The following is a 72,038-nucleotide window of genomic DNA, read 5'->3' on the forward strand; positions in this document are numbered from 1 at the left end:
TCAGTTAGCAGCAGTAGCGAAGGAATCGCTCGATCGGGTTCAGTTAACAGCCATCGATCGATCGCTCGGGTTTAGTAACGCGTAGCCTGCAGTGCAATCGCTCAGGTTCAGTTAGAGCCCAACGCCTCGCTCGGGTTCAGTTAGAGCCAACGCCTCGCACACACGCGCGTACGTGTACGAGAGAAACGCGCATCACTCGGCCCCCGACCTCCCACCGTAACCGGGAATTCCCCGAAATTTTCCTCCCCCTCGCTTCTACCACGGTTTTTTCCGTCATGGACGGCCCAAAGAATGTCATGCAACTGCGTCTCCAGCCCGCCCAAGACGAAAAGCCCATTTTTTGTCATGATTTTTTGTCATAGAAGTAGGAGCCCACCACATCTATGATGATACCGGGTTTTGTCACAATTATCATCATAGAAGTGTCATATGTATGACAGAAAAAAAATTTGTTCGGCCCAAAATGTCACGGATGTGTCTTTTTTTGTAGTGAAGAGACTTGCAGGTAACGAGATTGAGCTAGGTATTGAGATACCGACGATCGAATCTCGGGCGAGTAACATACCGATGACAAAGGGAACAACGTATGTTGTTATGCGGTTTGACCGATAAAGATCTTCGTAGAATATGTAGGAACCAATAAGAGCATCCAGGTTCCGCTATTGGTCATTGATCCGAGATGTGTCTCGGTCATGTCTACATAGTTCTCGAACCCGTAGGGTCCGCACGCTTAAAGTTCTGTGACGATCGGTATTATGAGTTTATATGTTTTGATGTACCGAAGGTAGTTTGGAGTCTCAGATATGATCACAGACATGACGAGGAGTCTCGAAATGGTCGAGACGTAAAGATCGATATATTGGACGGCTATGTTCGGACACCGGAAGTGTTTCGGGAGGTTTCAGACATATACCGGAGTACCGGGGGGTTACCGGAACCCCCCGGGGAGTGTAATGGGCCTATTGGGCCTTAGTGGAGAAGAGGAGGGGAGGCCAGGGCAGGCCGCGCGCCCCCTCCCCCTCTAGTCCGAATTGGACAAGGAGGGGGGCGGCGCCCGCCTTTCCTTCCTCCTCTCTCCTTCCCTCCCCCTTCTCCTACTCCTACTAGGAAAGAAGGAGTCCTACTCCCGGTGGGAGTAGGACCCCCCCTTGGCCGGCCACCTCCCCCTAGCCCCTTTATATACAGGGGCAAGGGGGCACCCCAAGACACAACAATTGATCATTGATCTCTTAGCCGTGTGCGGTGCCCCCCTCCACCATAATCCACCTCAGTCATATCGTAGCGGTGCTTAGGCGAAGCCCTGTGTCGGTAACTTCATCAACATCGTCATCACGCCGTCGTGCTGACGAAACTCTCCCTCGAGCTCTACTGGATCGTGAGTTCGTGGGACGTCATCGAGCTGAACGTGTGCTGAACATGGAGGTGCCGTACATTCGGTACTGAGGATCGGTTGATCGTGAAGACGTACGACTACATCAACTGCGTTGTCATAACTCTTCCGCTTTCGGTCTACGAGAGTACGTGGACACACTCTCCCCTCTCGTTGCTATGCATCGCCATGATCTTGCGTGTGCGTAGGAAAATTTTGAAATTACTACATTCCCCAACACTTTGCTACCTTACTGAAGCATAAGAGACATGAGTTTTCCATCCCAGATCTCATTGGCACTCTTGATGTGGAAGAAAAGGCGAGAGCAAAGGACACATGTGCTCGAGGTATTGAGGGAGGATCTAGTGCCAATCTTACAGAAGAACTTCCAGCCCCACAAGTTCAAGAACAAGGGCAAGTTTGATGGTAAAGCAAAGTTTGACGGGAAGAACAAGGCTGTGCAACACACGAACTTCAAGAAGAAGAATGACAAGAAGAAAGGTGTTTGTTATGTGTGTGGGGATCCTGATCATTGGGCTCCTAGTTCCCTTAATCTCTATGACAAGCGTCATCCTGGGAAAGGCGGCAAGACCGCTAATATTGTCATGGGAGACACTGACATGAAGGATGCTGGGTATGGTATATTTCCCACTATTCTTTCAGTATGTCATTCTCCTGATTGGTTGATTGACACGGGTGCTAATGTGCATGTATGCGGTGATATTTCTATGTTTTCGTCTTATCAAACCGCAGGGACTTCAACTGTGCTGATGGGCAACGTTTCAAGTGCTTCTGTTTGTGGTGTTGGCACGGTCGATCTGAAGTTTACTTCTGGGAAGATCGTGCGGCTGAAGAACATGCAGTATGTCCCCTCCGTCAATAAAATCTTGTTAGCCGATCTCTTCTGTGTAGAGATGGCTACAAGCTTGTCTTTGAGTCGAATAAATTTGTAATATCCAAGTATGGAACCTTTGTTGGTAAAGGCTATGAGTCAGGAGGCCTGTTTCGTTTATCCTTATCAGACGTTTGTAATAAAGTTGTTAATCGTATTTGCAACAATAGTGAATCAAATGTGTGGCATTCACGTCTTTGTCATGTTAACTTTGGTTGCATGTCGCGACTAGCGAAGTTGAACTTAATCCCTAGTTTCACCACTGTCAAGGGATCCAAGTGTCAAGTGTGTGTGCAAGCTAAGCAACCTCGTAAGTCTCATGTGACTGCGGAAACGACAAATCTTGCACCACTAGAACTCATACATTCATATCTATGTGAAATGAATGGTGTTTTGACAAAAGGTGGAAAGAAATATTTCATGACGTTAATTGACGACTCCACTAGATACTGCCGTGTGTATCTTCTGAATTCTAAGGATGAGGCTTTGAACTTTTTCAAGATCTATAAAGCTGAAGTGGAAAACCAACTTGATCGGAAAATCAAGAGGCTTAGGTCCGACCGTGGTGGAGAGTATTTTTCCAATGAATTTGATGCTTTTTGTGCGGAACATGGTATAATCCATGAGAGGACGCCTCCCTATTCACCTCAGTCAAATGGGGTGGCCGAAAGAAAGAACCGTACTCTAACAGATTTGATTAACGCCATGTTAGACACATCGGGTCTCTCCAAGGCATGGTGGGGGGAGGCGATATTGACTGCATGTCATGTCCTAAACCAAGTTCCCACAAAGAATAAAGAGATACTCCATTAGAGGAATGGGAGAAGAAAAGATTAAAACTCTCTTATCTACGAACCTAGGGTTGTTTGGCGAAAGTCAATGTGCCAATTCCAAAGAAGCGCAAGCTTGGACCAAAGACCATGGATTGTGTTTTCGTGGGATATGCTTTTCATAGCATTGGTTATAGATTCTTGGTTGTAAAATCTGAGGTACCTGACATGCATGTCGGTACGATCATGGAGTCGAATGATGCGACTTTCTTTGTAGATATCTTTCCAATGAAGGATATGGCTACCTCATCTAATCAAGAGATGCCTAGTTCATCGAATCAGGAACCAGTTACAATTACCGAACCTGCCATTTCGATGGAACACTTTGAAAATCCTGTGGAGGAGAACAATAAAGTTCCTACTAGGAGCAAGAGACAGAGGACTACAAAGTCCTTTGGTGATGATTTTCTTGTGTATCTCATAGATGATACTCCCAGTTCTATTTCAGAGGCCTATGCATCTGAAGATGCTGACTACTGGAAGGAAGCGGTTCGTAGCGAGATGGATTCCATCTTGGCGAATGAAACTTGGAAGATAACAGATCGTCCTTATGGGTGCAAACCTATAGGATGCAAATGGGTATTCAAGAAGAAGCTTAGGCCTAATGGTACTATTGAAAAGTACAAGGCTCGGCTCGTGGCTAAGGGTTATACCCAAAAGGAAGGTGAAGACTTCTTTGATACTTACTCACCTGTGGCTCGACTGACCACTATTCGAGTTCTACTTTCACTAGTTGCCTCACATGGTCTTCTCGTTCATCAAATGGATGTTAAGACTGCTTTCCTAAATGGAGAGTTGGACGAGGAAATTTATATGGAACAACCAGATGGGTTTGTACTAGATGGTCAGGAAGGAAAAGTGTGCAAGTTGCTGAAGTCTTTGTATGGACTCAAGCAAGCACCCAAACAGTGGCATGAGAAGTTTGAAAGAACTTTAACAGCTGCAGGCTTTGTTGTAAATGAAGCTGACAAATGTGTGTACTATCGCCATGGTGGGGGCGAGGGAGTTATCCTTTGCTTGTATGTTGATGATATACTGATTTTCGGAACAAATCTGAATGTTATTAAGGAGGTCAAGGATTTCCTATCTCGCTGTTTTGAGATGAAGGATTTAGGAGTGGCTGATGTCATTCTGAACATCAAGTTGTTGAGAGACGATGATGGTGGGATTACAATGCTTCAATCTCACTATGTGGAAAAGATCTTGAGTCGCTTTAGCTATAGTGACTGCAAGCCCTCTCCAACACCATATGATGCGAGTGTGTTACTTAGAAAGAATTGAAGAATTGCTAGAGATCAGTTGAAATATTCTCAGATTATTGGCTCACTTATGTACTTAGCCAGTGCTACAAGACCTGACATCTCTTTTGCTGTTAGCAAACTGAGTCGGTTTGTCTCAAAACCAGGAGATGTGCATTTGAAAGCTCTAGAGAGAGTTTTGCGTTATTTGAAAGGCACTGCGAATTATGGAATTCACTACACTGGGCACCCAAAGGTGCTTGAAGGGTATAGTGACTCAAACTGGATATTAGATGCTGATGAGATAAAGGCCACGAGCGGATATGTATTCACTCATGGAGGTGGCGCTGTTTCTTGGAAGTCTTGCAAGCAGACCATCTTAACGAGGTCAACAATGGAAGCAGAACTCACAACACTAGATACAGCTACGGTCGAAGCAGATTGGCTTCTCCGGCTCTTGAATGACTTGCCGGTTGTTGAGAAACCTGTACTGGGTATCCTTATGAACTGCGACAATCAAACTGTGATCACGAAAGTGAGCAGTTCAAAGGATAACATGAAGTCATCAAGACACGTTCAGAGAAGGTTAAAATCTATCAGGAAAATGAAAAACTCCAGAGTTATTGCATTGGATTATATCCAAACGTCTAAAAATCTGGCAGATCCTTTCACTAAGGGTCTATCACGTAATGTGATAGATAATGCATTGAGGGAGATGGGTATGAGACCCACAATATGAGTTGTTCACAGTGGTAACCTATTCTTTCTGATCGGAGATCCCGTGAATTAGATGTGGAAGACAAGCTGTTGATCATTGTGTTCCTTACTATTAACAATACCACTCCATGAAGATGCAATACTCTCCTAAAATTGCATGGCAGGTTGATGTATATCTTAATGTGTTCTAAGTGGCTCATTTAAGCAGAGATGTCCTGCAGAACATCTTTTTAAGAACACACCTATATGAGTCTGATTGTCAAACGTCGCAATCTATGAGAGTAGGGTTCTCTCTAGAAAACTCATGAAAGGTCTCGGAGTATGACGCATAAGCTCCACCCGCGGGGAAGACCCACGGTAGCCACGTATCGGTCAAGGCTTTATGTGAAGCTAGATTCGCAGAAAACTTGCAGTTCAAGGCCCAGTCCACTGTCCAAGTTGCTTACTAGTGTAGCATAGAGTTCTAGGTGGAAGTTCAACTTAACAGTCTCCACTGTAGTACCGGTATATAAAACAGTGTTTTGGAACCAAAGGCAAATTTTGTGTGCCTCTGGAATATGGTGGGGGATTGCTGGAATTTTGTCTATTTTGGGCCTAGCCCAATAGCAGTTTCAGAAATTCCTAATAAATCCTAGAGGCCCACGCAGCCCATTCGTGCAAGCCAAGAGGTGGAACTAAAGTTTAGTCCCACATTGCTAGTTTAGAGGGAGTTGGACCTTTTTATAAGGGAGGCTCTTTCTCCACATGTACGAGGATGAGAATAAGAGGAACATCAACGCGCGCTCCTCCTCCGCCGCTCGCCTCGTCACGACGCGCCGCGCCGCGCCGCGCCGCGGGTTGCGGGAACGAGCCGATGTCTAAATTTTTGCCACGCACGACGGCGCACCTCTTCGCCTGCTGCCTGTTCGTTTCGTTTCCCTCGTTCTCTTCAGCTCCCGGCGCAGCCTCTCGCCTCCTTCTCTTGCGTCTATAAAAGGGAGGTCGCTCCTCTCAGAGAGACGCACCAGAAACCACAAGTTCCTGAGCACTGCGCTGCTGCTACGTTCTTCCCCATCCCGGCTTGCAGCGTGCATCGCAGGTCGGGACAGTAGGCCTCCGAAACCGCACCTTTTGAGTCCTGTACGGGAGAAGGATGATAAGGTTTTTGGGGAGCGCTCAGCGCGACTACTGACTTCTTCGTCACGGACGCCCCAGACTCCAACGACTTCTTCCCCGACGTCGACAACCTCCTCGACGACATGGCTGGCGAGGACACCGACCCCAAGACCTGTGCATCTGCTCCCGTTCCGTACGTTCTCATACTCTTCCTGTTAGAAGTTCTGTCACAACTTCTTGCTCCAGTGTCTGTTCTAGATGTGTTTGGTTCTAGTTCATATATGCAGATGCTATTTACCTTCTCTTTGTCAAATTACATGACTTGTTTTATCTCTGCTATATTAGTCATGCTTTATCTAATATTTCTATTAATAAAATCATTCGCATATTTCCAACATTTAGTGCCACAGCTCACAAAACTTGGCTATCTTTGGATTAAATGGATTTATATTGGATTTTTGCGTCTATCGAACAGCCCCAGAGGCGGTCGATGTTTCTTCTATCCGCCAGCTGACACGTAGCGTCGCCCATGGTACAATGACTAATCTATGGAACTCGGGTGTTAGTTTTCACATCACCTCACTAGTCACTACTCATAGAGATTCTGAATATTTTGTTACAACTTACCACAAACTATCCTGTTAAAACCCCTGGACTTGTGGTTTTTTAATTACTCAACCATGGCCAACGCATTTTACCTTGCTCTGTTCATTTGATTCATACAGATTCTATAGAGTAGTTTGATTTTTTGAGACAAGTGTTTATGGTTTGTTGCCAGATTTTTTCTTAGCCGTATAACTTATTTGTTGCATACTCGGCGAAAACTTGCCCCCAAGATAGAACATTTGCCAGGACTAAATTGTTGAATGAAGCTCAACCAGATATGATGTGTTTTCACTTTTCAAGCAATGAAAGAGTTCAACCAAATACAGAGGATTAATTTGTGTGACCAATAATTTGGAAGGACTGATTTGTTGAATGGAGTTCAACCTTGTATGGTTTTCCTGAAGATACTGGGAGAATGAACCGGGCATGACTCAGCACGAATAGAATGGTGAACTGATAAATTGTGCTGCAAATACATCATCTACAACTCAAGTTCGTTTACACTAATGACAAGCTCCCATATTATTGGTTGCACTGTCCGGGAAGCAAAACATGCAGTGGAATCAAGCGTAGAGGTTGATGCCCCAGAACTTGGCCGGCTGGTTGGTGCGGTAGTTGCGATCGAGGGCCTTGATCTTCTCCATGTCCTCGGCGGAGATGTCGAAGTCGAAGACCGCAAAGTTCTCCTCCAGCCTCTCTACCTTGGAGGTCTTGGGGATGACCACCGTGTTCCTCTGGAGGCCCCACCGGAGGACCAGCTGGGCCGGCGTCTTGCCGTATTTCTCAGCCAGGGACTGCAAACACCGATACAGCAAACAGAGGTTGAGAAACCATCACAAAACCAGGCTTGCAGGGGTGTTCTTTTTCTAAATGCTGGAGTGGAATGTGATGCCACATTGTCACGATTTGTGATACTGACCTTGATGACAGGATCGTCGAGGCATGAGACCGAGCCGAACCATTCGGTGTTGGCAGTGGAGCCGCCCAGGGGTGTATGTGCGGTGACAGAGATTCCATGCTTCTGGCAGAACTTCACAAGAGAGTCGCGCTGGAAGTAAGGGTGTGTCTCGATTTGGTTCACCGCGGGCTTTATCTTAGCGTAGGCCAAGCAGTCTCTGGTGAGGAAGATGTCGTAGTTGCTGCATGAATAATTCAAGGGTTAGATTTGAGAAATAGAAATTCTCCTCCAGCATGAGAGGTAGCCATGAAAACTCGAATTGTGGCGGAAGTGGACGCAGCATAATGGAACTAAGGAGATGCGGTTCGATTCTGGTTAGTCTGAATATGCACAGCTCAAGGAGTCAAACTCAAAATTGGCACTTGGGAGTGCTACAACCAGAGTAGTCTAGAACTCTAAATCCTGACATTAGACCTGTAGTTGCAGCTAGTTAGAGATCACACAATGTCATAGAGAGCATGTAGAATTATCATTCTAACGGTAATGCACAAATTTACAGCTCCAATGGTCAGGAGATGCAGTTAGTATTTGTTACTAAGGGCGCTGAGTGCAAACACAACAAGATTTGCTTTGCAAAGAACAAACATTGAAGTGCATCCATCCTTGTTCTGTGCACCCTGTGGGTGCCATTCTGCTACTCATTTGGATAGTACAGTACAAACAAAAGGGTTTTTGCTTGGACAATATGCAAGGTAAAACTCACATGGAAGCTATTCAAATCTTTAAATATGTTAGACTGCATAAATTTGAAAGTGACCTAGAGGCAATAGCATACTGTACAATTGTACAATGGAAACAAGAAGACAAGAACAACTAAACACAAATTGACATAGTATACAATCAACAATGTCAATTTATGACAATTCAGGTTCACCAGGACATCAAAGGATTACAGAATAAGATCTCACACTCTTTATTTAGAAAAGATGGAGATAAACTCTGGGCAACAAGACCAGCAACTATTTGCACAGCAACCAGTAAGCCAATAAATAAAAATATCCAGAAGGACTAAATCATTCTAAATACACAGCAGCCAAGAGATATAGATCAAACAAATTATGTACTAATAAATTAATGGAACAAGCTGAACAGTTGTAATTCTAAGTAAACTGAACTGTGGCCATGACTAGGATAAATGGGGACAACATCAACTAACTGACCCAAGTGACGCATCATAATATCTACACAGTTTAAATGAGTCGAGACCAAATGCCTCAATAATTTAAATAGAGTTATAGACCAAGGAAAGACCACAGAACCAATGGTAATATGATGTGCTTTACCTAATTCCGATGCTACGAACAAGTCCCATGGAAACAAGATCTTCCATTGCATGCCACGTTGTCTCCAATGTGATAGTGGTATCGATATCAAGCACGCCATCATCACCAAGAGCACTGCCAGTTGTGCCGACTCCTGTACACAATTAAAATTCAGATACTCAATTATATTAGATTGAATGGCATAAAGTGTTCTTTATCCATGTTAGGTAGGATAAAGACAAGGATCATACCATCTCGCAAAAAAAAAAGACAAGGATCATACCAGTATGCTTAGTAGCTACAGGGAAGTGAATAAGGTAGAGATCTAGATAATCCAATCGCAGCTTCTTCAGGCTATCCTTGCAGGCTTCGACCACATGGCCGTGATCTGAGTTCCACAACTACAATCACAACAGACATGGAGCTTTGAATAACACAATATATGTTGGAGAAAGAAGATTGCAACATCATTTGAATGTTTTTAATGTTGACAGTGAAATGGGGTGTAAACAAAAAGACTTGGTACTGCAACTCCATAACAACTCTAAATTAAGAAATGCTGATATTTGAAATTGAGGATGAATTTGAAATTCAAGTGCTCATAATTGATGTCAGTGCCGACAAACAAATGCTAATTCATTGGGGTGTGAAACCGTAAAAGCTAACCATGGTGGAAAAAAGATTGCTACAAGCCAGCCTTGCTGCTTTTTAAGTATAGGAGATTAGTTTCACAATATCTTCTGCCGAGTTAGTCAAAACAAAGACGGTACTTAAGATTCCAGAACATTCAAAAAATAATAATTCAGTGCATAACTACAGAGTCTTGCTCCATCTGAGTCACAGGAGCACCTTCAAGCGTTTTCAGCATTTTTTAACCAGTTCTAAACAGGTTTGTCATCAGTAGGACCTGATGTACCAACAAGGCAGCGCCTGCCGCTGACTGATGCAGCACCTTTATCCAATTGCTAGTTCAACCATATGATTTCACTCTGTCTTTGTTTTGAATGCCACATCCAGCCATACCATCATAGGTGGGTTTAACCATAGATGTCTAGAAATTCTATGTTATCGCATACTTCTCTATACAAAACCTCATCTAATCAGCTCATAGGACACAATTTTTAATAGGCTCAGGTCCTAGCACAAAGGGATAGTAGGCGTGTCGTATCCAACACAAAGAAAACATGGTATATTCTTATTCCAATACCCTTTTCTGCAATCTTTTTTTGAAAAGAGGAATATATTAATATCGCGAAGATACCAATTACACCCAGCCTCTGCAATAAAAAATCAAACTTCGAAAAACAATTAATTAGTGTAATAACCTTGGTAGTGATGAAAAGATCCTCCCTCTTGACAAGCCCAGTTTTGAATGCCTCCGCGAGCGCATCGCCAACCTCAGCCTCGTTTTTGTAGTCAGCTGCAGCAGCAGACAGCAATCCCAGACGGTGAGCACATCATCGCAGGCGAAATCTCCCGAAAAACAACACTGTAAATTAAGATCTAGCACTGCTACTGAATAAAAGTAATGCAGAACTTCCTCGGTACTCGCAAATCTACTGCTTGAAGACATCAGGAACTCTGACATTTGGTTTTACGAATGTGGGATCCCCCAACGACACACGAAAGCATCTTAGATAAGACGGTCCGGGTTTCATGGGGATCCAGGTGGGTGCAGACGGACGTGAAGAGGGGGGGAGGGAGGGCGTACCGGCGCAGTCGAAGTGGCGGTAGCCGGCGCGGAGGGCGGAGTGGATGAGGCCGCGGACGGCGGCGGAGTCCATCCGCCAGACGCCGAGCCCCACGGCCGGCATCTCGTGGCCGCTGCTCAGCTTCGTCGCCGTCGCCGCCATCCCTCGCCGGTCGGTCGCCGGGGCTCGTCGGAGTCGGGGATGAGATAAGAAGAAGACCGACGACGAGAAGGAAACGCAGTACACTGCACTCGAGTCAGCACCCTCTCGGCATCTACTGTAGTAGTGTAGAGGGGGAAGAAAGATTCCGTTGGACTCTGGTGGGTGAACTGGTGGTGGAAAGGTGAACACGCGGGTTTTACGGAAATCGCGTGCTCGATTATGAACAGTGTAGCGAATTCCTAATAAGAGGATCTCTCCCGCAGATCCGCCTTTCCACTAAAATAACAGCCGTTGTACGGGCAAGATAATGGCCCATGTTGTGGTTTTGACATTGCCTTCTCTAGATTGTCGGGTTCTCTCAATGATATTAATATATTACAATGATCATATCTTTTTGCTGGGCTTGCTAGTGGAGAAACTTCGGATTACAACTACATTATCAATGAACATGACTATACCATGGGTTACTATCTTGTCTTCGGTATTTATCCTTCATAGTCAACATTTGTGAAGATCATCAGTCAGCCAAAAAGCAAGAAGCATATTTTTTTTGCCCAAGCAAAGAAGCATGCCACGAGGATATTGAGAGGACATTTGGTATGTTGCAAGCTCAGTTTGCCATTCGAGGTCCTGATAAAAATCTCTCTCAAATATCATGGCTGCATGTGTAATTCTGCACAACATGATTATCAAGGATGAGAGAGATTTAAACTTAGAGTTTTTCTATGACAATGTTGGTAGCCATGTCAAGCCTAACAGGAACCAATATCAGATCAATTATTTCTTTAGACCTACCGCAAGATTGAGGACAATGCCACACACGCCCTAGCTTCTGATGATCTCATTGAGCACCAGTGTCAATTGCATGGGAGATAAACTCTCATTTTATTCATTTGATCTTTTTTGTATTCATGTGTGATTTGAACCATTCTATCTATTCCAAACCATTTGTATTGTTTTAATTATTCGAATTTGGGCATTTGTTGATTGAGATTATTATTGTATTATACGATGTTAAAACATTAGTAAGTTTGATTTATATTGTTGTTCTGTTAAGATTATATTGTTCAAAAACAGGAATTTGCCTAAAACCTCAAAACAGTTTTTGCGGTATCGTAAGGGCTCTAGCGGAACATATCCCGTAAACCCGATGCAGCAGCATCTGCCATACTACTTCGCCGCCTTGTAGCTTGGTCCGTAGCAGCAGCCCGCCCTACCATTACCGCTAGCCATCAAGTGGCGTACAATGTCAACCTCAACACTGAGTTTGTCGCAGTCGTCGGCGCTTGTCCGTTCACGGATGCTGGCCACCACACCTAGCAGTGCCTGCTCTCTGTTTGCCGGAATGTGTCAACCGGGCGCTAGTGAGGAGGACGTAATGATGAACATGATGCACGGCGGCGTTAGCCACCACAAAGACGGGCAAGTGGACTGTCCTTGAAGCATTATTCCTTTTATAGGCAGGGCTGTTAGCAAGGAGTTTGAAGCTTTAGTACTTTCAGCTTTCCTGTTTTAGCTAGGAATGTAGTTGGTTCAGAGGTGTCAAGTAGAGAGGTTAGATCTTCTCTTCCTTCTTATACTGCGAGTAATATCACTACTACACTTTTCACTTTATGTTGATCATTTGAGCATGAGCAGCTCGTTCAGGAGCAGCCGCCCGTGGAACTCTTGTTTTGAGGCAGTAGACTTTTCAACCATTTTTGCTTGTGCTAGTGCTCCCAGAAATGAATGGATTTTTTGCAATATGAAATTGAATGCCATAACTCTGATTTGTATTACTTTTTATTGCCGCTATTGGGAAATCTGCACAGATAGGGTTGCATACTTGGTTACCAATGGAGGGTCCCACTCCAGTATCTTCTTTGATTCATGCAGTTACTATGGCAACTACTGGCGTTTTCATGATAGCAAGGTGCTTCCCTTTATTTGAATACTCACCTATGGCTTTGATTGTTATTACTTTTGCAGGAGCTATGACGTCATTCCTTGCGGCAACCACTGGAATATTACAGAACAATCTAAAGAGGGACATAGCTTATTCAACTTGTAGTTAATTAGGCTATATGATCTTTGATTGCGGCATCTATAACTATTCGGTTAACGTCTTTCACTTAATGAATCATGCGTTTTTTAAAGCATTACTCTTCCTGAGTGCGGGTTCGGTGATTCATGCCATGTCGGATGAGCAAGATATGTGGAAGATGGGGGGGGGGCTTGCCTCCTCCTTTCCTTTGACCTATGCCCTGATGCTCATGGAGTTGGAGCCGAAGGACACCCACCAGACACACACCCAGATGTCGGACACCCAACAGACACAATCCTAGACGACACAGACCCAGCAGCCAAACAACAACCAGCTGGAAAGTGATCTTGAGGACATGTGGGCGTCGGGTGTGGACTAAAAGAAGAAAAGGAGAGAACATTTCAACTTGAAAGATGATGAATTGTTGGCTGATGCTTGGTTGGCCACAAGCACTGATCCGATCCATGGCACTGAGCAATGGGGCACTACCTTTTGAACAAATGTGCATGTTTGGTTTCATGGACACAAGCACTATCACTACTGCAGGATGCTGCTAACGCGACACTACGATCAGAGACCTTTGACGAAACTGTGTGCGATGCATTGATCGCAAACGGTGATGTAAAAAAACCGTCAAAAAAGATGCAAAACGTTTGTGATGAATGATACATCAAACACGGTTCAGACTTTAGTTGCGTGTGCGATGAGGGGCATACGGTTGATCTATATGAACTGTTTGCGATGAGACAGAACAACAGAAACGGGCAGCTAGATCAAGGTGTATGCGATATACGGCATACAGTTCACTCCGATGAACCGTTTGCAATGATTGAGGTGAACACAAATGATTCGGCGTAACAAGATGTGTGTAATACCCGGCAAATAGGTCGGTAATCAGAATTGTGTGCGATCATTATAGACAGCCCATACGGTCTTTTTTGTGAATTGTGTGCTCGTCAGGGCACACAGTTCAACAAACCAACCTGTGGGTGATAATGTAGAAGGTCTCCGTCGAATACATATTACTAACCGCCTGCGATGAGATTGACAGGATAAACAGAAATATATACAATCTGCTTAATTTAGTCCTTCTTCTTCTTGTTGTTGCTATTGGATGGCCCCGCGACATCGTCTTGGCGAGGACGCTCTTGCCGCTGACCGTTGGCTTTTCATCGTCGCCGCCGTCGTCATCGTCGTTGCTGTCATCGTCCTCCTCCTCGTTCGACCATTCCTCATCATCATCATCGTCGTCCTCTTATTCGTCCTCCGACGGCTCCTCGTCCATCTGGTTGTTGTCTGACGACTCTGGAGGTCTGGGCTCGACGCCGGACTCATGGAAGATGAGCAGGATGATTCCGATGTTGACCTATCATCGGGCGCCAGACTGCTGGCCGAACTGTCGCTCGACATGGCTGCAGAGTGTGTGCCAGTGTGTAGCGCGGCTGGCCGGGGACGATGAAGATGGTGGACACTTAAGCGGGGTATGCAGAAAAGAGGAACTGCCAATTGAAGCGGGAATTGATGTATTATCTAACCGCTGATATAATCAACCGCAATTATTTGTACCCAGTCGCTCCAAATTCCCGGGGTTGCGCAGGACTCCTATTGGCTATTTGGTTGGTTTCCTTTTTCAGGACAAAAACAAGGAATGAGTTTTGGGATTATGCACCGGTACCGGTACGAACGGAGTAGGACAGTTGGCAAGCAATACATTGAGCTCTTCTTATTGATAAAACCAATAATAATCAAACTAGAAAGGAAAACAGAAGACAAAGAAAAATATCTGCACGAATCTTCGTGTAACATCAATGGCATAGGACCTAGATGTGCATTACTTAGAGCACATCTAGATGTGCTTTAGCAATACTGTCAAACAAAACCCCTAATCATCATTGCAAACAGCGCATAGAACATGGCTAATGCGACAACCACAGCTACACATGCTAGTTCCTTCTTGTCTCTTTCTTTCATCTGTACATTCCAGTTTCTTTCAATGTCACCTCAAGTATCCGTGGGTATGATTATACAATATGCATCACACAATCTCAGATTCATCTATCCAAACCAACACAAAGTGCTTCAAAGAGTGCCCCAAAGTTTCTGAGAGTCAAGACGAAAACGTGTGCCAACCCCTATGCATAAATTCACGAGGTCACGGAACCCGCAAGTTGATCACCAAAACATACATCAAGTGAATCACGTGATATCCCATTGTCACCACAGATAAGCAAATGCAAGACATACATCAAGTGTTCTCAAATCCTTAAAGACTCAATCAGATAAGATAACTTCAAAGGGAAAACTCAATCCATTACAAGAGAGTAGAGGGGGAGAAACATCATAAGATCCAACTATAATAGCAAAGCTCGCGATACATCAAGATCTTACCACCTCAAGAACACGAGAGAGAGAGAGAGAGATCAAACACATAGCTACTGGTACATACCCTCAGCCCCGAGGGTGAACTACTCCCTCCTCGTCATGGAGAGCGCCGGGATGATGAAGATGGCCGCCGGTGAGGGATCCCCCCTCCGGCAGGGTGCCGGAACAGGGTCCCGATTGGTTTTTGGTGGCTACAGAGGCTTGCGGCGGCGGAACTCCCAATCTATTGTGCTCTCCGATGTTTTTAGGGTATATGGATATATATAGGCGAAAAAGTCGGTAAGGGGAGGCACGAGGGCCCACAAGGGTGGGGGGCGCGCCCACGGGGGCAGGCACGCCTCCCTGCCTCGTGGCCACCTCGAAGCTTCCCTGAATTCTACTCCAAGTCTCCTGGATCACGTTCGTTCCAAAAATCACGCTCCCGAAGGTTTCATTCCATTTGGACTCCGTTTGATATTCCTTTTCTGCGAAACACTGAAACAAGGGAAAAAACGGAAATTGGCACTGGGCTCTGGGTTAATAGGTTAGTCCCAAAAATAATATAAAAGTGCATAGTAAAGCCCATTAAACATCCAAGATGGATAATATAATAGCATGAATACTTCATAAATTATAGATACGTTGGAGACGTATCATAAGGTTGGCCATAGTGGTGATATCATATATAGCCGACGATGTCATGCACTCGGAAATAGCAAGTATGCTGATGTGGCAAAGAATTAAATATATATAAAGAGGGTTAGAGTAACATATAGGTAGATACCGTATCATGCTAAAAGCGATGCTAATTTGTGTCATGCATCACTACTGCAGGATGCTGCTAACGCGACACTACGATCAGAGACCCTTCGAGAAACTGTGTGCGATGCAATAATCGCAAACTGTGCTGTATGAAAACCGTCAGAAATGTATAAAACGTTTGCGATGACGGATGCATCAAACACGGTTCAGGGTTTAGTTGCGTGTGCGATGAAGGACATATGGTTGATCTGTACGAAGTGGTTGCGATGAGACAGAACAATAGAAACGGGCAGCCAGATCAAGGTGTGTGCGATATGCGGCATACAGTTCACTCCGATGAACTGTTTGCGATGAGTGAGGTAAACACAAACGATTCGGCGTAACAAGATGTGTGTGATACCCGGCAAACAGGTCGGTAATCAGAATTGTGTGCAATCATTATAGACAGCCCATACGGTCTTTTTTTGTGAATTGTGTGCTTGTCAGGGCACACAGTTCAACAAACCTACCTGTTGGCGATAATGTAGAAGATCTCTGTTGAATACATATTACTAACCGTCTGTGATGTGATTGACAGGATAAACAGAGATATATATAGTCTACTTAATTTAGTCCTTCTTCTTGTTGTTGTTATTGTTGGATGGCCCCGCGACATCGTCGTGGTGAGGACACTTCTTGCCGCTGACCATTGGTTTTTCATCGGCGCCGCCGTCATCATCGTCGTTGCTGTCGTCGTCGTCGTCCTCCTCGTTCGACCATTCCTCCTCCTCATCATCGTCATCCTCTTCTTCATCCTCCGACGGCTCCTAGTCCGTCTGGTTGTCGTTTGACGACTCCGGAGGCGGCGTCCCTTCCATGAACCGGATATAATCGAGGTCTGGGCTTGACGCCAGACTCATGGAAGACGAGCGGGATGATTCCGATGTTGACCTATCATCGGGCGCCAAACTGCTGGCCGAACTGTCGCTCGACATGGCTGCAGAGTGTGTGCCAGTCTATAGCGTGGCCTGCCGGGGACGATGAAGACGGTGGACACTTAAGCGGGGTATGCAGAGAAGAGGAACTGCCAATTGAAGAGGGGGTTGACGTATTATCTAACCGCTGATATAATCAACCACAATTATTTGTACCCAGTCGCTCCAAATTCCCGGGGTTGCGCATGACTCCTATTGGCTATTTGGCTGGTTTCCTTTTCCAGGACAAAAACAAGGAACGAGTTTTGGGATTATGCACCGGTACCGGTACGAACGGAGTAGGACAGTTGGCAAGCAATACATTGAGTTCTTCCTATTGATAAAACCAGTAATAATCAAACTAGAAAGGAAAAGAAAAAAGACAGAAAAATATCTGCACGAATCTTCGCGTAACATCAATGGCATAGGACCTAGACGTGCATTACTCAGAGCATATCTAGATGTGCTTTAGCAATACTTTCAAACAAAACCCCTAATCATCATTGCAAACAGCGCATAGAACATGGCTAATGCGACAACCACAACTACACATGCTTGTTCCTTCTTGTCTCTTTCTTTCATCTGTTGCCTGTGATTGATTCTTTCTTGCTTCATCGTACTGATTGTACATTCCAGGTCAGCCAGTTTCTTCTTCAGCTTTACGTTATCTTTTGCGAGCTTGGTGATAACACTCCGAGCCCTGCCATACCATTCTTCATCCAGCCAGTTAACAAAGGCACAAGCCTCATATCCCTGCCAATGTTAAATAGTATTCTGGATGAGCGGTGGCATTAACTGAAGTAAAATGATGAACTTAGTTAGCACTAACCTCTAAGGGGCAACTGAGAAACTGCCTGCCAATGTCGAATCCCTCCGTGCATACACATCGAGCGAGAGTGTGCCCGTGCACACAACTCAGCTTTTGGTACTTCTCGGTGGCGCAAAACTCATAGTCGAACTCGTGTTGCGGGAGTCTGGAGTCATGCTCCGGATCCGGCGGTAGATTGCTTTGCTGGGGGGGGGGGCATTCAGGACGGATTCAACAAGGAGCTATACCTTGGACATGCTAAAATAGATCAGGATAGGTTGGAACCTGACAGGACGATTTGGATCCGTAGTACACCTGCCTTCTGATGACCTTAGGCAAGTGCTCGGCGGTGACCACCGTCGTGGCGGCGATACGAGCAGGAGCAGCCGCACCGAAACCATCAACACCACTCGTCCGCATTCCCCCAATGTTAGCGCCACGCGAGGGAATTTCGAGGCTATGTAGGGATTTGGGGGAAATGGGGAAACTGTGGAGATAAGCTAGCGGTCGGGAACTACTTATGGCACTATATGTTGTATACGGCACACTGTTTATACATGTCATTTGTGTTAGGTATTACAACGTCACACACGATTTCCGCACCAAACCACGTGAGAAGACAATGTGGGTTAGACACGGTTGCCATTACATAATCGTATGTGATGTATTACCTTGTCCATATAATTGAGTTACGGTGAGATACCATGTAAACAGCCGCCCTACGGATATCCGTAAAAAAAGCCGCTCTGCGTATAGAGATGGCAGTGGCGGCCTAGGCAGTGGCTACCAGAGAAGAGGTCAATCCTCGGTCAGTGGGCGGTGGCGGCGTCATAGGAGGTCAACCCTCGGTCTGCGGCGGGAGATAGGAGGAACTCAACCATCGAGGCCGGCGGCGGCGTGATTCGAGCACATCCATCGCAGTCGATGGCGAGATAGTGGAGGTCAAACTTCAGGCAGCAACCGCACTAAGCGTTGCTCCTCGACCGTGCTGTCTCGGCGTGCCGCCGCATCGCGCTTGTCCGTCTGCTGGGTGGAGGTCGCTGCGCGACTAATTAATTATTGTATTCTTTTTGTGAGTGGCTTAATTAAGGTATTCAATTCCTATGGGTAGTATTGTACTAGTACTCTGCGTGTAAATTGACTGGCCATTAATTTTTGTCATTGCATGTCTGGATAACAACATGGAGTGCCCTCGGTAACTATTAAAATAAAACCTTGTGATTTATGCACGCATCTTTGGGCAACAGTTAATCCGTGTATTAATATTGTTGTTTTGTTTTTAATTACCATTCCTGTGCTATAGACGGAACGATCTCGATTGATGAAGAATCGGAAAACCGTAGATTTTATCAGTGGCGTGACAGAGTTCATGAATTTGGCTGAAAGTACAAAGAGGAGAATTGGTGATGCGGATTACATCCTGTGTCCATGTACTGATTGTGCCAATACAGAGTCACATGAAGTTGCAGATGTGTAGGATCGAAAGTATGTCTAGAGGGGGGGTGATTAGACTACTTGACCAAATAAAAATTGAGCCTTTTCCCAATTTTAGTTCTTGGCAGATTTTAGCAACTTAGCACAAGTCAAGCAATCAACCTACACATGCAATTCTAAGAGTATAGCAGCGGAATGTAAAACAATTGCATATGAAGGTAAAGGGATGAGTTTGAGGGAGCAAACGCAATGTTGACACGGAGATTTTTTATCCGTGGTTCCGATAGGTGGTGCTATCATACATCCACGTTGATGGAGACTTCAACCCACGAAGGGTAACAGTTGCGCGAGTCCACGGAGGGCTCCACCCACGAAGGGTCCATGAAGAAGCAACCTTGTCTATCCCACCATGGCCGTCGCCCACGAAGGACTTGCCTCACTAGGGTAGATCTTCACGAAGTAGGCGATCTCCTTGCCCTTACAAACTCCTTGGTTCAACTCCACAATCTTGACGGAGCCTCCCAAGTGACACCTAGCCAATCTAGGAGACACCACTCTCCAAGAAGTAACAAATGATGTGTTGATGATGAACTCCTTGCTCTTGTGCTTCAAATGATAGTCTCCCCAACACTCAACTCTCTCTCACAGGATTTGGATTTGGTGGAAAGAAGATTTGAGTGGAAAGCAACTTGGGGAAGGCTAGAGATCAAGATTTATGTGGTTGGAATGGAATATCTTGACCTCAACACAAGTGTAGGTGGTTCTCTCTCAGAAAATATGTGTTGGAAGTGTAGGCATGTTCTGATGGCTCTCTCCACGAATGAAGAGTGGGTGGAGGGGTATATATAGCCTCCACACAAAATCTAACCGTTACACACAAATCACCAAACTCGGTGGGACCGATTCAAAGAACTCGGTCAGACCGACTTGGTTCATAATGTGACCGTTAGGTGTTTCGGTGGGACCGACTGGATCAACTCGGTGGGACCGATATCATTAGGGTTAGGGCATAACGTAATCTCGGTGAGTCCGATTACACAAACTCGGTGAGACCGATTTTTGTTATAGACTAATAGAGAGTTGGTCAGGCAAACTCGGTGGCACCGATTCGCTCATCTCGGTTGGACCGAAATGTTACGAAAAGGAAACAGAGTGTTTGCAATGCAATCTCGGTGGGACCGATCGCTCATCTCGGTTTGACCGAAACATTACGAAGGGAAACAGAGAGATTACAATCCCATCTCGGTGAGACCGAGATCCCTATCGGTGAGACCGAAAAGACTAGGGTTTCTGGCAGTGGCTATGTCAACTGAACTTGGTGGCTCCGGATATGAAATTTCGGTGGGGCCGAGTTGGAATTTTTGGTTTGGGACATATGTGGATATGAGAAAGTAGTGGAGGATTTTGGAGCATATCACTAAGCATTTTGAGCAAGAACCTCATTAAGCAACACCTCATCCCTTCTTAATAGTATTGGCTTTTCCTATAGACTCAATGTGATCTTGGATCACTAAAATAGAAAATGTAGAGTCTTGTGCTTTGAGCTTGAGCCAATCTTTTGCCCTTAGCATTTTGATGGGTCCACTTTCTAATCCATGCCATGCCAATCATTGAGCTCTCCTGAAATATTCATCTTGGAATAGCATTAGCTCAATGAGCTATATGTTGTTAGGAATTACCAAAACCACCCAGGGATAGTTGCACTTTCAATCTCCCCCTTTTTGGTAATTGATGACAACATATAGATCAAAGCTTCGACAAATGATAAGTAAGATTGAAAAACATCGTCGCTTTGAGAAGTATGTGATAAGCAAGAGCTCCTACTAAATTTGTGCATTATTTGAAATTTGCTTTTGAATGCAAATGCACAATCGATTAGGATCATGGGTTACTCTTCCATGTCACATACATCTTGGTGGAGCGCTCAAAATGATAGAAATTAAAACACATGCACTCATCACCAAGCAAAGTAAATGATCATAAGAGGATATAAAGATAATATCATCCAACAAGCATTAAGGGTAGCATATGATCAAACACATGATCAAACAAGTATCTCACAAGGACACAAAGTAGTATCTCACACAAGCACACAATAAAGTTTCAACCAAAATAGCAAGAGAGAATAAAAAATCAACACTCTCTCTCGAAGCCTATGATCTATACATTTTTCTCCCCCTTTGGCAACAAGTTACCAAAAAGTTCAAAAATGCATAGTGCTGAACGACTCTCAGGCTTGATCTTCGGGAGGTGGTGTTGAGAGGACTCCAAGGACGAAGGCTTCAGATGAAGTAGCTGGAGCTGGTGGAGTAGCTGCTGGAGGTGGAACTGGAGCTGTTGCTGCTGGTGCTGATGCTGTAGCTCTAGTGTCTGTCACTAGCACTGCAGCAGATATCTATCCTTTGGGCACTCTGGCAAAAGCATCTGTGGTAGACTTGCCCTTCTTCTCCTCAGCTTCCTCCTGGAGTTGCTCAACTGTAGTTTGGATCTCTATCACCTTGACATCAAGGTCATAGAATTTTGTCTCAATAATCCTCTCCAGACTCTCCTGGTTCTTGGTCAGGGTGGCCATGCCCTTCTCAATCCTCAGGGTGGATTGGATCAGATATCCAAGCTGGTCTTGCTTGCTCTTCAAGAATACATGAGATGCCTCCTCTACTGTTGGCATCTTTGCAGCCTTCTCTGCCTTAGCCTTCTCTCTCTTCTCATGTGCTTGAGCTGAAGATGGTTCATTCTCATTCATCACCACTGTGTTATCTTCAAATTCATGGTAGATGGGCGGGTGCTCCTTATCCAAAATGTATTTGCCTTTGACCATCTTTGAGTTGATGAGCTCCTGAATTTGTGGGGCATACCCACAGCTTCTCTTTTGGTCAGCAGCAGTCCTCTTGATTGTCTCAACAATCAAACTCATGACCTTGAACTTCTGTGGGGCATCAAATATATGCAGCAAGTTGATGGCATGTCCTCTGATCATCTTGTGATCACCTGACTTGGGTAGCAGTGTGTGCCTTAAGATCCAGTTGATTGTTGGCAGACTAGACAACAAGTAGTGAACAGATCCAAACTTATGTGTATCCAAGGCAGCATTTGGGATCTCTTTGTACATGTTGGCCATAGTGTTGTGGTCTTTCTTCTTCTCTGCATAGACATCCAAGTCATCCTCATGTTCCTCAGGAGCATTGATAAGCTTGGCCCATTCCTCAACTGTAGACTGGTAACTAGTACCCTCAGACATCTATACTATCCTTCCATCTGGATAGAAGTGGGCAGTGGAGTAAAACTGCATGATGAGGTCATCATTCCACTTGGTGAGCTTCTGGGCAACAAAAGTGTCAACTCCACATGCCTTGAAGCTATCAAGCACTCCAGGGAAGTGATCCTCATTCTCCTTGATGAACTCCCAGTCAACCCATCTCATGTCACACACAATGGGCTTCTTATCAAGCAGAATTGTCTCATAGAAGTCATGCTGTTCCTTAGTGTGAAATCTATAGTCCACAGCAGTCCTTCTCCTGATAGCATATGGATCACACTGTCTCCATAGTCTCAATCCTGCATCCTTCCTGAATTTCATGTTCTCTGCAACTGGGTGTGCATCAGTGTGGTCAGGGATCTTGGGCTTCAGCTTCCTCAAAACAACAGAATCATCTTCTTCTTCTTTAGTAGCTTTAGGCACTGGGGCCTTGTTCTTCTCTTCAGCAGGGATGTTCCTAGTGCTCCTCTTGGGTTTAGGCTTTGGAGCTGGAGCAGCAGCTTTGGGAGCAGATTTGGGCTTAGATGGAGCAGCCCTTGATTTGATTGCATCCCCCATAAGCTTTTGTGCTTTGGGTGCTGGTGCAGCATTGATACGTCTCCAACGTATCTATAATTTATGAAGTATTAATGCTATTATATTATCCATCTTGGATGTTTAATGGGCTTTACTATGCACTTTTATATTATTTTTGGGACTAACCTATTAACCCAGAGCCCAGTGCTAGTTTCTGTTTTTTCCCTTGTTTCAGTGTTTCGCAGAAAAGGAATATCAAACGGAGTCCAAACGGAATGAAACCTTCGGGAGAGTTATTTTTGGAACGGAAGCAATCCAGAAGACTTGGAGTGTACGTAAGGGAAGCAACGAGGAAGGCACGAGGCAGGGGGCGCGCCCACCCCCTGGGCGTGCCCTCCACCCTCGTGGGCCCCTCGTGGCTCCCCTGACCGACTTCTTTCACCTATATATATCCATATACCCTAAAAACATCGAGGAACAGAATAGATCGGGAGTTCCGCCGCCGCAAGCCTCTGTAGCCACCAAAAACCAATCGGGACCCTGTTTCGGCACCCTGCCGGAGGGGGGATCCCAGTAGCTATGTGTTTGATCTCTCTCTCTCTCTCTCTCTCTCTCGTGTTCTTGAGGTGATACGATCTTGATGTATCGCGAGCTTTGCTATTATAGTTGGATCTTATGATGTTTCTCCCCCTCTACTCTCTTGTAATGGATTGAGTTTTCCCTTTGAAGTTATCTTATCAGATTGAGTCTTTAAGGATTTGAGAACACTTGATGTATGTCTTGCCGTGCTTATCTGTGGTGACAATGGGATATCACGTGATCCACTTGATGTATGTTTTGGTGATCAACTTGCGGGTTCCGCCCATGAACCTATGCATAGGGGTTGGCACACGTTTTCGTCTTGACTCTTCGGTAGAACTTTGGGGCACTCTTTGAAGTACTTTGTGTTGGTTGAATAGATGAATATGAGATTGTGTGATGCATATCATATAATCATGCCCACAGATACTTGAGGTGACATTGGAGTATCTAGGTGACATTAGGGTTTTAGTTGATTTGTGTCTTAAGGTGTTATTCTAGTACGAACTCTTGAATAGATCGATCTGAAAGAATAACTTTGTGGTGGTTTCGTACCCTACCATAATCTCTTCGTTTGTTCTCCGCTATTAGTGGCTTTGGAGTGACTCTTTGTTGCATGTTGAGGGATAGTTATATGATCCAATTATGTTATTATTGTTGAAAGAACTTGCACTAGTGAAAGTATGAACCCTAAGCCTTGTTTCCTAGCATTGCAATACCGTTTACGCTGACTTTTATCATTAGTTACCTTGCTTTTTTTATATTTTTCAGATTACAAATACCTATATCTACCATCCATATTGCACTTGTATCACCATCTCTTCGCCGAACTAGTGCACCTATACAATTTACCATTGTATTGGGTGTGTTGGGGACACAAGAGAGTCTTTGTTATTTGGTTGTAGAGTTGTTTGAGAGAGACCATCTTCAACCTACGCCTCCCACGGATTGATAAACCTTAGGTCATCCACTTGAGGGAAATTTGCTACTGTCCTACAAACCTCTGCACTTGGAGGCCCAACAACGTCTACAAGAAGAAGGTTGCGTAGTAGACATCAAGCATCCTCTTCCTCTTCTTTTTCAGACTCTCTCATCATTGATGGCTTCCCAATAACTCTGGCAATGGTCTTCTTGACCCTTTCTTTTCTCTTCTTGCCATCTCCAGTTTCCTTGGGTTCAAGAGTGAACTCCATTGTTTCTTGAGTGGAGGCTCTGGCTTTTGACATTGGAACTCTTCTTGCTGGAGCCTTTGTTTTTCAGACCAGGCTTTGTTGCAGCAGCTGTGCCATACTCTTTCTTCAGCACCTTTTTCTTTGAAGTGGCTTCATCTTCAACTGCCACATAATCTTCATCCTCTGAATCAGAATTCCTCTTCTTCCTTGTCCTGGTGGCAGCCTTTGGCAAATTGCTGGGAGTGCTCCTGCTGCCATCATCATAACTGCTGGAGGGATCTGAGCCCTCACTCATCTCCACCCGCTGTTTGATACGTCTCCATCGTATCTATAATTTTTGATTCTTCCATGCCAATATTCTACAACTTTCATATACTTTTGGCAACTTTTTATACTATTTTTGGGGACTAACATATTGATCCAGTGCCCAGTGCCAGTTCCTGTTCGTTGCATGTTTTTGTTTCGCAGAATATCCATATCAAACGGAGTCCAAATGGGATAAAAACGGACGGAGCTTATTTTTGGAATATTTGGAAAATTCTGGAAGAAGAATCAACGCGAGACGGTGCCCGAGGTGGCCACGAGGCAGGGGGCGCGCCTGCCCCCCTGGGCGCGCCCCCGACCCTCGTGGGCCACCCGTAAGGCGGTTGATGCCCTCCTTCGGCCGCAAGAAAGCTAATTTTTGGTAAAAAATCACGACGAAGGTTTCAGCCCAATCGGAGTTACGGATCTCCATATATACACGAAACGGTGAAAGGGCAGAAGAAGAGAACGCAGAAACAGAGAGACAGATCCAATCTAGGAGGGGCTCTCGCCCCTCCCATGCCATGGAGGCCAAGGACCAGAGGGGAAACCCTTCTCCCATCTAGGGAGGAGGTCAAGGAAGAAGATGAAGAAGGGGCCCCCTCTCCCCCTCTCCTCCGGTGGCGCCGGAATGCTGCCGTGGCCACCATCATTTAGCACCGCGATCTTCACCAACACCTCCGCCATCTTCACCAACATCTCCATCACCTTCCCCCTTCTACCTACAGCGGTCCACTCTCCCGCAACCCGCTGTACCCTCTACTTGAACATGGTGCTTTATGCTTCATATTATTATCCAATGATGTGTTGCTATCCTATGATGTCTGAGTAGATTTTCGTTGTCCTATCGGTGGTTGATGAATTGCTATGATTGATTTAATTTGCTTGTGGTTATGTTGCTGTCCTTTGGTGCCCATCATATGAGCGCGCGTGTGGATCACACCATAGGGTTAGTTGTATGTTGATAGGACTATGTATTGGAGGGCAAGGGTGACAGAAGCTTCAGCCTAGCATAGAAATTGATGCATACGGGATTGAAGGGGGACCAATATATCTTAATGCTATGCTTGGGTTTTACCTTAATGAACGTTAGTAGTTGCGGATGCTTGCTAATAGTTCCAATCATAAGTGCATAGAATTCCAAGTAAGGGATGACATGCTAGCAGTGGCCTCTCCCACATAAAACTTGCTATCGGTCTAGTAAAGTAGTCAATTGCTTAGGGACAATTTCCCAACTCCTACCACCACTTTTCCACACTCGCTATATTTACTTTATTGTGTCTTTACCTAAACAGCCCCTACTTTTTATTTTCACGCTCTTTATTATCTTGCAAACCTATCCAAAAACACCTACAAAGTACTTCTAGTTTCATACTTGTTCTGAGTAAAGCGAACGTCAAGCGTGCGTAGAGTTGTATCGGTGGTCGATAGAACTTGAGGGAATATTTGTTCTACCTTTAGCTCCTCATTGGGTTCGATACTCTTACTTATCAAAAACTGTTGTGATCCCCTATACTTGTGGGTTATCAAGACCTTTTTCTAGCGCCGTTGCCGGGGAGCAATAGCGTGGGGTGAATATTCTCGTGTGTGCTTGTTTGCTTTATCACTAAGTAATTTTTATTTGCTGTTCTTAGTTGTTCTCTATCTTTATTTATGGATATGGAACACGAAATACCAAAAAATTAGGTGTACTTGCTACTCATGGAGATGGGGAACCTCCTAAAACCCTCGATGCTCGTTATGTGAAAGATATTATGTACCACTTTAATAATCCTGAGAAAACCCCATTCAATTATGTAATGGGAGTCACATTGGATCAACGTGAATACTTTAGGGATTATCGCTTGACTCAAAAAGGGAAACTATTGTGGGATCAAATTAATATATTGAAGTGGTATGCTAGACAACTATGCTTGAGATATGATTATACTTGTTGCTCAAGGATGAAGGCTCCACACCTTCCCTTTTCAAGCAAATTTAATGATAATAAAACCTTAGCTTCTTATGCTAATGGTATATATGATTACTTTGACGTGGAACAAATAGAAGAATTTGTTGCTTTTATTGGTGCTTATGAAATTGAATCTATGTTTAAAGAGTTTGAAGACTTTGATGATTCGGTTTATAGATCTGAAAATTTAGCTATTCTCAAATATTGCTATGAGAATTATGAATACAATTCTGATATTAATGCACTTATTGAGAAAGTCTCCGCTGTCCAAGAAGAGACTAATATTTTGCAGGAATCTATGGAAGAAGAAGTTGATGAAACTGTGAGCTCATTGGATGAAAAAGATGAGGAGGAGAGCGAAGAACAAAAGGAGGAAGAGCAGATTGATCACCCGTGCCCACCTTCTAATGAGAGTAACTCTTCAACTCATTCATTGTTTAATTCCCCTTCGTGATTACCGAAGGATGATTGTTATGATGACTGTTATGATCCCTTTGATTCTTTTGAAATATCCCTTTTTGATGATGCCTGCCATGCTTGTGGCCAAGATGCCAATATGAATTATGCTTATGGAGATGAACTTGCTATAGTTCCTTATGTTAAACATGAAATTGTTGCTATTGCACCCACGCATGTTAGTCCTATTATCTTTTTGAATTCTCCAAACTGCACTATATCGGAGAAGTTTGCACTTATTAAGGATTATATTGATGGGTTGCGTTCTACTATTACACATGATGATTTTGATAGATATAATATGCATGTGCTTGCTGCTCCTACTTGCAATTATTATGAGAGAGGAACTATATCTCCACCTCTCTATGTTTCCAACATGGTAAAATTGCAAGAAACTGTTTATACTATGCATAGGCCTTTACTTTGGGTGCATGAATTGTTATTTTATGACATGCCGATGCATAGGAAGAGAGTTAGACTTCGTCATTTCTTGATATATGTTTCTTTGTGCTCACTATTAAATGCCAAATCATTGCTAATTAAAATTGGCTTTGATATACCTTGGGATCCGGGTGGATTCATTACTTGAGCACTATTTGCCTAGCTTAATGGCTTTAAAGAAAGCGCTGCCAGGGAGACAATCCGGAAGTTTTAGAGAGTCATTTATTTCTGTTGTGTGCTTTTATAAAGTTTAGAAATAAAAATAATGTGCCAAGGTTTGCCTTTAGGATGTTTACAATGCTTGTTGGTTTGTACGGTGCAGGACAGAAACTTTGTCTGTAGTGAACGATTTTTCATTTTTTACTGGAACGTTATATGGTTCTGATTCTTTTTGCATTGTCTTTATTTACAAATTGTTTATTTTTCCTAATTTTGGCAGAATGTTTCAAGTATCAGAAGTATGGTGAATGTTCAGATTATTACAGACTGTTCTGTTTTAGATAGATTCTGTTTTTGATGCATAGTTTGCTTGTTTTGATGAAACTATCAATCTATATCAGTGGATTAAGCCATGAAAAAGCTATATTACAGTAGACACAATGCAAAAACAAAAAATGAATTGGTTTGTAACAGTACTTAGAGTAGTGATTTGCTTTATTATACTAACGGATCTTACCGAGTTTTCTGTTGAAGTTTTGTGTGGATGAAGTGTTCGATGATCGAGAAGATCTCGATGTGAGAATAAGGAAGAGAGGCAAGAGCTCAAGCTTGGGGATGCCCAAGGCACCCCAAGTAAATATTCAAGGATACTCAAGCGTCTAAGCTTGGGGATGCCCCGGAAGGCATCCCCTCTTTCTTCAACAAGTATCGGTATGTTTTCGGATTCGTTTCGTTCTTGCGATATGTGCAATCTTGGAGTGTCTTTTGCATTTAGTTTTCATTTTTCTTTTATGCACCATGCTGGTATGAGATGGTCCTTGGTTGATTTATAGAATGCTCATTGCACTTCACTTAAATCTTTTGAGCATGGCTTTATAGAATGCTTCATGTGCTTCACTTATATCATTTGAAGTTTGGATTGCCTGTTTCTCTTCACTTAGACAACCGCCATTTGTAGAATGCTCTTTTGCTTCACTTATATTTGTTAGAGCGTGGGCTTATCTTTTGTAGAAAGAAGTAAACTCTCTTGCTTCACTTATATCTATTTAGAGACATGACAGGAACTGGTCATTCACATGGTTAGTCATAAAATCCTACATAAAACTTGTAGATCACTGAATATGATATGTTTGATTCCTTGCAATAGTTTTGCGATATAAAGATGGTGATATTAGAGTCATGCTAGTGGGTAGTTGTGGATTGTAGAAATACTTGTGTTGAGGTTTGTGATTCCCGTAGCATGCACGTATGGTGAACCGTTATGTAACGAAGTTGGAGCATGAGGTATTTATTGATTGTCTTCCTTATGAGTGGCGGTTGGGGACGAGCGATGGTCTTTTCCTACCAATATATCCCCCTAGGGGCATGCATAGTAGTACTTTGCTTCGAGGGCTAATAAACTTTTGCAATAAGTATATGAGTTCATTATGACTAATGTGAGTCCATGGATTATACGCACTCTCACCCTTCAATCGATGCTAGCCTCTTCGGTACCGTGCATTGCCCTTTCTCACCTCGAGAGTTGGTGCAAACTTCGCCGGTGCATCCAAACCCCGTGATACGATACGCTCTATCACACATAAGCGTCATTATATCTTCCTCAAAACAGCCACCATACCTACCTATCATGGCATTTCCATAGCCATTCCGAGATATATTGCCATGCAACTTCCATCATCATCATCATATACATGACTTGAGCATTTATTGTCATATTGCTTTGCATGATCGTAATATAGCTATCATGATGTTTTCATGGCTTGTCCTTTTTTGTTGTCATTGCTACGCTAGATCATTGCACATCCCGGTACACCGCCGGAGGCATTCATATAGTCATATCTTTGTTCTAGTATCGAGTTGTAGTATTGAGTTGTAAGTAAATAAAAGTGTGATGATCATCATTATTAGAGCATTGCCCCAGTGAGGAAAGGATGAAAGAGACTATGATTCCCCCACAAGTCAGGATGAGACTCCGGCCAAAAAAAAAAATAAAAAAAAAGAGAAAGGCCAAAAAAAGAGAAGGCCCAAAAAGAAGAAGAAAAAAAACAAAAGAAAGAGAGAAAAAGAGAGAAGAGGCAATGTTACTATCATTTTACCATACTTGTGCTTCAAAGTAGCACCATGTTCTTCATATAGAGAGTCTCCCGAGTTATCACTTTCATATACTAGTGGGAATTTTCATTATAGAACTTGGCTTGTATATTCCAACGATGGGCTTCCTCAAATGCCCTAGGTCTTCATGAGTAAGCAAGTTAGATGCACACCCACTTAGTTTCAGTTTGAGCTTTCATATACTTATAGCTCTTAGTGCATCCGTTGCATGGCAATCCCTACTCCTCACATTGACATCAATTGATGGGCATCTCCATAGCCCGTTGATTAGCCGCGTCGATGTGAGACTTTCTCCTTTTTGTCTTCTCCACATAACCCCCATTGTCATAATCTATTCCACCTATAGTGCTATATCCATGGCTTGCGCTCATGTATTGCGTGAGGGTTGAAAAAGCTGAAGCACTTTAAAAGGTATGAACCAATTGCTCGGCTTGTCATCGGGGTTGTGCATGATTTGAATATTTCGTGTGGTGAAGATGGAGCATAGCCAGACTATATGATTTTGTAGGGATAACTTTCTTTGGCCTTGTTATTTTGAAAGACATGATTGCTTTATTAGTAGGCTTGAAGTATTATTGTTTTTATGTCAAATGATAGACTATTGCTTTGAATCACTCGTGTCTTAATATTCATGCCATGATTAGATACATGATCAAGATTATGCTAGGTAGCATTCCACATCAAAAATTATCTTTTTTTATCATTTACCTACTCGAGGACGAGCAGGAATTAAGCTTGGGGATGCTGATACGTCTCCGTCGTATCTAGAATTTTTGATTGTTCCATGCCAATATTCTACAACTTTCATATACTTTTGGCAACTTTTTATACTATTTTTGGGGACTAACATATTGATTCAGTGCCCAGTGCCAGTTCCTGTTTGTTGCATGTTTTTGTTTCGCAGAATATCCATATCAAACGGAGTCCAAACGGGATAAAAACGGACGGAGCTTATTTTGGAATATTTGGAAAATTCCGGAAGAAGAATCAACGCGAGACGGTGACCGAGGTGGCCACGAGGCAGGGGGGCGCGCCTGCCCCCTGGGCGCGCCCCTGACCCTTGTGGGCCACCCGTAAGGCGGTTGATGCCCTCCTTCAGCCGCAAGAAAGCTAATTTTTGGTAAAAAATCACGGCGAAGGTTTCAGCCCAATCAGAGTTACGGATCTCCATATATACACGAAACGGTGAAAGGGCAGAAGAAGAGAACGCAGAAACAGAGAGATACAGAGAGACAGATCCAATCTCGGAGGGGCTCTCGCCCCTCCCATGCCATGGGGGCCAAGGACCAGAGGGGAAACCCTTCTCCCATCTAGGGAGGAGGTCAAGGAAGAATAGAAAGAAGGGGGCCCCTCTCCCCCTCTCCTCCGGTGGCGCCGGAACGCTGCCGTGGCCACCATCATCATCACCGCGATCTTCACCAACACTTCCGCCATCTTCACCAACATCTCCATCACCTTCCCCCTCTATCTACAGCGGTCCACTCTCCCGCAACCCGCTGTACCCTCTACTTGAACATGGTGATTTATGCTTCATATTATTATCCAATGATGTGTTGCTATCCTATGATGTCTGAGTAGATTTTCGTTGTCCTATCGGTGGTTGATGAATTGCTATGATTGATTTAATTTGCTTGTGGTTATGTTGCTGTCCTTTGGTGCCTATCATATGAGCGTGCGTGTGGATCACACCATAGGGTTAGTTGTATGTTGATAGGACTATGTATTGGAGGGCAAGGGTGACAGAAGCTTCAGCCTAGCATAGAAATTGATGCATACGGGATTGAAGGGGGACCAATATATCTTAATGCTATGCTTGGGTTTTACCTTAATGAACGTTAGTAGTTGCGGATGCTTGCTAATAGTTCCAATCATAAGTGCATAGAATTCCAAGTAAGGGATGACATGCTAGCAGTGGCCTCTCCCACATAAAACTTGCTATCGGTCTAGTAAAGTAGTCAATTGCTTAGGGACAATTTCCCAACTCCTACCACCACTTTTCCACACTCGCTATATTTACTTTATTGTGTCTTTACCTAAACAGCCCCTACTTTTTATTTTCACGCTCTTTATTATCTTGCAAACCTATCCAAAAACACCTACAAAGTACTTCTAGTTTCATACTTGTTCTGAGTAAAGCGAACGTCAAGCGTGCGTAGAGTTGTATCGGTGGTCGATAGAACTTGAGGGAATATTTGTTCTACCTTTAGCTCCTCGTTGGGTTCGATACTCTTACTTATCAAAAACTGTTGTGATCCCCTATACTTGTGGGTTATCACTGTTCAGATGTTCTGGCTGTCACTCTGGTCAGACATCTTTGCAAACTCTCTGACAACAGACCCTGTGAATAGATTATAGATGAGGTAGAGAAGATGAGCTTCACAAAGTACAGAGTTTTTGCGAAACAGATGACTTCAAAACTTAGTTTTAGTTCTTCACAGAAAGCATTTCGGATCTACCTATTTGTAAACTCAGTGATACCGAAGCAGCTTTTGGAACCTAAACTAGTGAACTCGGTCAGACCGAGTCACAGTTGGGTGGTACCGAGACTGCTAGGGTTTCATAGAGAATCGAACTCGGTCACACCGATTTGCAATTTTCTGTCGGACCGAAAATGCATGTGCTCTGGCCTAAGCCAAATCGGTGAGACCGGTTTCTACAACTCGGTCGGTCCGAGATGAATTCGGCAGAGACCTAACCCTAAATTTTCAAATCAAAACTAATCTACGGGATGTTTTCGCTGGACAGGATGATTTCAATCATGGCAAGAATCATGGCAAAGCAATGTGCTAAGAATCAGAGTTAAGGATTAGCACAAAGTTCAAGTTCATACCCTAGTTTCGGCGGCGAACTTTCTACGGCGGCAACGGCAGGGCAGATTGCCGTTGACGGTGGCGGAGACCAGCGGCGGGAGGTCGCTGGCGACGAGAGGACGATCCGGAGACCCGAAAAGGCAGAGCAGGTTATGCGCGGGCGAGGAGGTTCGGAAAATTTTCCAAAATTTGGCCCGTCGGTATATATAACCTGACCCTGTCGGTGTGACCAAGTGGAACGACTCGGTGGCACCGAGATGCAAAACTGCAAGCAGTTACTGCAACTCGGTGTGACCGAAAGGTTCTAATCGGTTGCACCGAGATTGAAAACCCTAGATCAACTTAGTGATCACGGTAAGACCGAAAAGGATGAATCGGTCAGACCGAGATGCACAAAGAGGTTCTGGAGGTTTAAGCCTATGATGAATCGGGAACTCCGAGTGCTCCTCACACAGAGTGGTCCGAATCTGACTTGATCAAACTTTGTGATGTAGCATGAATAGAGTTTGAGACGAGGAAAGCATAGATAGCTAGAGGGAGTTCTTAGGCATTCTTGTCCATCCATTTGGCAAAAGAGAAAAAGCCAAACAATCGAAGCAACAAATGGATGTCCTCGAATGAGTAAAATATGCAACCAACATGCTCACACAATAAAATGGCAAATGAAATATGTGACAAAGCATGCACAAACACTCTAGCATCTATCAAGCAATTTGGCGATGACTAGGTCATCTATATATATGAGTATATTGACTTAGGAGTCAAATGAGAACATTTGATCATAGGTCATACTCATCATTTAAGAACAAGTGGGGTTACCACTTTTACATAAAGCATTGTTGTGTTCACACCATTAGAGTTGCTCTAGCTCAATTGATTAGAGTAAAGCTCCCCCTAGATGTGATATCCCCCTAAGAGGGATGAACTATCCTTGGGTTTTGTCGATGATGACTTCATGTAGGTGTTGAAGATGTAGATGCTCAATGTTGATGTAGATCATTCGGAGCAATCCTTTGGAGTGAGTTGCACTTTCAATACCTACACGGGTTAGTCCCACAAGGAACAAACAAGGATATCCATAGACATAGAGTGATGCATACACAAGATGATGTCCATGAAAGCATTAGGTTACCTTGTCCCTTGTCTTACCAACAAGAGGGTTTGTGACTCCTTGAACTAGTGCAAGATATGGAAGTTGTTTGCACTTGTCCTCGCCAAAATGATAAGAGTGAAGTATGTTGGCGGAGTCACCCTCAAGAACTTTCTAGTTCTTCTTCCTCAGGATCCACACCATCTTGATGGGAATCCTTGGAGTTGTAGTCGTACTTGATGTAGTCTTGGGAACCCACTTGACCAAGGCCTTAGGTGCTTCTTCAAATGCATCAATTTCCTCTTGAAGCTTGTCCTTGCCTTTTTGCTTGTGGTCTTGTGGTGGAAGATCATCTTGAGCTTGTGTCCCTTTGAAAGAAGTAGGATCATACTTCTCTTGTTGAGGAACAAAATTTGTCTTGGGGTATTGATCTTCTTCCCACTCAACTCCATTGGCATTGAACTTTCGTTCAAAACCAACACCTTGATTCTTCCGGTGTCTTCCTTGCTTGCGTACAATTTCCTCAAATTGCTTACTTTCGTCAAGGCTCTTGTAAACACCTTTCTCTATAATTCCCTTCAATAAATATTTTCTTGCTCAAGTGTAACTTGGTGCTACCTCTTGAGCACTGCATTGGTTTTCCCTTGAAGAGGAAAGGGTGATGCAGCAAAGTAGCTTAAGTATTTCCCTCAGTTTTTTAGAACCAAGGTATCAATCCAGTAGGAGGCTACGCGCGAGTCCCTCGCACCTACACAAAACAAATAAATCCTCGCAACCAACGCGATAAGGGGTTGTCAATCCCTACACGGTCACTTACGAGAGTGAGATCTGATAGATATGATAGGATAATATTTTTGGTATATTTATGATAAAGATGCAAAGCAAAATAAAAAGCAAAGGAAATAACTAAGTGCTGGAAGATTAATATGATGAAGATAGACCCGGGGGCCATAGGTTTCACTAGTGGCTTGTAACACCGCCAGTGTCATGCTACAGTAATCACCTGTTAATGGTGCCATGTCATCAGGTTACTGTTGCTAATCTTCACTTGATCCAAATCACCATTCAAATTCAAATCCAATCTCAAGTCAAAAATTCTTTTTGTCAGACATGAAATCTAAAATGTTCATCTTGTGGCAAATAATGATTTGTTAATATTGGTGGTGGACCAACATTTTTGCAAGGTGTTTAAATGGCCTAAACCAATTAAAGAAGTGGCTAAAACAATAGATTAAATGGCTTTTTAATTTATAAAAATTGCTACCTTTTTCACAAAGCCTCACAATCTTGTTGTGGCAATGCGAAATAATTCTTTGGAATTGTTTTAGCCAGTGGCATAATTTTGCAAAGTCATTAGTGGCTAAAAGAAAAATGCAAAAGCTGCTGGAAAAAGAAAAACAAAAGCAAAAGTTAAAACAAAAACAAAAGGAGAGAAAAAGGGCTAGAGCCCCTGGCCTCCCCTTGGGCTTCGGCCCACCCGAGCCAATTGGCCCAGCTAGGCCGGCCCACTCCCCCCTGTCGTCTTCCCCCTCCCCACTTTGCGAGCGACCGCAAGCGCGTCTCCACCAGACCCCCCTCGCCGGCTCCGTCGAGGGGATAAGGCAGCCCGCGCCCCCTCGATCCCCTCTCCCACTCCCCCACTCACCTGCCCTCCTCGTTCTCTCTCTCTCGCCTGCGCTCTCTCCCCTCCAGATCCGCCTCGGCCGCGCCTCTCCGTCACCGCTCACCGCACTCCACCGCGGCCACCGGCCGGCCTTCGCCTCGCCGACGTGCCCCCAGGCTCTGCCTCGACCTCCTCATCCTCCCCGCCGAGCCACGCGGACTGGGACGGCCCCCCAGCACCGCCGCGACCTCTTCTTCCTCCTCTGCTCCGACGAACGCTGGCGTCAAATTCGGCCACCTCGCGCCTCCCCGAGCACACTGCCACCTCCTGACGGCTCCCAGTGAGCCACCGCGTCTTTCCCCTCCCTCTCCCGTACGTTTCCGCCACCGTAGCCGTCGTTGCCATCGCCGCTCGAAGCAGGCGCTGCCGTGCAGCTCGTCGCCGTTGTTACGGTCGTTGCCATGCTCGCCCGAGCACGGGAACGTGCTCAGTGCAGCTCGTCGAGGCCGCCCGTGCCGCTTGTCCACCTCGTCGTCCCCCGTAGCACCGTTCCCGATCATGGCCGAACTCCGGCGAAGTTCCCGAGCTCGCCGCCGTCGCCGTAGGGCCTCCCTGGCTGCGAGACCACCGCAGTTCGACACGCGACGTCGCTAGGTTTCGAACGGGAGTAGCCACACCCGTTTTGGGCCACCGTGGTGGAATCCCGAAGCTCACCCGCGCCTCGCCGCCGCGTTGGAGCTCGCCGGAGCAACTCCGACGAGGCCAGCCGAGGTGGCACACCTGGGGCCCGCCCCTGGGTCACTGCCAGTGGGGCGCCCGGACCCAGTTGACTGGGCTGACCTAGTCAACATGCTGACTGGGCACCGTTGCCCACTGACATGCGGGCCCCCTCTATTAATTAGGCTAATTAAATGTTTTTATATATAAAATTAATTAGTTAACCTAAACTGTCACTCACATGTGGGGTCCTAGTGCTAATTAACCCTGTTCAATTAAAATAACCCACTGTTAGCCCTCTGTCTATGACATGTGGGACCCACTGGTCAGGTTTGACCTGGTCAGCCGCTCTGTTGACTGCTGAGGTCATCAACACGTCATGCTGACGTCATATTCCTTTCTGTTAATATTAATAATTCTAGAATATTGTTTAAACTTTGAAAATTCATAGAAAATAAACCGTAGCTCGGATGAAAATGTTTTCTACATGAAAGTTGCTCAGAAAAATCCATCGAATCTGAATACGCTGTCCGTTCATCTGTCACATGCCCCTAGCATGCTGAACATGGAACATTCCCCCTCCGGTCATCTGTCTGACACAGGTCCGGAACCAGGAAAACAATCCCGGTTGAATTCCCCCTTCACCTATATCATGTAGCCATACGTTAGGTCACACCCGGCACAGCATATTGCCATGTTATGATTTGTGATGCTATGTTTGCTTTAAATTTACTGTTTCTTCCCCCTCTTCTCTCCGGTAGACCCGAGATCGATGATGCCCCTGTGATCGACTACATCGACGATGACCCCTCCTTGCTAGAGCAACCAGGCAAGCCCCCCCTTTGATCATCCCGATATCGCCCATTCCATTCTCTCATGCTTGCATTAGATTTTTCTACTGTTATTGTTTGCTCATATTCTGATGCATAGCCTGCTTTTGTAACCTGCTCATTGTACCTACCTGCTTATCCTAAACTGCTTAGTATAGGTTGGTTAGTTATCCATCAGTGACCCCCGCCTTGTCCTTGTTGCCCCTGCTTCATCATTGAAGACCCGATCAACGGGATCGAAGACCAGGCCCCGACACCGCACATCACTTTCTCCTTAGTTGCTCGACACTACTAGGTTACTATCGAGTGCCGAGGGTGAGACCTTTACAACACTTCTGATGTTAACCCTGTAGTGTAGCTATTCGGTCGTGGTCATCGGGGGTGATTCCGCCTTAACCACTTCCGATACAACTCTGTCGTGCAACCCCTCAAGTGTGAACCTCGGGGGTGGTTCCTCTTACGTTCACCTTGATGATTACATCGAGTGGAATTCACCGGGGGTGATTCCCCGGGTTTTCCCCTTGATGTTTGGACACACGGTTACTATGGTTACTATGACTTTACACTGAACCCTGTTACTAAAGACGGGTCGGCCCTGAGGGGTACTCGCGCGAGCTTAATTGCGAGTGATGTGGAGACGGGTTGACCTAGAGGGTGCCCGCGAGATAATTACGAGGCGTGGCCGGGCATTCCTAGCCCTTGCCGCAAGTCCTCGAGAGGGGCGACGGGGTCACATATTTCATGAGTCTCTGCTTGTTACCGCGCGTTCCTAATCCACTACGATTTGGATATTTGATCCGAGGGGCCTCTGGCCTGATAGCACTAACCATCACGTGGGCATAGTATGGGTGTTCTGCGCCGTATGCATCAACCGAATCTTAATAGACGTTAGCGACTGAGCGGCGCGCGCCGGGTTGGACTGGTAAGCTCCTACCTTTTTAAGGACGTAGCTAGGTCTGCTCACCGGCCGCCCTCGCAACGTGCAGGAGTTCCCGGGGAGATGGCCCATGACCCCTGGGGGCATAGGTTTAGTCCGGCGTGCTGACCTCTCTATTAAGCCTAGGTCGGGTTGCGGCGTATTGTTTGGCCGAGGCCGGGCATGACCCAGGAAAGTGTGTCTGGCCGGAGTTAATAGAGCGTGGTGGGTAAGTTGGTGCACCCCAGCATGGAAGAAAACATCTATCGATAGCTTGTCCTACGGTAACGGACACTTGGAGTTGTATCCCGATCGATACAACTAGAATTGGATACTTGAGATGAGACATGGATATGAGGTGATAACTGGATAGTATGGCTTTGGGATTGCTTTCTTGCAGGGAGTCGAGAAAGGATCTCTGGCCGAGGTTGATAACGCTACTACTACTGTAGTTATGCTACTCTACTCCCTCCTGTTGCTGCAAGATGGTGGTTTCCAGAAGATGCTAGTCGTCGATAGGACTAGGCCTTCTCTCTATTCTGGCATTTCTGCAGCCCAGTCCACATGTACAACCTTCCATTGATACCGATGCATATGTAGTGTAGATCCTTGCTTGCGAGTACTTTGGATGAGTACTCACAGTTGCTTTGCTCCCCTTTCCAACCTTTCTTCTTCTTTCCGGTTGATGCAACCAGATGGTGGAGCCCAGGATCCAGACGCCACCTTCGACGACGACTGCTACTACACTGAGGGTGCCTACTACTACATTGGAGGCCGCCGACGACCAGGAGTAGTTAGGAGGCTCCCAGGCAGGAGGCCTTGCCTTTTCGATCGTTGTTGCTTTTGTGCTAGCCTTCTTAAGGCAAACTTGTCTAACTCATGTCTGTACTCAGATATTGTTGCTTCCGCTGACTCTTGTGTTTTTGAGCTATGTATTCGAGCCCTCGAGGCCCCTGGCTTGTAATATAAAGGTTGTATTATTTTAATTTGTGTCTAGAGTTGTTTTGTGATATCTTCCCGTGAGTCCTTGATCTTGATCGTACACATTTGCGTGTATGATTAGTGTACGATTGAATCGAGGGCGTCACAGGCTTCTCTCAAGAGCATAAGTATTTTACAGTGGGGGAACAAATTACTGTTGAGCAATTGACAAAATTGAGCATAGTTATGAGAATATCTAGGTATGATCATGTATATAGGCATCACGTCTGAGACAAGTAGACCGACTCCTGCCTGCATCTACTACTATTACTCCACACATCGACCGCTATCCAGCATGCATCTAGAGTATTAAGTTCATAAGAACAGAGTAACGCCTTAAGCAAGATGACATGATGTAGAGGGATAAATTCATGCAATATGATAAAAACCCCATCTTTTTATCCTCGATGGCAACAATACTATACGTGCCTTGCTGCCCCTACTGTCACTGGGAAAGAACACCGCAAGTTTGAACCCAAAGCTAAGCACTTCTCCCATTGCAAGAAAGATCAATCTAGTAGGCCAAACCAAACTGATAATTCGAAGAGACTTGCAAAGATAACCAATCATACATAAAAGAATTCAAAAGATTCAAATATTGTTCATAGATAAACTTGATCATAAACCCACAATTCATCGGTCTCAACAAACACACCGCAAAAGAAGATTACATCGAATAGATCTCCACGAGAGAGGGGGAGAACATTGTATTGAGATCCAAAAATAGAGAGGAAGCCATCTAGCTAATAACTATGGACCCGAAGGTCTGAGGTAAACTACTCACACTTCATCGGAGAGGCTATGGTGTTGATGTAGAAGCCCTCCGTGATCGATGCCCCTTCCGGCGAAGCTCCGGAAGAGGCCCCAAGATGGGATCTCATGGGTACAGAAGGTTGCGGCGGTGGAATTAGGTTTTTGGCTTCGTATCTGATTGTTTGGGGGTACGTAGGTATATATAGGAGGAAGAAGTACGTCGGTGGAGCAACAGGGGGCCCATGAGGGTCGAGGGCGCGCCCTAGGGGGTAGGCACGCCCCTACCTCTTGGCTTCCTTGTTGGTTGCTTGACATAGGGTCCAAGTCTCCTGGATCATGTTCGTTCCGAAAATCACGTTCCCGAAGGTTTCATTCCGTTTGGACTCCATTTGATATTCTTTTTCTGCGAAACTCTGAAATAGGCAAAAAACAGCAATTCTGGGCTGGGCCTCCGGTTAATAGGTTAGTCCCAAAAGTAATATAAAAGTGAATAATAAAGCCCAATAATGTCCAAAACAGAAAATAATATAGCATGGAGCAATAAAAAATTATAGATACGTTGGAGACGTATCAAGCATCCCCAAGCTTAATTCCTGCTCGTCCTCGAGTAGGTAAATGATAAAAACAGAATTTTTGATGCGGAGTGCTACTTGGCATAATTTCAATGTAATTCTTCTTAATTGTGGTATGAATATTCAGATCCAAAAGATTCAAGATAAAAGTTCATATTGACATAAAAATAATAATACTTCAAGCATACTAACTAAGCAATTATGTCCTCTCAAAATAACATGGCCAAAGAAAGTTCATCCCTACAAAATCATATAGTTTAGTCATGCTCCATCTTCGTCACACAAAAATGCTCTCATCATGCACAACCCCGATGACAAGCCAAACAATTGTTTCATACTTTAGTAATCTCAAACCTATAAATTTTCACGCAATACATGAGCGCGAGCCATGGACACAGCACTTTGGGTGGAATAGAATATGATGATGGGGGTTATGTGGAGAAGACAAAAAAGGAGAAAGTCTCACATCAACGAGGCTAATCAATGAGCTATGGAGATGCCCATCGATTGATGTTAATGGAAGGAGTAGGGATTGCCATGCAACAGATGCACTAGAGCTATAAATATATGAAAGCTCAACAAAAGAAACTAAGTGGGTGTGCATCCAACTTGCTTGCTCGCGAAGACCTAGGGCACTTGAGGAGGCCCATTGTTGGAATATACAAGACAAGTTCTATAATGAAAAATTCCCACTAGTATATGAAAGTGACAAAACAAGAGACTCTCTATCATGAAGATTATGGTGCTACTTTGAAGCACAAGTGTGGTAAAAGGATAGTAACATTGTCCCTTCTCTCTTCTTCTCTCATTTTTTGGGCCTTTCTCTGTTTTATGGCCTTTCTCTCTCTTTTTTTATTCCTCACTTGGGACAATGCTCTAGAAAATGATGATCATCACACTTCTATTTATTTACAACTCAATGATTACAACTCGATACTAGAACAAGGTATGACTCTATATGAATGCCTCCGGCGGTGTACCGGGATATGCAATGAACCAAGAGTGACATGTATGAAAGAATTATGAATGGTGGCTTTGCCACAAATACTATGTCAACTACATGATCATGCGAAGCAATATGACAATGATGAACGTGTCATGGTAAACGGAATGGTGGAAAGTTGCATGGCAATATATCTCGGAATGGCTATGGAAATGCCATAATAGGTAGGTATGGTGGCTGTTTTGAGGAAGATATAAGGAGGTTTATGTGTGAAAGAGCATATCATATCACGGGGTTTGGATGCACCGGCGAAGTTTGCACCAGCTCTCAATGTGAGAAAGGGCAATGCACGGTACCGAAGAGGCTAGCAATGGTGGAAAGGTGAGAGTGCGTATAATCCATGGACCCAGCATTAGTCATAAAGAACTCACATACTTATTGCAAAAATCTACAAGTCATAAAAAACCAAGCACTACGCGCATGCTCCTAGGGGGATAGATTGGTAGGAAAAGACCATCGCTCGTCCCCGACCGCCACTCATAAGGAGGACAATCAAAGAACACCTCATGTTTCAAATTTGTTACATAACGTTTACCATACGTGCATGCTAGGAGACTTGCAAACTTCAACACAAGTATTTCTCAAATTCACAACTACTCAACTAGCACGACTTTAATATCACTACCTCCATATCTCAAAACAATCATCAAGCATCAAACTTCTCTTAGTATTCAACGCACTCATAAGAAAGTTTTTATTAATCTTGAATACCTAGCATATTAGGATTATTTAAGCAAATTACCATGCTATTTAAGACTCTCAAAATAATCTAAGTGAAGCATGAGAGATTAATAGTTTCTATAAAACAAATCCACCACCGTGCTCTAAAAGATATAAGTGAAGTACTAGAGCAAAACTATATAACTAAAAAGATATAAGTGAACCACATAGAGTATTCTAATAATTTCCGAATCATGTGTGTCTCTCTGAAAAGGTGTGTACAGCAAGGATGATTGTGGTAAACTAAAAAATAAAGACTCAAATCATACAAGATGCTCCAAGCAAAACACATATCATGTGGTGAATAAAAATATAGCTCCAAGTAAAGTTACCGATGGAAGTAGACGAAAGAGGGGATGCCTTCCGGGGCATCCCCAAGCTTTGGCTTTTTGGTGTCCTTAGATTATCTTGGGGGTGCCAGGGGCATCCCCAAGCTTAGGCTCTTGCCACTCCTTGTTCCATAATCCATCAAATCTTTCACCCAAAACTTGAAAACTTCACAACACAAAACTTAACCGAAAATCCCGTGAGCTGCGTTAGCGAAAGAAAACAAAATACCACTTCAAGGTACTGTAATGAACTCATTATTTATTTATATTGGTGTTAAACCTACTGTATTCCAACTTCTCTATGGTTTATAAACTATTTTACTAGCCATAGATTCATCAAAATAAGCAAACAACACACAAAAAACAGAATCTGTCAAAAACAGAACAGTCTGTAGTAATCTGTAACTAATGCAAACTTCTGGAACTCCAAAAAATCATCCAAAATAGTAATACCTAGGTAATTTGTTTATTCATCAGCAGAAATTGGAATCAATATTTTATCACGTTCTGGTGATTTTTAACAATTGTTTTTGTGAACAGAAAGTTTCTTGAAATTACAGCAAGATCAAATAACTATCATCCAAGAAGATCCTATAGGTTTAACTTGGCACAAACACTAATTAAAACATAAAAAAACATCTAACCAGAGGCTAGAACAAATATTTATTCCTAAACAGAAGCAAAACGCAAAAAAACTAAAAATAAAATTGGGTTGCCTCCCAACAAGCGCTATCGTTTAACGCCCCTAGCTAGGCATAAAAGCAAGGATAGATCTAGGTATTGCCATCTTTGGTAGGCAATCCTTAAGTGGCTCTCATGATAGATTCATATGGTAATTTTATTTTCTTCCTAGTGAAGTGTTCCATGCCTTTCTTTAATGGAAATTGGAATCTAATATTCCCTTCCTTCATGTCAATAATTGCACCATTCGTTCTATGGAAAGGTTTACCAAGAATAATAGGACATGAAGGATTGCAATCTATATCAAGAACAATAAAATCTACGGGCACATAGTTCCTATTTGCAACAATAAAAACATCATTAATTCTTCCCATAGGTTTTTTAATAGTGGAATCCGCAAGGTGCAAGTTTAAAGAGCAATCATCAAAATCACGGAAACCTAGCAAACCGCACAAAGTTTTTGGAATGGTGGAAACACTAGCACCCAAATCACACAAAGCATAGCACTCATGATCTTTAATCTTAATTTTAATAGTAGGTTCCCACTCATCATAAAGTTTTCTAGGGATAGAAACTTCCAACTCAAGCTTTTCTTCATAAGATTGCATCAAAGCATCAACGATATGTTTGGTTAAAGCTTTCTTTTGACTATAAGCATGACGAGAATTTAGCACGGATTGCAACAAGGAAATACAATCTATCAAAGAGCAATTATCATATTTAAATTCCTTGAAATCCAAAATAGTGGGTTTATTAATATCTAGGGTATTGTTCTCTTCAATCCCACTTTTATCAATTCTAGCATCAAGATCTAAAAACTCCGAATTTTTGGAACGTCTTCTAGGTAAAGGTGGATCATACTCAGTCCCATCATTATCAAGATTCATATTGCAGAACAAAGATTTAATAGGGGACACATCAATAACTTTTAGATCTTCACCTTTATTTTCATAGAAATTTGAAGAACACACTTTCATAAAGCAATCTTTCTTAGGACGCATCCTAGCGGTTCTTTCTTTGCACTCATCAATGGAAATTCTCATGGATTTGAGAGACTCATTGATATCATGCTTAGGAGGAATAGATCTAAGCTTTAAAGAATCCACATCAAGAGAAATTCTATCAACGTTCCTAGCCAATTCATCAACTTTAAGCAATTTCTCTTCAAGCAAAGCATTGAAATTCTTTTGCGAATTCATAAACTCTTTAACACTAGTCTCAAATTCAGAGGGCATCTTATTAAAATTTCCATAAGGATTGTTGTAGGAATTACCATAATTATTAGAGGAATTACTATGATAAGGCCTAGGATTAAAGTTTCCTCTATACGCGTTGTTACCAAAATTATTCCTACCAACAAAATTCACATCCATAGATTCATTATTATTCTCAATCAAAGTAGACAAAGGCATATCATTAGGATCAGAAGAAACACTCTTAGTAGCAAATGATTTCATAAGTTCCTCCATCTTTCCACTCAAAACATTAATTTCTTCTATCGCATGCACTTTTTTATTAGTAGATCTTTCAGTGTGCCATTGAGAATAATTAACCATAATATTATCTACGAGTTTAGTAGCTTCTCCTAAAGTGATTTCCATAAAAGTGCCTCCCACGGCCGAATCTAAAAGATTTCTAGAAGCAAAATTCAATCCGGCATAATTTTTTTGTATAATCATCCACAAATTCAGACCATGTGTAGGGCAATTACGTATCATTAATTTCATCCTCTCCCAAGCTTGAACAACATGTTCATGATCAAGTTGCTTAAAATTCATGATATCGTTTCTAAGAGAGATGATCTTAGCGGGAGGAAAATACTTAGAGATAAAAGCATCTTTGCACTTATTCCAAGAATCAATACTATTTGTAGGCAAAGACGAAAACCAAGCTTTAGCACGATCTCTAAGCAAAAAGGAAATAGCTTCAATCTAACAATATCATTGTCAACATCTTTCTTCTTTTGCATATCACACAAATCAACGAAGCTATTTAGATGAGTAGCGGCATCTTCACTAGGAAGGCCGGCGAATTGATCTTTCATGACAAGATTCAACAAAGCAGCATTGATTTCACAAGATTCAGTATCGGTAAGAGGAGCAATCGGAGTGCTAAGGAAATCATTATTGTTGGTATTGGTAAAGTCACATAATTTGGTATTATCTTGAGCCATCGTGACAAACAAGCAATCCAACACATGAGCAAACAAGAAGCAAGCGAAAAAGAGGCGAACGAAAAAGAGAGGGCGAATAAAACAGCAAGGGTGAAGTGGGGGAGAGGAAAATGAGAGGCAAATGGCAAATAATGTAATGCGGGAGATAAGGGTTTGTGATGGGTACTTGGTATGTTGACTTTTGCATAGACCTCCCCGGCAACGGCGCCAAAAATCCTTCTTGCTACCTCTTGAGCACTGCGTTGGTTTTCCCTTGAAGAGGTAAGGGTGATGCAGCAAAGTAGCTTAAGTATTTCCCTCAGTTTTTGAGAACCAAGGTATCAATCTAGTAGGAGGCTACGCGCGAGTCCCTCGCACCTACACAAAAAAATAAATCCTCGCAACCAACGCGATAAGGGGTTGTCAATCCCTACACGGTCACTTACGAGAGTGAGATCTGATAGATATGATAGGATAATATTTTTGGTATTTTTATGATAAAGATACAAAGAAAAATAAAAAGCAAAGGAAATAACTAAGTGTTGGAATATTAATATGATGAAGATAGACCCGGGGGCCATAGGTTTCACTAGTGGCTTCTCTCAAGAGCATAAGTATTTTACGGTGGGTGAACAAATTACTGTTGAGCAATTGACAGAATTGAGCATAGTTATGAGAATATCTAGGTATGATCATGTATATAGGAATCACGTCCGAGACAAGTAGACCGACTCCTGCCTGCATCTACTACTATTACTCCACACATCGACCACTATCCAGCATGCATCTAGAGTATTAAGTTCATAAGAACAGAGTAACGCCTTAAGCAAGATGACATGATGTAGAGGGATAAATTCATGCAATATGATAAAAACCCGATCTTGTTATCCTCGATGGCAACAATACTATACGTGCCTTGCTGCCCCTACTATCACTGGGAAAGAACACCGCAAGATTGAACCCAAAGCTAAGCACTTCTCCCATTGCAAGAAAGATCAATCTAGTAGGCCAAACCAAACTGATAATTCGAAGAGACTTGCAAAGATAACCAATCATACATAAAAGAATTCAGAAGATTCAAATATTGTTCATAGATAAACTTGATCATAAACCCACAATTCATCGGTCTCAACAAACACACCGCAAAAGAAGATTACATCGAATAGATCTCCACGAGAGAGGGGGAGAACATTGTATTGAGATCCAAAAAGAGAGAGGAAGCCATCTAGCTAATAACTATGGACCCGAAGGTCTGAGGTAAACTACTCACACTTCATCGGAGAGGCTATGGTGTTGATGTAGAAGCCCCCCGTGATCGATGCCCCTTTCGACGGAGCTCCAGAACGGGCCCCAAGATGGGATCTCGTGGGTACAGAAGGTTGCGGCGGTGGAATTAAGTGTTTGGCTCCGTATCTGATCGTTTGGGGGTACGTAGGTATATATAGGAGGAAGAAGTACATCGGTGGAGCAACAGGGGCCCCACGAGGGTGGAGGGCACGCCCTAGGGGGTAGGCGCGCCCCCTACCTCGTGGCTTCCCTGTTGGTTGCTTGACGTAGGGTCCAAGTCTCCTAGATCATCTTCGTTCCGAAAATCACGTTCCCGAAGGTTTCATTCCGTTTGGACTCCGTTCGATATTCTTTTTCTGCGAAACTCTGAAATAGGCAAAAAACAGCAATTCTGGGCTGGGCCACCGGTTAATAGGTTAGTCCCAAAAATAATATAAAAGTGAATAATAAAGCCCAATAATGTCCAAAACAGAAGATAATATAGCATGGAGCAATCAAAAATTATAGATACGTTGGAGACGTATCACTTGGCTAAGAGAATCATTAGTGGAATCAAGAGAACTACTAGAAGCAACGACATTGGATTTAGCATGATTGTTGTTACTACTAGATGAAGAATCTTTCTTGTTCTTGTTGCTAGATTTAACTTGTGGCATGTAATTAGACAAGAGTAAACGCTTGGCAATGTAAGAAGAACTTTTCTTGCGAAGATCATCATTGATTGCCTTTAAAAACTCATGCTCTTGCTCGAGGTTAAGCTTTTCAAAGCGTAGCTTGTCATGAGTCTTTAAAAGTTCTCGATGATCTTCCAAGGTAGTTTCATGAGCTAACTTAAGAGTGTTTAGTTCTTTAGTTAGACACTCAATCTCCTTCTTATCATCGTCATTCGTTTTATCTTGATTAGCATGATTAATTGACGTTTCATCATAGTTTTCATCACTAGAGTTGTCAACAAGTAAATCATCATCACCTAGCAAATCATCTTCATCACTATTGAAATCAACATACATGGGATGTGGAACCTTTGGACCTTTGGCCATGAAGCATCTTCCAATTCCTTCATTTGGCGAGTCAAATATGTCGTAGGAGTTGGTTGACACAAGTGCCAGACGGGCAACACCTTCATCTTGAGTATATTCGGAGTCGGAGTGATTGTCGGAGTCGGAGCCAGATACCCATTCACCAACATGAGTTTGACGTCTTCTTTTTGTGTGGATCCTTGATGACTTTTCCTTCCTTTCTGAGTCCTTCTTTCTCCGAGAGGGTTTTCGTTCATAAGGATCATCTCTACTCCTCCTTTATCTTGATGGTGATTCCTCTCTTCTACTTCTTCTCTTGGGATAATCTTCTCTTCTTTTGTAGGGGGCCGTACACTCATTGGAGTAGTGTCCGGGTCTTCCACAATTGTAGCAATTACGCTCACGACTAGAAGATCTTTTGTCATTGTAGGACCTTGACTTGGAACTTCTTTCTTTGCTTCTACTCTTGTAGAACTTATTGAAGTTCTTCACCATTAGGCTCAATTCTTCATCGAAGGTTTGTTTCTCACTTGATGATGTGGGAGCATCACACGAGGCTTTGTAAGCACCACTTGACTTGTTGTGAAGCTCTTCCTTATCCTTGAGTGACATCTCATGAGCAACAATTCTTCCAATGACTTCCGTTGGCTTGAGATCTTTGTAATTGGGCATCATTTGGATCAATGTGCACACGGTATCATATTTTCCATCCAAGGCTCTTAGGATCTTCTTGATGATGAATTTGTCGGTCATCTCTTCACTTCCTAAGCCGGCAATCTCATTTGTGATGAGAGCAAGCCTAGAGTACATTTCAGCGACACCTTCATCATCCTTCATTTTGAACTTGTCAAGTTGACTTTGAAGCACATCCACTTTGGATTCCTTGACGGAGTCAGTACCTTCATGCATATCAATCAAAGTATCCCAAATTTCCTTTGCATTCTCAAGACGTCTGTTTTTTTGAATTCTTCGGAGCATAATCCGTTGAAGAGAATATCACAAGCTTAAGCATTGTATTGTAGCATCTTCAACTCTTTTGCGGTAGCTTCACGGTTTGGTTCTCTCCCATCAAAGAATTCACCTTGCAAGCCAATACACACAATAGCCCAAACGACGGGGTTATGTCCAAGAATATGCATGTAGCGACCAGACCTCAAATAGTCTGTGCTCTGTGCTTTAGTGTCATCCCTGGATCAGTAATGCTGACACGCACAGTACAAATGGAGGATTTATAACAGAGTAGGAATCACACACTTATTACAACGAGTATCTCAAAAGAGAAATAAGTATGATAAATATGGCTTAAGGCCATCTAAATACGATAACTGCGGAAGACTTGGAAGATAAGTGAGTCCATCAACTCCAACGGCATCACTGAGTGTAAGACCACGACCTAAGGCACCTTACTCGTCGTCTGAAAAGTCTGCGACATGAAACATTGCAGCCCGAAAAAGGGTCAGCACATGGAATATGCTGGCAAAATAACACATAGAGAGTAATGAACAGAATGATGCTATCACTACATGCATATTTGGCTGGTGGAAAGCTCTATGGTTACTGTTTTGCAAAAAGCCAATTTTTCCCTACTGCAAAGGAATAAATTTTATTTAACTACCATGGTGGGTGTGAAACATTGAGATGGTTGACAGCATCTCAATCCCAATTAAGTTATCATCCTTAACCCAACAAAATTAATTAAATTAACATGGTGATGAGATTCACATGATAATCCAGATACTAGATACTCAAAACGTCCATAACCGGGGACACGGCTAACCATGATTAGTTTATACACTCTGCAGAGGTTTGTGCACTTTTCCCCACAAGACTCGATCGCCTCCGCTTGATTCTCGCACTACATGATGTTTGAGAAACGGATGACCGAGACACAGTCTTTCCGAAGAGGTCCCCTTAACCGATAGATAGGCCGATACACCTACAATCCCCTACATTTGCTAGCCCATCATGGAAAGGTTTCCCACAACTTACTCGACTATGCTAGAGCCCATAATAGCTTGCGGCTGCACACGGAAGTTTCTAGCATGAATAATCTCATGATCCCTTTGAACCTGGGTGGCGGTCCAAAAAGAAACAGGCAATCACTGGAATACCCAGGTACCTCAATCCACCCAGATGTGAGTTTTAGTTGCCACCTTAAGTAAACCATTAATTAACAATCTCACATCTGTCGTGAATATCTCTCAAACCCAATCCACGTCTACGAGCATAGCATATCGATATAAGCAAACGTAGAAGTAACTCCCAAGGGTTTGATAATAAAACAGGTAATAGGTACTACCTCAACTACTTCCCAATACCCACAATTTAATTAGATCCTAACCATGCAATGTTTGAGAGTTGATCTAATGCAATAAAACTGGGTAGTAAAGAGGTATGATCAAAGTGTTACTTGCCTTGCTGATGATCCGTGAAACTTAGAGATTCGAAGTAGCAAGCGGCGCACTCCGGGTACTCTATCGCAAACAAACAAGCATACAATAAGCACACATCAAATGCACAGGTAAAACTTGTGACACCCAAGTTTTTATTTGGATTTTTCAAAAAAAAAAGATTTTTATTTGACTTGAAGGGAGTGATTAAAAAAAAAATTTCAAGAGAACTCTCACTCTCAAATATCTTTCTTTATGGCAAAAATTTTATTTGGATTCACCCAAGATCTGCCTTTGACCTTGGAGGTTCTTGCTTTCTTTAGGACTCAAGACAAAATGTTTTTCATTTGGGAAAATAACTTTTGAAAACCTTTTCTTGAATTTGCACTATGGCTTTTGGAAAGCCTTTTGCCACTTTCAACAATTCCTTTTTGCCATGGCCCAAGTGGAAATGATCTCTCCTAACTCCTCCCTCACCTCTGGATCATGATTTACATCAAATCCAGCAAGTTGGACCTCCCCATATATTTATTTTCCATTCAAATTCTATTCAAATATTTTCTGCCTTCTATTCTACCACTTGGAGATTTACAAAGGAACTCCTCTTTCTGTTTTGATTTTTGGCCCCAAACTTCTTTCCCCTCCTAGTCCTTTGAACCCTCAACCTGGAACCATGAAGATCCACTGGTCTCCAGTTCAAAATTTTCAAACTACATCAGCTGCAAGTTTGGACCAGATTTGCCAAATTTGGTGAAATTCATTCAAAACTTTCTCCAAAAATTCCAAGTAAATTCATGCAGCCCCTGGGTGCTTTGAGTGATCATCTCACCAAGTTACAGCTCCAGCAAAATTCATCTCTTTACCAAAACCTACTGTCGAACACCTGCAATGCTTGGTCACTGTCAAAGTTCAGTTAACTTCAGAGTTCAGTCAGTGCTCACTGTCGTTTTCTTCAGAACGTGACATCGATCTCACCAGTGCCATCGCGTCGCCTTGCTCCTCGTCCTCGCCCTCTCGTTCCTGCACCGCACGAGTGCCTGGCATCTTGCGGGCGTCGGCGACGAGCAGCAGAAGGTGCGCCGCCCCGTGACCGACGCCGGCGGCGGCTTTGCGGACGCCAGCGGGAGACACGGCGCCGCCGACTCCACCCAGCGCCGCCCAAACCACCGGAGCCCGCCGCGTGGCCGTCCACCCCCCCGAATGCGCTGCCGCTCTCGTCGTGAACCCCAGGGCGCGGAGCGCGCTCTCTGCCGCCGTTGAGCTCGTGCGGTCACCTCACCGTGGACAGACGCCGTTACGCCAAGACTAACCACGTTCAGCTGCAAATCAAGTCCAGCAACATCCACTGATGCTTCTCGACCGCTCAAACCCCATGCCAACCCACTGCTCCGCCGTAATCGCTCGCCGGAGGTTCTCCGTTCACGGCCACCCCGTCGAGCTGCCTATAAATAGGGGCCCCGAGCTTCAACTCGAGCACCCACCAGCCCTACACTTCCCCTAGAGCACGCCCAGCCACTGGAAGAGCCGCGAGGGGGTCTCCTTCCTCGACTCCGGCCGCCGCGATCCGCCACGGGGTCCAGCCCGATTCGCCCCCGTGTGTGCTCCGCAACCCCCATTCCCTTGCCAGTAGCTTCTCCTTGCATCACCCGTTCTGACCCGCGCCTCAATTCGTACTTTGCAGCCCTCCACCGGAGTTCCCCAACCTCACCCGAACCGCCGTCCGCCGGAGATAGTGTCGCCGTCGACGTGGTGCTCCCCGTTGGACGAGTCCACCACCCACCGACGCGGAAGAAGACACTGAAGCTCTTGGTACCCTCCGTTTCTCCTAACTCGCCGTGGTTCGACGCCGGCGTCCACCGCCGTCTTCGGGCGCCGGCGAGCTTTCAAACCTGACATGCGGGCCCCGCGTGTCAGCCTCTGTTTTATTTCCCCCGAACCGTTTTCTGTTGGCGCCTTCGGGCAAAATACGTTTTCTCCTTGCGCTTGCGCATTCCCAGCCGAAGCGTTTTCTGTTTTCTCAGTTAAAACCCTGGAACTTTTTTGTTTCATTACAGAAAGGTCCCTGGACAGAAATCTTTATAACTTTTTAATGAAAAGGTATTTTTGAGTGATTCCTTTTCTGTCCATCTCCAAATTTTGTCTAGTTTTTTATGGGATTTATTTGAAAAATATTTGGCAAAGTTTCTGTGCATGTGTTGGTTTTCACGTTAGTACCCCGTTTCGTGATTGCCGTAGGTTCCGGGAGAGGGGACGGAACCGCGAACTTCGCCGAGCTAGACTCCGACTTCTCCGAACCAGGCAAGCATGTTTGAACATTTGATATGGCAGATGTTTTGCATGTTCATGTGAAAGTTTGTGCGTGGCATGTGAGCGTCGATAAATACCTCGTTGCTTGTAAGGCAACGACCCGGTTGTTCCAAAGTTGCGATGACCTCTGATGAGAGGTGGCCTAATCATGTGGTGACATGAAGGGCAGCAAGGTGGTACTGTTGTAGCATGCCAGCCTTGTGTCATCCGACTTTTCCGACGTCAACATGGTTGGAGCCGTGTTATCGTCCCTTCCCCTTTCCGTGCTACCACATGTCTCATTGCCAGGATACGGTTTAGTAAGTTGGTAACCTCTTTCCGTGTACACACCAAACAGAGAGGCCGGGATGATGGTACCTTGGCCCAGGATTAAAGCCAGTCATTCGGTCAGGGGGCATGGGTGTTTCCGGTTGGGACCGAGAGGGGGGCACCCCCTTATAGCGCGCGTATAGAAATTTGATCCCATGCTACGCGAGGTTGTAGCCTCCCCGACTCAGGGTTTTTCCTGAATGTTGCCGAGGGTGATCCCTGGCTTCGGATGGTTAAATTGGGTGTGTACTGGTTAGACGTGTTCCTTCCAGAACACCGTAGACGGAACTAGTCCCCGTGACTACTGAAATCCGTTGGCTGTGGTTAAGTACAAACTCTGCAGAGTCAATTCTTTCCAAATCATCGTATCCATAGTCAGAAATGTAGATTTTTATATCCAAATCTTTCCGTGTGAAAAACTTGCCCCCGGTGAACAAGCTCAAGCGGTAAAGTCTCAGATTTATTGTTATTCCTGTGGATGGACCAACATTATATTTGTCTCGTGCTTGTGATAAGTTATATTCCCGAATTATTGTATTGTTGTGTTACAATATAAGCCCTTTATGCGATGTCGCTCAGACGTCCGACTGTGGCATGTACTGTCTTTATTTTCTGTTATAAGCCCTTTATGTGGTGTCGCCCCGACGCCCGACTACGGCATTATTATTCCGCATTTTCCGCTCGAGGAGTCTTTCAGACACTCGTTTGGCACCAGTATTATTATTCCGCATTTTCCTCTCGAGGAGTCTTTCAGACACTCGTTTGGCACCAGTATTATTATTCCGCATTTTCCGCTCGAGGAGTCTTTCAGACACTCGTTTGGCACCAGTATTATTATTCCGCATTTTCCTCTCGAGGAGTCTTTCAGACACTCGTTTAGCACCGGTATTATTATTCCGCATCTTCCTCTCGAGGAGTCTTTCAGACACTCGTTTGGCACCAGTATCATTATTCCGCATTTTCCTCTCGAGGAGTCTTTCAGACACTCGTTTGGCACCAGCATTACTATTCTGCAGTTTCCGCTCGAGGCGTCATTCAGACCCTCGCTTGGCACCCAGTATTTATTATCTCTATGTCTGATCGCACTGGTTAACTTATTCATGTGCTTCATGTTTGCATTTGTTATACCTTATGCCCGAACTGTCTTGCGAGTACTTTCATAGTACTCACCTGGCTTGTTGATTTGGCCAGATGTTGGCGAAGGCGATCTCTTGGATGAAGAGTTTGATAGCGCGTCCGACGCCTAGAGGAGTCCCAGTCAGTCCTGCGTGATCCCGGATATTGGTCACTTATGTTGTTTACGCTTTCGCCACCCGCGATAAGTCTTCTCGAGCCTCACTCCGACGCTCGAAGAGCTGTAGTCTTCTGGAGTCATATCACTCGCCCCGCGGTGATATCTCCACCATCGTTATTATCGTGAGTTAGTAGTTTGCCACCCTATCCGCCGTATTGTTTTATCGGCGTGCATGTAATAAATTGTTGGGCAGTCTCTGCTCAACTTTGTATTATATTTAGTACTCCTGGTACTTTTTCTTCTGTGACCAATGTTTTGTCTATCAGTGAGAAGGAATTCTTCCTCGCTGGTCCGTATCAGGGATTGGTTTCTCAATAATTATTTTATTGAAAAACCGGTCGTGACAAGCTTGGTATCAGAGCCAGGCTGACTGTAGGAAGCCACTAGGTGCGATCGCTAATCGGTTATTAGCATCTTTAGTGCTTCTTCAGCATTTTGCAATTGTAGCTATTTTCTGTTGGTCATCATAAAATTTATGACATGACTACTCAGAATTTTTGCCTACTTTTGTAGATGGCTGGCAGCGGCTGTGAGAATCGGGTGTTCACCAACGTGCCCGAGGGGTTTGTCAAGCTCCTCGTTTCCATCACCAAACTCGCAATCGGGCCAGCAGCTCGCCCGGAGTTCACCCTCTATCAACATAAGCTCAGTGACGACGTGTCTATGCACCAAGCCGTGGTGCAGTTCAGGGGAGGACGATCTGCTGCTCGCCATTTCCGTTTTACGGGAAGGGCCATGCCTACGGAGAGGCATGCTATGCAGATGGCTGCCCGCGAGGCGATAGCTCGCCTTCGGGACATCCTTCCTACGATGAAGACTCGTCGCTACCGCTACCTCCCATGCCATGTGCCTTACACCAGCCACTATGCGTTTGCCTGCCATAGGGGAGAAAGAGACGAAGCCATCGAGATGGTTGTGGAGTATCTCAAGGCTCTGGAGGAGTCTTTCAACAACCTCGTAGATGATCTTGTGGCTGCCCGCATGGACCTAGTCCGGGGCGGTCCTGCCAGCCGGAAGGAGCTCCTCCACACGGCGCCGCCTCTGACATTCGTCTCGTCTTCAGCCTCGTATGCACCGGCCGTTTTGGCCACTGCTCGCCGTCTTCCTACCACTGAGGAGTTCGACCGAGTCATCGCTCCTACTCCAGTCAGAGCCGCACCGCCTGCCGCACGCGCTCTACCACCAGTCGCCCCCGCGCCATCACCGCAGTGCAGCATCACGCGCCAGGAGCCAGCTAGAGAGGAGGAGGTTGATTCTCCTGGACCGCTGAGCCTTGCCATCGGCAAGGGGAAGGAGATCCTCACCATCTCCGACTGAGAGTACCGAGTAGCCGCGTGTTATGTCTGCTTGTATGATGTGCTGTTTTATCTGTACGCTAGTTTGTATTGGTGTGTTTGCTGCCTTCCGGAGTAGTACGCTAGTTTTAAATAACATGTCAGGATTGTGTACGTGCATCCTGAGTGCTGTATCTTGTGTTTGCTTTCGCATGTAAGATTTTATGTTAAGCACTTCTTCTCCGTGAAAATCATTTGTGTTGCCTTTGCAAGGGTTTTCCTCGTGCTACACAGTTTTTCTCATGGGTTTTGCAAATGATACCCCCAGACTGGAAAAATGTCTCGCCCATGGACTCGCTCCATGCCCAATCAGCCAGAAGAGGTTTACGGGACACAGACCAGCAACAATTTCACTCAGGGTCAGTCCAGCCAACAAGACAGCGAAGCAGCACTGTCTCAAGTATGCCGTCTCTTCGAGCAAAGCCAGCAACAGCACCAAGAGATGATGAACCATGTCATCAACATGGGAAACCACCGTGAACACTATCAACCACATTCCAAGTTATCCGAGTTGCAGAAGACTCGCCCCTCAACTTTTGCTCACACCGATAGGCCGCTGGAAGCCGATGATTGGCTTCGTGAAATTGAAAGGAAACTGATTATTGCTCAATGCTCAGATCATGAGAAAGTACTTTATGCACCACACTACCTTACTGGAGCAGCCGCAGCATGGTGGGAGAACTTCCTACACATGCATCCCAGGGAACACGACATCACCTGGGAAGAGTTCAAGGAAGGTTTCCGTGGGGCACACATCCCCAGGAGCATCCTAAAGATCAAGAAAAGAGAGTTTGATGACCTGAAGCAAAGAGGCATGTCCGTCACAGAATACAACGGCCAGTTTACCCAACTATCTCGTTATGCCTACGACGAGCACATGACAGAAAACAAGATGGAAAAATTCCTGGACGGCCTGGCACCAGCACTAAGATGCTAGCTGATTGTACACACCTTTCCGGATTTTAAGACGCTAGTGGACAAGGCCATCACCTTGGAAAATGAGCGCCGTAGTCTGGAAGATATCCGCAAGCGGAAGAGGGACAAGACGACTCTTGCCCGCAGCAACCGAGGCAAGACTGAGGCCCCAAGGACAGACACAAGGAGATCCACGACTACTGAGCCAAGACCCGTCGGACATTTTCATGCCAGAGACAAGGAGTTCACATATCGTCCGGGAGTCACCTGCTATGCTTGCGGTCAGCAAGGGCACTATGCTAAACAGTGCCCGAAGCCAAGAGACTCGGCACCCAAGCCGAACAATGGTGGAAACAATCCCGCCCCAAGCGCAACAACTTCAATCCCAACAACAACCACAGGAAGGGTCACCTGAACCATGTGACCAGGGAAGAAGCGCAGAATGCCCCAGACATCGTGCTCGGTACGTTCCCTGTCAACACAGTACCTGCCACGGTTTTGTTTGATTCTGGTGCTTCCCATTCGTTCATTTCGAAGAGTTTTGTTTCGCAACATGGTTTTCCGATACTCCCCTTGGAGAAGTCTATGATCATCAAGTCCCCCGAAAACAAGCAAATTGCTCAGGGTTACTGCCAAGGAGTGGTCGTTGAGTTCGAAGGACTACCATTCCACGCGAATCTCATCGTGTTGGAGAGTAAAGGACTGGATGTCATTTTAGGAATGGACTGGTTAACCGCCAACAAAGGATTCATCGACTGCTTCAATCGGACAGTGATTCTCACTCACCATCACGGCAAGACAATAAGAGTCTCCGCTCAAGAAAGGCCGCGGTCACAGAAACCAAAACTGAACAAGATGGGCATCGCAGAATTAAGAAAAGTGCCAGTGGTATGTGAGTTCCCTGATGTGTTCCCGGAAGAACTACCAGGTATGCCACCAGATCGAGAGATCGAATTCAGCATTGAATTAGCACCTGGCACCGCTGCCATTTATAAGAAACCGTATAGAATGGCACCCTCAGAATTGGTGGAGTTGAAGAAGCAGATAAAGGAATTACTGGACAAGGGGTTTATACGAGCCAGCTCCTCACCATGGGGTTCGCCCGTATTGTTCGCCAAGAAGAAGGATGGGACACTGAGACTGTGCATAGACTATCGAGCCCTCAATATGGTCACCATCAAAAACAAATACCCGATGCCACGGATAAATGATTTGTTTGACCAGCTCGCACAAGCTAAAGTATTTTCAAAGGTTGATTTGAGATCAGGATACCATCAACTGAAGGTACGAACAGAGGATATCCCCAAGACAGCATTCACTTCCAGATATGGGTTATACGAGTTCACAGTGATGCCTTTTGGTCTAACAAACGCCCCCGCATTTTTCGTCCACCTCATGAACAAAGTGTTCATGAAATTCATGGACAAATTTGTGGTGGTATTCATTGACGACATTCTGATTTACTCAAGGACACCAGAAGAACATGCTGAGCACCTCAGAATTGTTTTGGGAGAATTGAGGAAACATCAGTTGTACGCCAAGTTTAGCAAATGCGAATTTTGGCTAAGACAAGTTGGTTTCTTAGGCCATATACTGAACCAAGAAGGCGTAGCCGTAGACCCAGAAAAGGTCAAAGCCATACTGGACTGGAAACCACCAGCCAACGTCACAGATGTGCGGAGTTTCCTAGGAATGGCCGGATATTACAGGAGATTTATTGAAGGATTCTCCACTGTGGCAAAACCTATGACCCAACTGCTCAAGAAGGACAGAAGATTCGTATGGACGGAAGCATGTGAGCAGAGCTTCCAAGAACTCAAGAAGAAACTGATAACCGCACCAGTTTTAACTGTGCCAGACATACACAGGAGTTTTGAAGTATATTGTGACGCGTCCCAAAAAGGTCTCGGATGTGTACTAATGCAGGATGGCAAAGTTGTCGCATATGCCTCCAGGCAACTGCGAAAGCATGAGGAAAATTACCCAACACATGACTTGGAGCTAGCAGCGGTCATACATGCACTCAAAGAGTGGAGGCACTTTCTGTTGGGAAATCGTTGTGAAATATATACGGACCATAAGAGCCTCAAATATATCTTCACACAGCCAGAGCTGAATTTATGCCAACGATGCTGGTTGGAACTGGTCAAAGACTACGACGTCGGCATCCACTACCACCCAGGAAAAGCAAATGTAGTAGCCGATGCCCTTAGTCGAAACCCCAGCCCGGACAGTGACGGTCAGCAAAACTTGAGGCCTGAGTTTCAGCGAGAGTTCACTCGGCTCAACATGATGTTAGTCTCCGAGGGCACCGTATCGAACCTGGAGATACAACCCACCCTAGTGGAACAAATCAAGAAGGCTCAACAGGGACATCCCAGTATCGAAGGCATAAAGAAGAAAATGAACCGTAGTAAGACTTCAGAATTCGTCACGGACAGTGAAGGAACATTGTGGTACCGAAACAGACTTTGCGTACCTAGCATTGAGGAACTCAAGCAACAGATCTTGACGGAAAGCCACACCGCTCCATATTCGATCCATCCTGGAGGGACCAAAATGTACAAGGACATCCAGGAAAGATTTTGGTGGCACGGTATGAAAAGAGATATAGCCACATTCATTGCTTGTTGCAATTCATGTCAGCGTATTAAGGCCGAGCATCAAAAGCCAGCAAGGCTACTCCAGCCAAACAGAATACCGGAGTGGAAATGGGATGAAATAGGAATGGACTTCATTGTCGGATTACCCCGGTCACAACACGGAAATGACGCCATATGGGTCATCACAGACCGACTAACCAAGGTTGCTCATTTCATTCCTGTAAGGACTACCTACTCCACACAAAGACTGGCAAAGCTCTACCTATCTCGTATAGTTTGCTTGCATGGAGTCCCGAAGACCATAATATCAGATCGAGGCACCCAATTCGTCTCCAAAGTTTGGGATCACCTACAACAAGCTCTGGGCACGCAACTGGCTTTCAGTACAGCATACCACCCTCAGACAGATGGACAAACAGAACGTGTAAACCAAATCCTGGAGGATATGCTAAGAGCCTGTGTGCTCACCTATGGGATCAATTGGGAGGAGAGTTTGCCGTATGCCGAATTTGCGTACAACAACAGTTACCAAGCCAGCTTGCAAATGGCACCCTTTGAAGCATTGTACGGACGGAGGTGTCGTACCCCATTGAATTGGTCAGAAACAGGTGACAGCCGTATCTTCGGCCCAGATACGCTTAAGGAGGCCGAGGAAAAAGTTAAACAGATCAGGGACAGACTCAAGACAGCACAGAGCCGACAAAAGAGCTACTATGATCAGAAGCATCGTGAGGTCACCTTTGAACCTGGTGATTCCGTATACCTCCGAGTATCTCCTATGAGGGGTCTGCAACGGTTCAAAATAAAGGGAAAACTAGCCCCAAGGTTTATTGGACCATTTTGTGTAAAGGCACGTAGAGGCACGGTAGCCTACCAACTAGACCTACCCAAGGAGCTGTCAGACGTCCATGACGTATTCCACGTCTCGCAGTTGAGGAAGTGTGTGAGTAACCCGGAGAAACATGTACCCCATGAGGACATTGATGTGCAACCAGATCTCACCTACAGGGAAAGGCCAGTAAAGATTTTAGAAGAGTCTGAACGGAGGACCCGTCAGAAAACGACAAAAATTTTCAAGGTTCAGTGGAGCAACCACACTGAGGATGAAGCTACATGGGAAAGGGAGGATTTCCTTCGAGTAGAGTATCCATATCTGTTTGAGGATTAGCAGAAATCTCGAGGACGAGATTTTTCCTAAGGGGGTAGGTGTTGTGACACCCAAGTTTTTATTTGGATTTTTCAAAAAAAAGATTTTTATTTGACTTGAAGGGAGTGATTAAAAAAAAATTTCAAGAGAACTCTCACTCTCAAATATCTTTCTTTATGGCAAAAATTTTATTTGGATTCACCCAAGATCTGCCTTTGACCTTGGAGGTTCTTGCTTTCTTTAGGACTCAAGACAAAATGGTTTTCATCTGGGAACATAACTTTTGAAAACCTTTTCTTGAATTTGCACTATGGCTTTTGGAAAGCCTTTTGCCACTTTCAACAATTCCTTTTTGCCATGGCCCAAGTGCAAATGATCTCTCCTAACTCCTCCCTCACCTCTGGATCATGATTTACATCAAATCCAGCAAGTTGGACCTCCCCATATATTTATTTTCCATTCAAATTCTATTCAAATATTTTCTTCCTTCTATTCTACCACTTGGAGATTTACAAAGGAACTCCTCTTTTTTGTTTTGATTTTTGGCCCCAAACTTCTTTCCCCTCCTAGTCCTTTGAACCCTCAACCTGGAACCATGAAGATCCACTGGTCTCCAGTTCAAAATTTTCAAACTACATCAGCTGCAAGTTTGGACCAGATTTGCCAAATTTGGTGAAATTCATTCAAAACTTTCTCCAAAAATTCCAAGTAAATTCATGCAGCCCCTGGGTGCTTTGAGTGATCATCTCACCAAGTTACAGCTCCAGCAAAATTCATCTCTTTACCAAAATCTACTGTCGAACACCTGCAATGCTTGGTCACTGTCAAAGTTCAGTTAACTTCAGAGTTCAGTCAGTGCTCACTGTCGTTTTCTTCAGAACGTGACATCGATCTCACCAGTGCCATCGCGTCTCCTTGCTCCTCGTCCTCGCCCTCTCGTTCCTGCACCGCACGAGTGCCTGGCATCTTGCGGGCGTCGGCGACGAGCAGCAGAAGGTGCGCCGCCCCGTGACCGACGGCGGCGGCGGCTTTGCGGACGCCAGCGGGAGACACGGCGCCGCCGACTCCACCCAGCGCCGCCCAAACCACCGGAGCCCGCCGCGTGGCCGTCCACTCCCCTGAATGCGCTGCCGCTCTCGTCGTGAACCCCAGGGCGCGGAGCGCGCTCTCTGCCGCCGTTGAGCTCGTGCGGTCACCTCACCGTGGACAGACGCCGTTACGCCAAGACTAACCACGTTCAGCTGCAAATCAAGTCCAGCAACATCCACTGATGCTTCTCGACCGCTCAAACCCCCTGCCAACCCACTGCTCCGCCGTAATCGCTCGCCAGAGGTTCTCCGTTCACGGCCACCCCGTCGAGCTGCCTATAAATAGGGGCCCCGAGCTTCAACTCGAGCACCCACCAGCCCTACACTTCCCCTAGAGCACGCCCAGCCACTGGAAGAGCCGCGAGGGGGTCTCCTTCCTCGACTCCGGCCGCCGCGATCCGCCACGGGGTCCAGCCCGATTCGCCCCCGTGTGTGCTCCGCAACCCCCATTCCCTTGCCAGTAGCTTCTCCTTGCATCACCCGTTCTGACCCGCGCCTCAATTCGTACTTTGCAGCCCTCCACCGGAGTTCCCCAACCTCACCCGAACCGCCGTCCGCCGGAGATAGTGTCGCCGTCGACGTGGTGCTCCCCGTTGGACGAGTCCACCACCCACCGACGCGGAAGAAGACACTGAAGCTCTTGGTACCCTCCGTTTCTCCTAACTCGCCGTGGTTCGACGCCGGCGTCCACCGCCGTCTTCGGGCGCCGGCGAGCTTTCAAACCTGACATGCGGGCCCCGCGTGTCAGCCTCTGTTTTATTTCCCCCGAACCGTTTTCTGTTGGCGCCTTCGGGCAAAATACGTTTTCTCCTTGCGCTTGCGCATTCCCAGCCGAAGCGTTTTCTGTTTTCTCAGTTAAAACCCTGGAACTTTTTTGTTTCATTACAGAAAGGTCCCTGGACAGAAATCTTTATAACTTTTTAATGAAAAGGTATTTTTGAGTGATTCCTTTTCTGTCCATCTCCAAATTTTGTCTAGTTTTTTATGGGATTTATTTGAAAAATATTTGGCAAAGTTTCTGTGCATGTGTTGGTTTTCACGTTAGTACCCCGTTTCGTGATTGCCGTAGGTTCCGGGAGAGGGGACGGAACCGCGAACTTCGCCGAGCTAGACTCCGACTTCTCCGAACCAGGCAAGCATGTTTGAACATTTGATATGGCAGATGTTTTGCATGTTCATGTGAAAGTTTGTGCGTGGCATGTGAGCGTCGATAAATACCTCGTTGCTTGTAAGGCAACGACCCGGTTGTTCCAAAGTTGCGATGACCTCTGATGAGAGGTGGCCTAATCATGTGGTGACATGAAGGGCAGCAAGGTGGTACTGTTGTAGCATGCCAGCCTTGTGTCATCCGACTTTTCCGACGTCAACATGGTTGGAGCCGTGTTATCGTCCCTTCCCCTTTCCGTGCTACCACATGTCTCATTGCCAGGATACGGTTTAGTAAGTTGGTAACCTCTTTCCGTGTACACACCAAACAGAGAGGCCGGGATGATGGTACCTTGGCCCAGGATTAAAGCCAGTCATTCGGTCAGGGGGCATGGGTGTTTCCGGTTGGGACCGAGAGGGGGGGCACCCCCTTATAGCGCGCGTATAGAAATTTGATCCCATGCTACGCGAGGTTGTAGCCTCCCCGACTCAGGGTTTTTCCTGAATGTTGCCGAGGGTGATCCCTGGCTTCGGATGGTTAAATTGGGTGTGTACTGGTTAGACGTGTTCCTTCCAGAACACCGTAGACGGAACTAGTCCCCGTGACTACTGAAATCCGTTGGCTGTGGTTAAGTACAAACTCTGCAGAGTCAATTCTTTCCAAATCATCGTATCCATAGTCAGAAATGTAGATTTTTATATCCAAATCTTTCCGTGTGAAAAACTTGCCCCCGGTGAACAAGCTCAAGCGGTAAAGTCTCAGATTTATTGTTATTCCTGTGGATGGACCAACATTATATTTGTCTCGTGCTTGTGATAAGTTATATTCCCGAATTATTGTATTGTTGTGTTACAATATAAGCCCTTTATGCGATTTCGCTCAGACGTCCGACTGTGGCATGTACTGTCTTTATTTTCTGTTATAAGCCCTTTATGTGGTGTCGCCCCGACGCCCGACTGCGGCATTATTATTCCGCATTTTCCGCTCGAGGAGTCTTTCAGACACTCGTTTGGCACCAGTATTATTATTCCGCATTTTCCTCTCGAGGAGTCTTTCAGACACTCGTTTGGCACCAGTATTATTATTCCGCATTTTCCGCTCGAGGAGTCTTTCAGACACTCGTTTGGCACCAGTATTATTATTCCGCATTTTCCTCTCGAGGAGTCTTTCAGACACTCGTTTAGCACCAGTATTATTATTCCGCATCTTCCTCTCGAGGAGTCTTTCAGACACTCGTTTGGCACCAGTATCATTATTCTGCATTTTCCTCTCGAGGAGTCTTTCAGACACTCGTTTGGCACCAGCATTACTATTCTGCAGTTTCCGCTCGAGGCGTCATTCAGACCCTCGCTTGGCACCCAGTATTTATTATCTCTATGTCTGATCGCACTGGTTAACTTATTCATGTGCTTCATGTTTGCATTTGTTATACCTTATGCCCGAACTGTCTTGCGAGTACTTTCATAGTACTCACCTGGCTTGTTGATTTGGCCAGATGTTGGCGAAGGGGATCTCTTGGATGAAGAGTTTGATAGCGCGTCCGACGCCTAGAGGAGTCCCAGTCAGTCCTGCGCGATCCCGAATATTGGTTACTTATGTTGTTTACGCTTCCGCCACCCGCGATAAGTCTTCTCGAGCCTCACTCCGACGCTCGAAGAGCTGTAGTCTTCTGGAGTCATATCACTCGCCCCGTGGTGATATCTCCACCATCGTTATTATCGTGAGTTAGTAGTTTGCCACCCTATCCGCCGTATTGTTTTATCGGCGTGCATGTAATAAATTGTTGGGCAGTCTCTACTCAACTTTGTATTATATTTAGTACTCCTGGTACTTTTTCTTCTGTGACCAATGTTTTGTCTATCAGTGAGAAGGAATTCTTCCTCGCTGGTCCGTATCAGGGATTGGTTTCTCAATAATTATTTTATTGAAAAACCGGCCGTGAGGAAGGGGGCGACGGGCGGCGGCGGGAGTCGTCCCCGATCGGGAATCGGGCGGCGGCGCTGGCGTGCTTGGGAGGGAGACGGCTCGGGGCTGGCTAGGCCGCGCGGCTGGGCTTCGGCCCAGTCGGCGCTCACGCGTTTTTTTTAAATTCCGCCGAACCAAAAAATCCTAGAAAAATAAATAAAAATCTAAAAATGCCAAAATAAATTTTCACCGTCTAATTAAAATAATTAGAACGAGGTGAACATTTTCTTGGCCCTAAGAATGCAGTTTTTAAAACGTGCAATTTTCTAATGAAAATAAAATTGCAAATAAAATAGGAATAAAAACAAATATTTGATTTTAATATTTTTCCTCCAATATTTCAATTATTTTGGAGAAGTCATATTTTCTCCTCTCATTTATTTTAATATGAAATATTTTTCAGAGAGAAAAATAATTAAAACCAAAAATCCTCGTTTCACTATTTGATAAAAATCAAATATGAAAACCGGGAAAAATCCCCAACTCTCTCCGAGGGTCCTTGAGTTGCTTAGGATTTCAAGGATTTGCCAAAATGCAATAAAATATGCTATGCAAGGATGATCTAATGTATAACATTCCAAATTGAAAATTTGGGATGTTGCAAACCTACCCCCTTAAGATGAATCTCGCCCTCGAGATTCGGGTTGGCTAGAAAATAGGTGAGAGTGGTCCTTCCGTAGATCTTCCTCTCGCTCCCAGGTGGCTTCATCTTCGGTGTGGTGACTCCACTGAACTTTGCAGAACTTGGTAACCTTGCTGCGGGTGACTCGACTGGCATACTCGAGAATCTTGACTGGCTTCTCCTCATAAGTCAAATCACTTTCCAACTGAATCGCTTCCAGTGGCACTGTATCTCTCAGTGGTATCTCAGCCATCTCTGCGTGGCACTTCTTCAACTGGGAAACGTGAAATACATCATGAACTCCTGACAATCCTTCAGGCAATTCCAGCTTGTAAGCAACTTCTCCCATACGCTCCAAAACTTTGTATGGTCCTACAAAACGTGGCGCTAACTTTCCTTTAACTCCAAAGCGCTTCACTCCTCAAAGTGGTGATACACGAAGATAAACTCTGTCTCCGACTTCGTGAACTTTCTCCTTACGTTTAGAATCCGCATAGCTCTTTTGCCTGGATTGGGCTACCTTGAGCCTATCGCGAATCAACTTCACTTTCTGTTCAGACTCTTTAATCAAATCTGGTCCAAACAACTGACGGTCTCCAACTTCGTCCCATAACAATGGTGTTCTACACCTCCTTCCGTACAAAGCTCCCAAAGGGGCCATCTTCAAACTGGTTTGATAACTGTTGTTGTAAGAAAACTCTGCATATGGCAAATTGTCGTCCCAACTAGATCCATAATCTAGCGCACAAGCTCTCAACATGTCCTCCAAAATCTGATTGACTCTCTCGGTCTGTCCATCTGTCTGTGGATGAAAAGCTGTACTGAATTCTAGCCTGGTTCCCAAGTTTCCTGTAACTGATTCCAAAACTTTGAGGTAAACTGGGTTCCTCTATCTGATACAATGGTCCTCGGAACTCCATGCAGACATACGATCCTAGTCATGTATATCTTTGCCAACTTAGCACTGGTGTAAGTGGTCTTCACTGGGATAAAATGAGCTACTTTTGTCAAACGATCGACTACAACCCATATCGAGTCATAGCCTGAACAAGTCCTGGGCAATCCCGTGATAAAATCCATGCCTAGTTTATCCCACTTCCATTCGGGTATCGGCAATGGCTGTAGCAATCCTGCTAGCTTCTGATGCTCTGCCTTTACTCTCTGACATACAACACAAACTACTACATACTCCGCAATATCCTTCTTCATTCCGGTCCACCAGAAAGTATCCTTCAAATCCAAATACATCTTGGTATTTCCTGGGTGAATCGAATACGGCGAATCATGGGCCTCTTGCAAGATCAACTTCCTGATCTCCGGATCATTAGGCACATAAACGCGGTCCTCAAACCATAAGGTATCGTGCTCATCCTCGCGAAATCCTTTGGCTTTTCCTTTGCTCATCCTTTCCTTTATCTCGTCAATTTCCTTGTCTATCTTTTGAGCTTCCCTGATCCTTTCCATCAAGGTAGACTGAATCTCCAATGTTGCTACATAGCCTCTCGGTACTATCTCCAAACATAGCTCGTGAAGATCCTTGACTAATACTTTCGGTAACTCTCTGGTCATGAGTGTGTTGACATGGCTCTTGCGGCTCAACGCGTCTGCTACTACGTTAGCCTTTCCGGGGTGATAATGCAATCTCATATCATAATCCTTTATGAGTTCCAACCATCTCCTCTGCCTGAGATTCAACTCCTTCTGCGTGGAAATGTACTTCAAACTCTTGTGATCCGTGTACACCTCACAGTGATTTTCGATGAGAAAATGTCTCCATGTCTTCAACGCATGCACTACGGCTGCTAACTCCAGATCATGCGTGGCATAATTCTTCTCATGGGGTTTAAGTTGTCGTGAAGCATATGAAACAACTCTTCCTTCTTGCATAAGCACTGCTCCAAGTCCTCGACGAGAAGCTTCGCAATAAACTTCATAATCCTTGCGTTGGTCTGGCAGAATCAACACTGGTGATGTAACCAAATGTTTCTTCAACTCCTGAAAACTAGCTTCACAATCCTCAGTCCAATTGAACTTGGTGTCTTTCTTCAATAGCTCAGTCATGGGCTTTGCAATCTTCGAGAAATTCTCAATGAACCTCCGGTAGTATCCTGCGAGTCCAAGGAAACTCCGGATTTCTCCAACTGACGTGGGTGATTCCCAATTGGTCACAGTGACAACTTTGGTAGGGTCTACTGCTATTCCTTCTCCGGATATAACATGTCCGAGGAATCCAACTTGTTCAGCCAAAACTCACATTTGCTGAATTTGGCGTATAACTGATGTTCTCTGAGCTTCTCAAGTACCAAACGCAAATGCTCCTTATGCTCCTCTTCGTTCTTTGAGTAGACCAAAATGTCATCAATGAACACTACGACGAACTTATCCAAAAACTCCATAAACACTTTGTTCATCAGGTTCATGAAATAGGCAGGTGCGTTAGTCAGACCAAATGACATAACGGTATACTCATACAGCCCATACCTGGTGGTAAAAGCCGTCTTAGGTATATCCTGCTCTCGAATCTTCAACTGATGGTATCCTGATCATAGATCGATCTTGGAAAATACCTTAGCTCCTTGTAATCGGTCAAACAAATCATTGATCATCGGCAGTGGGTACTTATTTTTGATGGTCACTTCATTCTATCCACGATAATCAACGACCATCCTTAACAATCCATCCTTCTTCTCCACTAGAAGTACTGGCGATCCCCAAGGTGACGAACTTGGGCGAATATAGCCTTTATCCAGTAACTCCTTAATCTGCTTCTTAATCTCCTCCAAATCTTTTGTGGGCATCCTGTACGGTCACTTAGATATTGGTCCTGTGCCTGGCAAAAGCTCGATCAAAAACTCGATGTCTCTATCTGGTGGCATGCCTGGCAACTCCTCTGGAAATACGTCGGGGTAATCCTTCACCACTGGTACTTCCTCCTGTACAACTCCTGATAAGGAATTCACTTGAGTCCTCTTCGGCACATGCCGGGATACATACTTAATCCTTCTTCCTTCTGGGGTGGTAAGCGAAATCGTCTTACTGGCGCAATCAATGTTTCCTCCGTACATCGATAGCCAATCCATACCCAAAATTACATCCAAACCTTGCGACTCCAAGATTATCAAGTCTGAGGGGAAAACATGCCTACCTATGGCCAATGGCATCTGAAAACATCCTTGGCTTGCCATATACTCTGCTCCTGGTGAACTTACTAACATAGGTGTTTTAAGAACCTTGGTGGGTAGTTTATACTTATCCACAAATCCCCTTGATATGTATGGATGTGATGCACCAGTATCAAAAAGAACGAGTGCAGTAAATGACTTAACCAAAAACTTACCTATTACTGCATCAGGCTGTGCTTCAACCTCCTCCACGTAAACGTGGTTCACTTGTCCTTTGTTAAAAGGGTTCGGCTTCTTCCCAGAGCTTCCATTGACATTTCCATTCTGGGCTTCAGGACATTCATTGGCATAATGCCCAGTCTTCTGACACTTAAAGCAAGTGACTTGGCTCAGGTCTCTCTTAGCTGGGGTTGAAGGGTTGGTACGGTTCTGACCGTTGCTTCCTCCATTCCCATTACCATTCTTGGGGCCATTATGGTTGTGCGAACTACCTCCTCCATGGGTATGCTGAAAATGTCCTCCCAATTTCTGGGTAAAACGTGGCTTCTGCTAAGCTCCAGAATTGTACTTCCCTTGTCCATACTTCCTATTACGGTTTTCAATCTGCTGCTGCTTCCCTTCAATCATGAGAGCTCTATCTACCAACTCTTGGTAGTTGTTGAAGGTTGCTACCATCAGCTGCATGCTCAGCTTATCATTCAGTCCTTCCAGAAACTTCTCCTGCTTGGCTGCATCTGTAGCAACGTCATCTGGAGCATAACGTGCTAACTTACTAAAGTCCTCCACATACTGGCCTACGGTGCATCCTCCTTGGCGTAGGTTGCGAAACTCACGCTTCTTCATAGCCATAGCTCCTGCTGAAACATGGGCAGTACGGAAAGCTTGCTGAAATTGGTCCCATGTGACAGTGTCAATAGGGTGTGTGGCTGTGTAATTCTCCCACCATGATGCTGCGGGTCCATCAAGCTGATGTGCGGCAAAACACACTCTCTCCGCATCTGTGCATCCTGCAGTGGTCAACTCCCTTCTAACTTTGCGGAGCCAATCATCTGCAACAATCGGCTCGGTGCTGCTGGAAAACACCGGCGGATTTAGCCTCAAGAAACGGGCTAAGTGATCAACAGGTGGTGGTGGTGGGTTGTTGTTGTTGTTGTTGTTGCCTTGGTTCTGTACTAACACTTGCATAAGGTCATTCTGCTGCTGAATCAACTGAGTGATCTCTGGTGGAAAAACAAATCCGGTGTCGCGTCTCGGAGGCATCTGATGGGTTTAGAAAAGATGAGATATAGAATAGAATGAGGTCTAGAGGGAAAACACTACCCATATGCTCATGAGACAAACACAATCAATATCACTCAATCAATTCAAACAAGGCATACAATCAATCTAACTATCGTTACAAAGTGCTCGCACTATACTATATACATGGGGAAATACTACTACTGATTATGGTGGTCTACTAGAAATTTTAATCGGCCGAAGACTCCATGATATCTGCTCCAGCTTCATCAACATAGTCATCTTCACTTGGGCCCGAGTCGGTGTCGTCGATGATGATGTAGTTATCCAGGCAAGTAGAATCGTCGTCTTGTCCTCTAGGTGCTGGGTCTCCCATAAATACTCCGATCTTCTGTGTCAGGTCGCTGTCCTTCCTCACTAGTGCGACGATTTCCTCCATATAATCCTCGCGTGTAGCCTTGAGTTCTTCCTCCAACTCCGTGATCTTGGTCAATGCCTTCTTCAGATTTATCATGTCTGCGCACATCTGGTTCTCCTGGCGACGAATGTGTTGGTTTTGCTCCTGGATGAAAGCTGCAATTGATCCATCCTTCTTGGTGCTGATCATCTCCCATTGCTCATCTCGGCGTCCACAAATCTGGTAGATAGTATCCTTAAGCTCCTTGTGGTACACTTCTCCAATGCCTCCCATAGAGATGTGGGCTGCCATGCTCTTCCCTAAACTCCAGGTTGGTGTATCAAAGGAAAATTCTATAGGCTCAGTGACTGGCGTAAACGTCCTTCCTGGAACTTGAAATTGAATCTTCCAGCGCTCTTCTTCTGGTAGTGTGGCGTTGTAGGTTCCGGTGAAGCTTGGAATTCCGATGTTTAGGTATCTAGTGACTTCCTTCAAGTGGCGTCCAAAGGGTGTATCTTCATCTGGTTGCATGAACTTGTTCCTTGCATCTGCCATCCTAAAAGAATAGAAAATGGAGAGGAGTAAGAAATGAGAAGAGAGTAGTGTTCTAGGATTTAAACTTGGTGGTCATGTCCTACAGTCAGCTCGTGCTCTGATACCACCTTTGTAGCGACCAGACCTCAAACAGTCTGTGCTCTGTGCTTTAGTGTCATCCCTGGATCAGTAATGCTGACACGCACAGTACAAATGGAGGATTTATAACAGAGTAGCAATCACACGCTTATTACAACGAGTATCTCAAAAGAGAAATAAGTATGATAAATATGGCTTAAGGCCATCTAAATACGATAACAGCGGAAGACTTGGAAGATAAGTGAGTCCATCAACTCCAACGGCATCACTGAGTATAAGACCACGACCTAAGGCACCTTACTCGTCGTCTGAAAAGTCTGCAACATGAAACGTTGCAGCCCAAAAACGGGTCAGCACATGGAATATGCTGGCAAAATAACACATAGAGAGTAATGAACAGAATGATGCTATCACTACATGCATATTTGGCTGGTGGAAAGCTCTATGGTTACTGTTTTGCAAAAAGCCAATTTTTCCCTACTGCAAAGGAATAAATTTTATTTAACTATCATGGTGGTTGTGAAACATTGAGATGGTTGACAGCATCTCAATCCCAATTAAGTTATCATCCTTAACCCAACAAAATTAATTAAAGTAACATGGTGATGAGATTCACATGATAATCCAGATACGAGATACTCAAAACGTCCATTACCGGGGACACGGCTAACCATGATTAGTTTATACACTCTGCAGAAGTTTGTGCACTTTTCCCCACAAGACTCGATCGCCTCCGCTTGATTCTCGCACTACATGATGTTTGAGAAACGGATGACCGAGACACAGTCTTTCCGAAGAGGTCCCCTTAACCGATAGATAGGCCGATACACCTACAATCCCCTACATCTGCTAGCCCATCATGGAAAGGTTTCCCACAACTTACTCGACTATGCTAGAGCCCATAATAGCTTGCGGCTGCACACGGAAGTTTCTAGCATGAATAATCTCATGATCCCTTTGAACCTGGGTGGCGGTCCAAAAAGAAACAGGCAATCACTGCAATACCCAAGTGCCTCAATCCACCCAGACATGAGTTTTAGTTGCCACCTTAAGTAAACCATTAATTAACAATCTCACATCTGTCATGAATACCTCTCAAACCCAATCCACGTCTACGAGCATAGCACAACGATATAAGCAAATGTAGAAGTAACTCCCAAGGGTTTGATAATAAAACAGGTAATAGGTACTACCTCAACTACTTCCCAATACCCACAATTTAATTAGATCCTAACTATGCAATGTTTGAGGGTTGATCTAATGCAATAATATTGGGTAGTAAAGAGGTATGATCAAAGTGTTACTTGCCTTGCTGATGATCCGTGAAACTTAGAGATTCGAAGTAGCAAGCGGCGCACTCCGGGTACTCTATCGCTAACAAACAAGCATACAATAAGCACTCATCAAATGCACAGGTAAAACTCAAATAAAAGATCTAACCAGAAAGTTCAACTAGAGAACTCCGGTTTGCAAAAAGAAACAAATCGAACGAAGCAATGAAAGTCAAACGGCGAAAGAAACAAGCTTCGTTTACTAATATGGATCTAGGTCAAATTTTATAGTAGCAAAACTTGTTTGAGAAGACTAAACAGAAAGAGAATTTCGAGACGAAACTCTAGGCGCTTGAATCGCCTGATTCCGATAAACGAGCGAAAAGTTAAACTAAAACGAAAAACAGATCAGAAATCGCGATTCTGGAAAAATCGTGGATAATCCGACGAAAATAAAACTGACGAACAGTTAAACGAACGGACGTTTGTTAACTGCGACTAACCGGCGAACACGTTCGTTAAAACGAACGGATCGGTGAACGTTCACTAACTAACTAAACCAAAAAAAAAAATAAACCGATCTATAAAAAAATATATCTAGGGTTTCCAAAAAATTAAACCGAATGGTTTTTTTGAAAAAAAACCGGACTCGGCGAACGGCGGCGGCGGCTGACCTCCGGCGAGGC

The 72,038-nt window shown here is 44.7% G+C and overlaps 1 protein-coding gene across 1 annotated transcript; it reads right to left on the reverse strand.

Moving 5' to 3' along the window:
• Window positions 1–7,188: 7,188 nt before the first annotated feature.
• LOC123142410 (NADP-dependent D-sorbitol-6-phosphate dehydrogenase) lies at window positions 7,189–36,169 on the reverse strand. Its single transcript, XM_044561336.1, has 7 exons — window positions 35,986–36,169; window positions 10,679–11,089; window positions 10,293–10,387; window positions 9,251–9,368; window positions 8,989–9,121; window positions 7,667–7,886; window positions 7,189–7,541 (listed from the first exon to the last, which is right to left on the reverse strand). Exons 1-7 carry the CDS (start codon window positions 36,167–36,169, stop codon window positions 7,311–7,313), a joined length of 1,392 nt encoding a protein of 463 aa, XP_044417271.1. The 3' UTR covers window positions 7,189–7,310.
• Window positions 36,170–72,038: the final 35,869 nt, after the last annotated feature.

This window comes from Triticum aestivum, chromosome 6D (assembly GCF_018294505.1).
Source record: "Triticum aestivum cultivar Chinese Spring chromosome 6D, IWGSC CS RefSeq v2.1, whole genome shotgun sequence".
NCBI classification, from domain to species: Eukaryota; Viridiplantae; Streptophyta; class Magnoliopsida; order Poales; family Poaceae; genus Triticum; species Triticum aestivum.

Excerpts from the sequence above, each read along its gene's own strand:
- LOC123142410 (XM_044561336.1), bottom strand. The coding sequence starts at position 36,169 with ATGATCGGGAACGGTGCTACGGGGGACGACGAGGTGGACAAGCGGCAC. Across the intron at positions 9,369-10,292 it reads ATCTTTTCATCACTACCAAG|TTGTGGAACTCAGATCACGG; the intron begins GTTATTACACTA and ends TTGTGATTGTAG. Across the intron at positions 9,122-9,250 it reads TGTAGCTACTAAGCATACTG|GAGTCGGCACAACTGGCAGT; the intron begins GTATGATCCTTG and ends AATTGTGTACAG.